The sequence below is a fragment of the Chamaea fasciata genome, unplaced genomic scaffold (assembly GCF_029207755.1).
Source record: "Chamaea fasciata isolate MVZ Bird 193981 ecotype frontalis unplaced genomic scaffold, bChaFas1.0.hap1 SCAF_39, whole genome shotgun sequence".
NCBI lineage: Eukaryota > Metazoa > Chordata > Aves > Passeriformes > Sylviidae > Chamaea > Chamaea fasciata.
The window spans coordinates 421,889-492,500 of record NW_027094124.1 but is presented as its reverse complement, the minus strand read 5'-3'; the positions used below and the strand labels follow the sequence as shown (position 1 = coordinate 492,500).

Below are 70,612 nucleotides of genomic sequence, written 5' to 3'. Positions count from 1 at the left end.
GAAACTTCCATTACTCGGAATAGGCTCCCAAATTGATGGGATAGACTCTTTCTCCCCTCCTGCTTGTATCCATAATTTCTCGTACACTTTCTCGACTTGTTCCCTTCTCAAAAACTCATGTAGAGTCGTATCCGCTGAGTGCACAAGTCTGTGCAGTCTACGCGCCTGAATACTTGGAATGAGCGCCGCCAATTTGAGTAGCCCTAACCCTCCATCCTTAAATGCCGCGTAAAAGATGGCATCGCAAGTGCATTGTGGCAGGTGAAGCCACTCCTTGACCTTATTCCTAATCAGCAAGTCAAGGGTCGCGAGGAGCCATGATCTAAGCTCGGTGTGGTCAGCGAGATACAGAAGTCTCGGGATGGTATATGTTCTCAAAATGTCCATCCTCTGAAGAGGTTTAAGTGGTGCCTCCGAAATCCGATGTAACCATTTTTCCAATTTACCGAAGAGGTTGGAATCAGCAAAGCCAGTCCATGGGTCAATCATAACCCCCAGGTATTTCTCGGACTCTCCTGGATGAATCATATTAAGGGGGGTGCCATTGATTTTCCAAGCAGGGCAGTTATTGATGGTATAAGAGTCCTTAGTAGGCTTGATGTAAAAGCCGTGGCATTTCTCACCCTGCGTCAGGAGACCAGTATGTTCACAAAAAGTCTCCAGTATTTTTATGTTCGAGCACATTCCTTCCCATGAATCACTAAGCAACACCAAGTCGTCGGCGAACGCCATTGCTGTTAACTTGAACCCATCCTGATGGAACCCCACACCGGTCCTTTCCAGTTTACATAAAAGAGGGTCTAGCGCCAGATTAAACAACAAGGGTGACATCGGATCACCCTGTTTAACGCCTCTTAGGATCTTAATAGGATTGGTTTTTGTTCCTTTCAAATCAATACAGGTGGTAATGTTCTTATACATTTCCTCGATGAGCTGAACCACGTGTGGATCAACTCCCCTCTGCATCAATCCTGTAATGGTGTGTTGATGAGATACGGTGTCAAATGCCTTGGCAATGTCCACAAAAACCACCCCTAGTTCTCGCTTCTCCCGTTTACAATGCTTCATCAAAAGCTGTAATAGCTTAAGATTCTCTGAACAACCTGATGCACGGGTAAACTCCTTTTGCCTTGGGTGGATGGGGCATGCACTGGTTACCCTAGCGGTAACAATTTTGGAGAACAACCTCCAAATAGTGGAGGCGATGGTAATGGGTCTCCAGTTATTGATGTTTTTAAGTTTGCTTACCTCGGTGGATTTAGGTAATAGAACCATTGTGCATTCCCGAAGTGCATCAGGGTATGTTCCAGTAAACAGCCATATGTTGAAGATCTCTTTCAACAGGGAAGACTCGGGATCTGCCTTATTAAGCATTCCCACCGTAATCCCATCTGGCCCGGGAGCAGAGACTCTACGCATTTCTTTCAAGTTCTTATCAATTTCCTTCTTAGTGATTAGAGTCTCAAAAGCATAGTTAAAAGCCTCATGGTATGGTGGAAAATCCTCGAGGCCTTTAAACTCTACGGATGTTTCCCATCTTTCTTTAAAGGTTTGGTGGACAACCTCAGATGGAATAGGGCATTTCAAAGCCTCCGTATCGTCCATGATGAGGCGCGCTAGCCTTCCTCTATGGTCCTGGAACAGTTTCTGATACCTTAAGTACTTGGCCTTTCTCAACGTCTTCTTACACATCCAATTGGTTTTATTCTTGGATTTTTTCCTTTCCTTCACTCTAGATGTTTTCTTACTCTTCTTCCTTTGCTTGGTGTTGCTTTTCTGGCTAAGCTTACCAAAACCTCTTTCAATAAAATCTTCATAAACCTCATTAACCACTTTCTGCGGATCTAACCCATCTAATATTTTTTGAACCGCCTCCTGGTAATTAGGGAACCTGCCATCAGCCAATTCCAAATTGATTACATTTAAGTAATGTTGTTTCAGTTTACCTTCTCCAGATAAGCCAAATATAGATCTCTTAGGAGCACCATCAATCTCCTCTTTCTCAGCATCATTATGAACTTTACGTTTTTTGGAGGAATTATTCAAGGTGCGTCTTTTATCGCTAATTTGTTTGACCGTTTTAGATGGAATATGTTCGGCTATTTTCTGATTAATATTCTTTTCATCGGCATAGGTCACCACTAATTGTCTTAGGAGGGATTCTTCCTCTTCAGTCCACACCCTCTTACGGCCTCCCTTCGCAGAGGTGGCTCCCTTACCAGAGGAAATCCTTTCCTCATTCCTCACCTTTGGGTGAGCGTGCCTCTTATGTTGACTGAGGCCACTTTTGGTGTTAAATTGTTGTTGGCATACTTCACACCTCCAATCACCCATTTGAACCACATCTCTTTCGCCGACACAACGTGGCATGTGACATGCAATACTGTGGTACTTGGTGTTTTGTTTCCCACATTTTGAGCACTGGAACATGATGTTTTTATGTCCATGAGCCCTTTTTAGGTGTTCAATAAGGCCTAGCATTCTCGTGAACCGGGTTGAACAACACGGACAAGGCGGAATGGTATCCGAAATAGAAACCATAGGTGGTACTGAAGGCCCATCCACTGTGTTCTTCCCAGGAAGAGCTGCAGATGTATCCTGCTCTTCACGCCCTTTTCCTGCACACTCAGTCCCATCTCCCTTATTCTCTCTGATAACTCGAGTTTCATAAGGTTCTGGGAACTCAGCTAGTCCCTCCCAGACTTTTTCATGATGAAACCCATCTACATATACATGTTCAGAATTCAAGAATTCCAAACTAGCCAGATGGAATTCTTCCTTGCTTACAGTCTGGGCTTTGATAGGACTATCAGCTGGCCTAACTATAAGATCTAAATCGTTAGTCTGAGTGGCAGTTGATATGCACCGTAACACAAGTGATTGCACCATTTCCCGCCACGATGTTACTGTGCCTTGAGGGAGATCAGAGACAGTAGCTGTCCCTCAAAAGCTACTGATTGTTTCCAACTGTACCCCGTGGACAAAGGTAGAGGTGTACACTTTTCAATCTGAAGAGCAGTTTGCCCTTCCGAGACAGTAGTCAGTCCCTCCCTACTGCTCGTGCCCTATTACACAGTCGCGGGCAAGGTCACAGCTGAGGGTATTCTAAGTTAGCAGGCAGCCCTCTCCGCTCTCCTGACTTTGTCCAACTATAGCCCGTGGACAAGGCTTCGGGTGCACAATTTGTGGCCTGAAGAGCAGTGTCGCCATTCCGAGACGGTAGTCGGTCCCTCCCTACCCTCGTGTCCATGCGTGGACAAGGCCTTGTGCCCCTTTTGGTGACCCGAAGAGCAAGCCCATCATTCTAACTTTCTGCCTTCTGGTGGCAGATTCTGTTGTGCTTACTTTTCACAGGAGAACTTCGAGGGACATGAAGGCCATATAAAACATGATAAATATTTGAAATTGGGAATTCTCAGAAGTATTAATGAACACATTGGCTGCTACAACTAGGGATTTGGCCAAATTATAACAACCATTGCAGTCATCCTTCTTGGCTTTGGGGACACATCAGTGGTTGCTATCAAACATATTACCAAACTGGGAAAAGACAAATGTGAATGATCACAAATGGATAATCGATACACTTGGTGCCACACAAAGCAATGTCTCTTTGGCTCTCAGCTGTATCCAGGCACAGCTATGGATGCAGTCAGTTGCCGCCTCAATTATAAGAGAAGGAGAGGAAGGCACTTTTCCTGCTGAAATTCGGAAAATAGTTTGGGACAATGCCAATGATTTTGAAAGAGATTTCCAATCCTGGTGGATTTTAGTGAATTTTACTTACAACCCCAGTACAAACACAGTCACAGTTTTTGTGTTATGCTGTCAGTTGCCGCCTCAATTATAATAACCATACGTAATGCCTCAGTGCACCTGATACTGTTAATGCAATTATCGCTCAAGATATTTGTCTGGACACAGAACAAAATATCTGCCACTTTGAAATTCACCCTAACCAGACTTTTGTAACAGTGCTAATATATATGGGCAATGGGTGTGCATGCTCTAGAACTGCTTGTGGTGTTGTAGTTTAGAAAATGTAGTGGTGGATACTAAAAATCACTCAAATTACTGCGTTTGTAACTTTATCAAAATTATAGGATGTGATTTTCCTTACATAGCCCCAGTTACCTCTTATTACCTTTTACAATCTGATTATACAGTGATGCACAAATTATTGCCTCCCCCTGTTGGGATGAATCTTATTTTGGTGAAGCAATTGTTGCTTCATCAGGACTTAATTGAAGTTTTGGAAAAGATCAAGAAAAACAGACAGAAAACCCTGGTAACTATTCATCACAATGTGAGAAAAATACATTATGTCATGGAAAGGGTAAGAAAAGATGCTGAACACAGGTGGTGGGATACCCTTTTTGGGTGGTCACCTACTGCCACAGGTATCCTGAACAAAGTGTGTCATCCCATTGTTGTTCTTTTGATTTTAGTTTTGATTGGTTTTGTTTTCTTAGCAATCTTATTCATTATGAATTGGAGATTGATGAAATGGTTAACGCAATTGATGTCTGTAATGAATGTACACAATCCATCATTATAAACTATAAATAGATTATATTTAGGTGAAAATTAGTTTTTATGATTAGTTTTGATTTTTATGATTTGATGTTTGGATGATTTGATGTTGGATTTTTGTGATTTGTTTTGATTAGTTGAAAAAAATGGTTTTTAAAATTTGTTTTAAATTATTATTGATTGTACTTTTGCTAATTATTATTTTCAGAAATTGTTCTAATCAATATTGATTGATTCTGTTTCTCTTTTATTTCCTTTCCCTATTTTTCCTTTTCCTCTCTTTCTCTCTCTTTCTCTGTCACTCTCTCTACTGTCTCTGTTTTCTGGGATATGCTACCAACGTGGACGAGTCCTGAAGACTTCGCAAGACTACGAAATCCTGCTGAAGGAGCTCTCTTGACGACAATCGTGAGTCACGGGGTGGTGTAAGAGACGGTCCGAAGATCCCTCATCTGCCTCACAACCATCGTCAAGGACAGAGACTGAAACCCCTAAAAGGGACTTTAAAATCTCAACACAGGAGTTCTGGCCTGGCTGAGGTGAGATGTTGGCCGAGTGCTGCCTGCCGGTGTGTTCGATGGAAAAAACCCAGCATGCGTATTGAAACATCAGAACCTGAGCAGAAACAATGGGCAAGTCACGGTGAAGTGACCGCGCCTGCTGACTCGTACTGGTTGACACTGTACCTGCTGACGGCTGACATGTTCTGAGTTCTCAAAACGAACACACTGTAATGATTTCCCCCACCTGTTTGGCCAACTGCCTGTCGCTTCAAAGAGGACTATAAGGACCCCTGAGTTAATCACAGACTTTGAGATCTCCCCACAGAAGAAGACGGGTCTGTTGGCTGGACCACGAGGATTTCATCTCTCCGTTGGTAGCTATAACCCACCCCCACTTTCTCTTTCCTCACTATCCTTTATTTCCCTTCAAATCCCCTCTATCGCACTTCTGGGCACTAAATAAAAATGCATTTTGGATTGAGCAAACTGAGTTGTCCCCTGCTGTGTCTTTTGCGCCTTGAGATCCCTAAAACGAATCATCAGGTTCCCCGCATATATTTGCGGACCCTGACAGCTTTTCAGCTGCGGGGGGCAAGGGACAAAGGCAGCGTTAGAGACACATTGGGGCCACTGGGATGGACTGGGAGGCAGGGGAAAGCAAGGGGGTACCTGGGAAGAAGCCTGCGGGGAGCAATGGGGGGGTGCAGGAGCTGCTGTGTTCTTGCCCAGAAGTTGTGGGGTCCTGACCGAGAGGCACAGATGGGGCAGGGGCTGCGTCCTGAGTCATCCAGTGGGGTCCTGGGGTGACAGGGGCGAGAAGGCAACAGGGGCCCTGGGAAAGGGGGTTCCCTGGGAAAATTCCATGGGGCAGGGCTGGTGTCTAGGCGATCAGCAGGGGTGCACTGGGCCGTGTAGGACAGACTGGGATGACCTGCAGTGTGGTGGCCCTGTGGGGGTAGGGTCTGAGGCCGGCAGAATTCATGATACCCACAAGCAGTGTTTTCACTATTTCAACATTGTCTAAATCAATCTCCAGAGGGACCAGGAGACCTTGCAGGTCCCTGGGATGACCCTAGTGTCAGCAAGGGACAATAGGACCAAACTGCCCCTCCATTCCTAGAGGGGATGCCCTCCAATCCCAGCACCCCACTCCTCATCCAGTGATCATTTTCAGCCCTTTTCAGGAGTGCCTGGAAAGGATTGCAAAGGTCTGGGCTGGATTGGGCCTTGTAGGGCTGTGGGGGGACACGGGTGCATGGATCAGGGTGGAGGTGCAGACAATGGGATGGGGGTTGAGAGCCTCCAAGGAGATGAAAGACACTGAAGTGGGGTGACCTGAAGAGCCCAAGGGACTGGGCTGAGGGTGTGGAAGGGGCCCTGTTGGATACAGGGGAGAAGAAAGGAATTCCATTGTAGGGACATGGGATTGCAAGGGAGGGGCTTGATGGAGACAGAAGAAACAGGATAGATGAGGACAAAACCAGAGAGGCTGGGAGATGGTTTGGGAGTAGGTGAGGAGTCCAGGAATGGCATCAGGAGACGGTGCTGCCGTGGACAGGGAGATAGGCAAAGGACTGAGGGGGAAAAGGGGGGAAAAAGAATTGGGAATGATCAGTGGGAGGGAATCCAGCCAAGAGGAGAACCTGGAGAGGAGATGTCTGAGGAGGCCAAAAGGATGGGATGGTAGGCTACATAGGGTAGGATATAGGGACATTGTGATATTGGGCCTCATCTTGGCCTGTACTGGGAGGCACAGCAGGATGGGGAGGAGCAGGGCCATGCTGAGCAGAGCCACCTTCATCTTCCTGTCACACTGGGCAGCTCTGGCTGAGGTGGCACCAGAGCGGGAGCACCTTAATCCCCTCCAGAACTTCTCCCTGCCCCCTCCCGTACATGCCTCAGGCCAAAACCCAGTTTAGCACAGCCCTCAGCCCTGGCTATGAGCCCAGCCCTGGCACAGAGTCCATCCCTCCTGCGGCCCTGGCATCTCGCCGACTTCCTGCACGGGCCGCCTGCCCCTGTAGGGCCCAAGTACCTCTGGGGGCCAAGGGATTTGGCAGGGAGCTGAAGGCAAGTGGATCCCTACTCCAACACTATCCATCCTCCAACAGTCCCCCAGATCCCCGCATCTCCCAGTGCTCCTCCCCTCCGGGAGCTTTCCCTGCAGGACACTCTAGAGCTGAACCCAGCCCCAAAGTGGAATGTGGGAGAACAATGGGGTCATGGCTAATAGGATCAGCCGCATAACTGGGATCTCCAGGCAATGGGGAATGGTGAACACCTGCAGACACAGCTGAAGCTTTGAGAATTACTCAGCTGTAGCACTTGCCACATCCACAGCACCCCATTTCTCAACCCTGCAGACACCAAACTGCTTCTGTCTCCAGCCCCAGAGCAGATTCCAGATGGGAGCATACCCTGCCTTGCCTCTCGCCCTGTCACACCTGCAGCCACTCTGCCATCTCAGAGTACCTGGCTCCCTCTCTGCACAGCTGCCCCGCACAAAGACTCCCAGGGATCCCATCCCCAACAAGGCTCTAACTGCCCCAGGCTGGGACCTGCCCACAGCTCCCCAAGGGCCCTTGTCCCCACAGAGGGTCTCTGCAATGCCCTGGCAAGCCAAATACTAGGACAGTAGACATCTAGACACGTCCACACACACACACACACACGCACACACACACAGAGGGACACAACTCTGGGTTTGCTGAAGGGGTTTATTGATCATTCAACAGGAATGTCCCTGGGCTCAAGGGAAAACAGGGGAGTCATTCAGGGACGATCATCTCCTGATGCCTGTGGAGCTCCCTGGGCGGCTGCTGGAAGGGGCCGAGCCGGGCACAGCGCAGCTCCCGGCCGTCCGGCAGCACCCGCTCCCTGTGCAGCAGAAGGAAGCCGCGGGGCGGGCGCCTGGGCGGCAGCGGCGGCCGCGCCCTGGGGAGCTGCTGGGAGCCGCAGGGCGGGCGCCTGCGCTCCTCCCGCCCCGCCGCCAGCCGCTGCCTGTTGGCCGCGCTCCGGCGCCTGATGCGGAGCAGGAGGTCGGGGCGGTCGCGGCGAAACCAGGGGTTGGTGTAGTGGCGCCAGGCGCCGGCATCGCCAGGCCGGCCCGGCACCTAGCGGCAGCCGTAGCGGTTGAGCTGGCGCAGGAAGGTGCGCAACCGCGTGGCCCGGAAGGTGTGCGGGGCCGGCCCCTGGGAGCCGCCCGGGCTGAGCGGCTCCCGCTCCAAGAGGGAGCGCTCGATGAGCAGCCCCTGGGCCTGGCTGTCTCAGCGCACGGAGCGGACGCGGGGGCTGTTCGCCAGGCGCCACAGCTTGGCGGGGAAGGTGCCGGCGCTGAGCCCGGCGGGCAGCGGCAGCTCCGCCATGGCGTCCATCGCCGACTGTGGCCACAACGGCCGGAGGGCAATGGCCGCGGCTCGGCTCGGCACGACTCAGCTCGGCACAGCTCGGCTCAGCGCGGCACGGCTCAGCGCGGCACGGCTCGGCTTGGCACGGCCCGGCTCCCTCCCCTGTGCCCAGAGCGCTGCACACACTGCTCACCTTGGCCAGGAGTTACAGGGCAGCCGGCACAAGGGTGGCAATCCTCAGCCAGGCCTGCAGCCCTCGCCTGTGGTTTGCCTTTCTCTGCTCCTGTGCACGCTCCGGACGGCCGATGCCACCGGTCTGTGCTGTGCCCAGCATGGCCACGCTTCCCCTCGGGAGCAGCCGGCTGCCAGCTGGGCTCTGAGAGCGCAGGATTCGCCCGGGGCCACCAAGAGGCACCCAGGGCCGGGCTGCTGCCTCTTGCAGCTCCAAGGGCCTCCTTGCAGCTGCCTCTGCCCAGGCTCAGGCTGCTCCGGGCTCTGCCAGGGCTCTGCTGGGGCTCCAGCCTGGGCAAGGTGGGGCCTGGGCTCACCTGGCAGCCGCTGACAGCTCTGCACCAGCTCTGCGCCTTTCCCAGCAGCCTCCCTGATCTTTCTGCTGTCTCACTTGGGCAAAACTCTCCCCCAGACAAAGAGATTGCACTTAGGGATACAAATGCAAGTGGCAGGAACCCAAATGCTCTCGAGTCAGAGCTCAAGGCCTGCATCTGCACAGGGTATTTGGGCTGCCCCACTCGTCCTTTGGTTCTGCCTGCAAATGCCACCGCCCTTCCTGCCTCAGACACAAGTGCCACAGCTGGGTAAACCCAGCCAGTGGGCCATATTCCAAAGGCACTGCGGTCTGGAGAGCGTGACGAAAGAAGAGCCTACTCCCCCTTCAAACCGTACCAAAGAAGGCATCAATGTCACTTTCCACCTCTAAGCAAAAATGGACAGCTCAGAAGGAAATGTTGAGCATTCTCACAGGCTCAGAAGGAGGAGAATCTTCAAAATGACTTGAGGTTTCAGAAACTTTATTTACAATCCTAGGCCAAAATACTACCCTACAATCCTAGGCTAAAATCCTACTCTACAATCCTAGCTACAATCCTACTCTACAATCCTCTACGATGCTGGTGATGGAGGAAAAAGTTTTTAAGTGACTGGTCCATTCCTGTCAACTCCTTCCACTTCTTAAATGTAAGGATGAGTGGCACCAGGCTGGATGTAGGCTTGGCTGATGTTACAAATGGATGCTGCACAAAGGAAAACAAAAAAGCCAAGAATGAACCATTACTTTCCAAGCTAAGAGCCCCAAAGGCAGGGTAATCTTTTTTTCAATGAAAAGGGGATTGAGTCAGAGTAGGTCTAAGGAGCAACAGTGGGACAACAGTGGCACAGCTTACTGCAAGAGCTGCTATGTGCCCCAGGCCTGGAAATATCTCCGGTCTGAGCATCCTGATCTCTTGAAAGAGGTCCCTGGTCATATTGCAGGGCACTTGGACCAGATGACCCTTACAGGCCCTTGCCAGCCCAGCCCAGTCTAGGATTCCTGACTGTTCTCATTTGAACAGCACCAAGAGTGGAGGTGAGGAGGAGGAGGCTCCCCTGATGCCTTGCACTTCAGTGCAGGAGGAGCCCGTCCCTGGGACACTGTTTCCCCTGCAGCCCCTTGGCATTTTACCTGCAGCAGCTCCTTGGCAGACCAGTGCCGCGCCTCGTCTCTCTGCAGGCAGCAGCTCAGGAAGTCACGCAGCGAAGGGGAGAGGAGCTTGGGCTGCTGCAGCTCTGGGATCCCTTTGGTGGCTATCAGGAATCGAGCAGCTTCAGAGTGCTCTAATTACTACTGTATATAAAAAAACCCTGAGAAAAAGTGTCAGGATACATTTCATGAAACTTCCATGTTTCAGTAGCTATTACTCCTCCTACTCCCATTTTCTTCCTACACAGGGTTTCTTTTGAACTCTGGAAACATTAAAAAGAAAGTATTGCTTGGAGTGAATCTTACTTGCACTTTTAATTCCGTGCAGCAGCAGCTGGTCTCGCCTCCGTTACCTACAAAAACCAAAGTGAAGGAGCAAAATACACAGGTACATTCCTTCCCTAATTTAAGAGGTAACATGTAGCATTGTCCAGGATTTTTAGAAGAGAAAGTCATTTAGCCACCCCCTGTGCTTACAAGCCCTTCAGAATAAGTAAACTGAAGTAATCAAGCTCAAGTATGTACCTTGATGTGCAGGGTGCGAGTTTTCAGCACTGCAGGACCTGACCAAACCCTCCTTTAGCAGTTTGTCAGCTACATTCACAGAACCATTGTCAAACTGTTTCTCCACTGTGACCAAGTTAACATTTCCATTAATCCCTTTCACTGTAATTGTGACATATTGCTTCAATAATAGTTTTTTCAACTTGTCAAGCACTAATGGAGACCACTCAGCTTTCTCTATTCCTGCAAAAAAAGGAAAATCAAGTTTGTTGTATAAATAATTCCTTTAAGCTCTAACTTGAATCGTACGTACATGTTTTGGAAAATATGATGCTAAATTTTCCTAATACAAATAGCTTAAATTCTAGACATGATGAACTAAAATCATGTTTTCTAAACCAGCTTTTACCATGTTTACCAATATACAATTTCAGAAGATCATCATTTTGTTTACCAGTATTAAGGAATAAACACCACCACCTGTTCTGGTGGTATAATTTATAATGTTATTATTATTATGTTATAATTATATGAAATTTATAATGTTCAAGAAAACCAGTCAGGGGTTTTTGGGGTGGGGTTTTTTTTGCTTATTTTGGGGAGGCTTTTTTACCTGCAAGTGAACATGTAATTGTCTGAAAAGGCAGCTTCAAATAGGAATCTGTGATTGGCAGCACCTTTGAAAGGGGTAAAATTTCTGGGCTGCCATAGTCTCCATACAGTACTTTCACTGCAGCTTGGGAAAATTCCAGAACAACAGCCCTGTACCAATTGCCATTGCCTGAAAAGATTGGGACAAGAATGGTCATGTCTGAAGAATCATCTTATAAACACAGTTTATCCTGAGAATAAGAAACCATAGAGTTTTCCAGAAATTTTTAAATACTGTGGTGGATATATAAAAGGCCAATTGACAAGAAGCACAGTTAAGAGATCCATAAGCACTTTCAAGTTGTTTTTCCTTTGTCTAAAGCAAAAATGAAAGCTGTGTTTTACACTGGCCAAGGAAATGGAAGGACAAACGATTGTCTCACCTGAAAACTGAGCACAACAGGCTTCACCCAGTTTTGGTAGGAAGGGCTCTTTGTTACAAGATCTACAATAGTCTTCCAGTGAAATCAGCTCCTTAAGGAGCTTCTTTTGACCTAGAGAAAAAACCCACATTCACTAACCACATCTCAGTACAATGAAGAGCATACTTAAGCCCCCCTGCTCCCACCTTTGATATAAAATATAATTTTTTTATATTTTCCTCCTGCCCAAGATACATTTCCACACGGTTCAGTTCACCACACACATTCATTTTATTAACTAGCTTGTAACAGTGACTTCTTACTGCTACTAGGAGCAATGAACACTTTTTCTTACCTTTATTTGGAGCTGGTACAGCATAGAACAAATTTGGGCTTACAACTTCTGTTACCCAGACAGACATGGTTTCATCTACAGCCAATTCAATCGACTTCCAGTGCCCAACTGAGGTTGCTAATAGAAATAGCAAGAAAATGCAGTGTTATCACTGTCCACCAAGCATACATACATTTTAAGGAAGTGTTATTTGATATTTAGAATAAGTTTTTCAATTTCAGACATAAACACATTATCTTCCCTTCAGGAAGACAAATCTAAACCAAGATAAATTATCCTAACTTTGCTGCTCATAAACTGTTGGCATATAAAAACAGCTCAAGTAAAAAACACCTCAGAAAAAATAAGATCCTGAAAAGCAAACATGAGAAAAGGTTCAGTCATAGAAAACTTCTAATTCTCTGATTCCCACAGAGTCAAACAACCTTCATTTGAGACAAACACAGCTATTTTTACCTTTCTCTTTTTGTCTGTAATGCCACCTGCAAGGCAGCTGGTGTTCAACTGTAAAAACTGACAATATAACCAAAACTATGCATTGATATTAATTGTAGTTAAAAAAGAAAATAACAGTTAAAGGCTGGAATACTGAAAATTCTTTTTAAATGTAAAAGTTAACATTCCTTTAATTACCTTTTTGGTCAACAGACTTGTCTGGGAACTTATTTTTATCATGTAGAACTTCTTTTACAACCAGATTTTCTGAAGTTAGTATCTCATTGATCGTTTTTGGACAATCTGTGGAATTGTCAGTAAGCACTACACCTGCCCCATCCTCAGAAATAGAAGTTACTGTGGCTTGAAGCTCTAAGCCTGAAGTGTACATATGAAATCTTTTTGTAGCTTCTGGATTCCATTTGCTATTTCCAGGCTTTATACCTAGGAAGTAAAATAACTGTTAAAATATCTCCCTTCATTAATATTAATTTTCCTCAGCATTATAATTTCCTTTAAAAGATTTCTTTAGAGCATACACTGAAATATCAAGGCCACTTTTACTACCCTAGGGCAACACATTGTCCTTCATCCTGTTAACTGCTCTCCCTCCTCCTCCTTTTTTCTAAATGCCAACATTTCCTCAGGACTCCAGAGTTTCATCTTCTATATTTTATGATTCAACCAAGTAAATCCTTAGCACAAACAACACCAGTAAAACTGTTTTTGAATCAGTATAATCAGACCTTTTTATCAAAGAAGCAGACAAAACCTATGTGTTTTAAGAGTGGGTGGGTGGGGGAACTGCAAAAGACACTTGAACAAAATGAGGTTTTGAGCTTATTCCTGTTTCCACATTTTTCATTTTTAAACCAAGCAGACTACATCAGAAAGAAAGAAAAATTCTGCAGAATTTTGAATGATGTGGAAAAGGAATTTGCAGAGCATTGAGAAACAGCCAAATACAAGTACAAATACAAGTACAGTGCCAAATGAAAGAGAACTGAAAGGCCAACTTGCTTCATTAAAACAGATTAGCTCCCTTGCCTTCAAAAATTTTGAGAAGTAAAGTTGAACAAAAGCACATTTACTCCTAGCAGGGCAACAACCAAAAACCAGAAAGCACTACAGGATGACGCAGTGCTAAACAAGCACCCTTTGACCAGTGAAGCAGTAAGTGAAATCCATGGAGATCACTCCAGAGAACTGGCAGGAGTTCAGAGAAGTGAAAGCAAACAAACAAATCCAAAACTACAGAATTACAGAGCTCTGCAGAGTATTCCCTGTCACCACCTCCTTCCCCCAAAGCAGCAAGTCTCTAAAAGCAAGAGCCCTTGTAAGAGAAAGTTCACAGGATTCACCTGAGAGCCAGCATTTAATGGCTTGAAATGGAAGTTTCAGGAACGAGGATGAGATCAGGCGGATATTATCCAGTAGTACCTCCTCAGTATTGCCATAGTCCACAAAGCTCACTCGAACACTCCCATCTGAAGTGACATCTTGCACCACCCCACGGTACCAGTTACCATCCTCTAATTTTAGAAAAGATTAAAGAAAAGATTAATAATTACTTCACAAATTTGCTAAGTTTACCAGCCTTCACTTGTTAGTAAATAAAAAAAATTCTTTGCTGTCCTTTGCCAATGTAAACTATCAGCTAATTTTTCATGCTCACCCTATAAAAACAAAAGCATTTTAAGTCTGTTACTTGCCAGAGTAGAAAGCACAGCAAAGGTCTCCAATCTCAGGCTCAAAAACATCTGAAGGTGTTTTCTGACAGTATTCAGACAACGATTTGTTAAGTGAGTTTAGAGCAAGTAACTCTGAAAAAACAAGATGAGATCAGTGAAATGAGCTGACTTAAATTTTATCAATGCTGTTCACTCTACAGTTTCCTTGTTAACTTTCAAATGCATTCCTTGACTATGTAAGCCAATGAACAAACATCCCTGACTTTTTAAGAGCTACCCCATATTTTTTGTTGGAATGCCTTTAGCTCCCTCTTCAGCCACTGAATTTTGTCACATTCCTTTTCTAGCACTTAAAAGGCCAATCAGAAGTCTTTATATAGGCTTCTGATAGAGAAACAAGATTCCTTTTTAACTAATCCAATAGGAAGTCACATCTCAATGGCTGCACTTTCATTATTAGATCTCTTTAAGTTTTTATAAATTACAAGAGCGTACTAGAAGAGAGCTCCAGTAAACACTGTCTTGGCACAGGGAACATTTCTCTTACTTGCTTTTATTAACAGAATCAATAAATCATGAAGGGTGGAAAAGACCTTCAAGATCATTTAGTCCAACCATTAAGTCAGCACCACCATTATCACCCCTAAGTACCATATCCAGATGCCTCTTGCACACTTCCAGAGGCAAGAACTCTACCACCTTCCTGGAAAACTTATTCCAATGCCTGGCCACTCTTTCAGTGAAATACAATTTAAGATATCCTTTGGCTAGGTTATGGTAACTCTTTCACTCTCCTCTACTGCTTATCTTCAACATTTTCAGATTTCAATACCATGATCCAATTTCTTTGTCACTCCACTTGTATTCTTAGACAAAAACTCCAGAGGAAAGCCTTCGTGCTGTAAGCTGACTTGACATAGTAGTTCATTAGAACTATAATAAATGACAAATCAGACAGAATTAAGCTGAATAAACTTACCATGGCTGTTTGAAATCTGACAGTAGAATTCTCCAGGATTGTACATTGTACATACTATGACACTGAGTGTTTGGTTAAGAGTTAATTTAATCCACTTGCACATTCCTTTGTTCGTTGTGTCCTCTAGAGAGGACAGAGAAAAGCACAGAATTAAAAGAAATTAAAGTAACTTTTACAGGAAAAAAAAAATAATCCCAAATGCTTATTCCCATCCTCGAATTTCTTGTTATAAACTGTCCAACAGACTAATTACCAGTGAGAGCCTCTTTGCAGACTAAAACCAAGTAAGAAAAGCATGCCAGCTGTTTGATGCATTTCTTCATTATCAAAAAGAGCAAGCCATAGATAAGAGGGAAGAGTAACCACACAGAAAGGTAAAGACTAGCTGGCAGCAGCCTGGGCAAGAGGGACACTGGGGAACCTTGGTTCCTGCAAACTGGGTAGGGAGCATAGAAGAGGGAAACTACTGTCACCAAGGCTACTGGAAACAATCTAAGGAGGAAGAGCAAAAAAGATTACTAGAAAGACTGGTCACAGAAATTGACACTGTATATTATACTCAGGCACCTGAAAGAAGCTTATGGACTTGTGAAGGCTGGACTTGATGAGCCAGACTGAAAAGTTTACTAGACAAGAGCTTGCATTCTCTGTGCCCACTCTAGCAGGAGGTTAAATAATGCCAGTGCAGCAAGATGTGTTCATACTCACCATGGGCTTGCTCATCATCACTCCCTCTGGCTGCTGGTAGGGCCATGCTCAGTTTCTCAGCTGCCCAGCCTTCCTTGATGAGAAGGCTTGATATATTTACTGCTGGGGTACCTGATGCATCTGTAAGCTCCACCACAGATCCAGAACTCTCTTTATCCACTACTTTTACTGTCAACACCTTGTCTTTCACCAGCCTTTTCATGTAAGAAATACCTTCTGAGGTCCATGATCCCAAGGGTGGCTTTACATCTAGAAAGTCGCATAGTATGGAAAGGTTTGAGGTCAGTCCAACTCTCATCAATGTGTGGACAGGTACAACAACTGCAAGGACATTCTGAAATATTTGTCGCATCTCGTAGATATGCCATAAAAGTTAAGAATTCTGGAAATAATGCCTACCGTTACCTCCATCCTTCCCCATGTTTCAATGTGAGATAACTACAGGTGTGATGGTTATGTAATACCACTTGTTGTTCCCCTGTCTAGTTTGAAACTTTCATACCTGCCAGGCTACATCTTATGGCTTGAGCTGGCAAGTCCATTAAGCTTGGAATTATAGGACGAAGTCTGGTCAGTGGAAGAGAGTCAGAATTACCATAATCCATATAGTCCACTAAAACTGTGTCTTCAGAAGCATAAGCTGTAACAGCAGCACGATACCAAAGGTTGTCTTCTAGAAAGGAAGATACAGATGTAATGTCTGAGAACACAATTTTACTTTTTTTGACAGGCCAATATAAAAATACATCCATCCCAGAACAGCTCAGGACTACCAGGTGTTGGCTAAGTAGCATTTTGAGAAGCAGTCTATCAGAGCAGCATCATTACATATAATCCCATTTGTTCTGTGCTTCTTTTGGGGACTGAAATGTCAAAGATATACTTATTTCCAACCCTGGGGAAATAGTACTTAGCAACATAAAAACCACAAATTTTCCATTCTATTCTAAATAATCTGAATCCAGTATTAAGAGTTTGCTCAATAAAGGGACATTTTAAATTTGGTACTTTACAGATATCGTTTTTAAATCACTACCAAGCATTATCCACAGCCAAAAACCAAAACCAAAAAACTCTATATGAAACATTTCTGAACATAATTACAAAATGCATCTTTTTGCTAATAAATTTAAGTGACATAACTTAGTATTTGCACTCCATTTTTACCTGTGAACTGGGCACAGCACACATTGCCAGCAGCAGGACGGAAAGATGGACTACTGGGAAATTTGTCACAGTATTCATTAAGAGATGCTTCAAGCTCAGCAAGTTGACCTGATGTTAAAACACATAGGGTTTGGAACACAGCCTGTCTTGCAATCATTATAAAATAATTAAGCTCAAAGCCTGGAAGAACATCTTGTAATCTAATGGAGGTTATTTCAAATGTTTAGCATTGATCAGACTAGGGCTCCTCAATCATTAACATCCAAGAGAGAGCCCTCATGTGTGTCAGGGAACAGACAGGGAAAACCAGTGATGGATTTTTTTGGCTGTCTTGGTTTAGGAAGACAGGTATCTGCTAGGTAAAATTACAATCAGAGGCTCTTTGGCAAAGATTTGGGAAATAGGAATAGCAGTTCTTTACTAGTATGTAATACAAAGCAAACAAACACAAAAAAAACTCCCCCCCCACCAAACAACTACAGCATTAATGACAAACGACAACAGTACCAAGAACCTTGAGGGCTTTGTTTCACAAAACCCAGGGCAGTTTGGTTTCGGTGTCCCTGCAGGATCCTCAGAGCACCAAGCTGGAACAGTGGAAAAGTCCCGGGCTGGTAGCTGGGATGGCAGGGTGTCCCGGCAGGCAGGGGCAGGATGTCCCGGCAGCGCAGGGGGTGCAGGGTCACGCTGCAGCAAGAGGAGCAGCGCCGAAGAAGCCGAAGGCGAGGCAGAATAGCGGCCCAGCTTCTGCTCGGCGTGCTTTGCGGCGGCTGAGATCCTCGAGGAGCGGCCGACACGCGTCTCCCGAACTCCGGAAGCAGAAAAGCACGCAGCTGCCTCAAGCTTTGTCTTTTACCTGCGTTATCTCCCCCTTCCACCTTTTGTCCATCTCTTTGTTTCAGCCAAGCACTCTCAAGTATCCAACACCCGGTCCCCTTGGCAACCCGTGGGGAAAAAATTCCCCAGAGAAAGAAGGAACAAACCCAACCCCCAACATTATCCACCCCGAATTTTTTTCCCATACAAACATATTACATTGAGTTTTAACTATTAAAAATACATATATATATATGCAAATATGGATGCAGCCACATTGTCATGGGTAGTTCACCCCAAAACAAGGTCCCCTTGAGGTATGCATCGGGTCTCTCCATCCTTTTGCATCACCCACCAGGTGCAACCTGGTCCCTGAGCGAAGACAACCCCACGGATGGGATTGTCTTTGCTGGAGGCAGGATTAATCCAAACAGTTTTTCCCAGCATACCTCTCATGTGTACCACTGGAACCTTATCTCCGTCTGTCTTTTGCAAGGGCTCAGATTGGGCAGGACCTGCTCGGTTGGTGGAACCTCGAGTGTTCACCAACCAGGTGGCCTTTGCTAAATTAGTATCCCAATTCTTAAAGGTTCCCCCACCCAGTGCTTTCAAGGTAGTTTTAAGCAGGCCATTGCACCGTTCAACTTTCCCGGCCGCTGGTGCATGATAAGGAATATGGTACACCCACTCAGTGCCATGTTCTCTAGCCCAGGTGCTTATAAGACTATTCCTGAAATGAGTCCCATTGTCCGACTCGATTCTCTCAGGGGTGCCATGTCTCCACAGGACTTGTTTTTCCAGGCCCAGGATGGTGTTCCGGGCAGTAGCATGAGGCACAGGGTAGGTCTCCAACCATCCAGTGGTGGCTTCCACTATGGTTAGCACATAACGCTTGCCCTGGCGGGTTTGGGGAAGGGTGATGTAGTCAATCTGCCAGGCTTCCCCATATTTATATTTGGACCACCGCCCACCATACCATAAGGGCTTCACCCGCTTGGCTTGCTTGATTGCAGCACATGTCTCACAGTCATGGATAACCTGAGAAATACTGTCCATGGTTAAATCCACCCCTCGGTCTCGGGCCCACTTATAGGTGGCATCTCTGCCCTGATGACCCGAGGCATCATGGGCCCATCGGGCTAGGAACAACTCTCCCTTGTGTTGCCAATCTAAATCTATCTTTGACACTTCTATCTTGGCAGCCTGATCTACCTGCTTGTTGTTTTGGTGTTCCTCATTAGCCCGACTCTTGGGAACATGGGCATCTACATGGCGGACTTTCACAGGCAGCTTCTCTACACGAGTGGCAACGTCCTTCCATTCATCAGCAGCCCAGATTGGTTTTCCTCTACGCTGCCAGTTGGCCTTTTTCCACCTTTCCAGCCAGCCCCACAGAGCATTGGCTACCATCCACGAATCAGTGTAGAGGTAGAGCTTTGGCCACTTCTCTCTTTCAGCAATGTCAAGGGCTAATTGAACAGCTTTGAGTTCAGCAAGCTGACTTGATCCCCCGTCTCCTTCAGTGGCTTCTGCAACCTGTCGTGTGGGGCTCCATACGGCTGCTTTCCACTTACGGTTCATTCCCACGATGCGACAGGAACCATCAGTGAAAAGAGCGTAGTGTGTTTCTTCTGCTGGCAGTTGGTTGTATGGAGGAGCTTCTTCAGCTCGTGTCACTTGCTCCTCTTCGTCCGTGAAACCGAAGTTTTCTCCTTCCGGCCAGTTTGTAATTATCTCCAAAATCCCAGGGCGATTTGGGTTTCCAATACGGGCACGCTGTGTGATGAGGGCAGTCCATTTGCTCCATGTGGCATCGGTGGCATGGTGCGTGGAGGGAGCCTTTCCTTTAAACATCCACCCCAGCACTGGTAGTCGGGGTGCCAAGAGGAGTTGTGCTTCTGTGCCAATCACTTCTGAGGCGGCTTGAACTCCTTCATAGGCGGCCAAGATCTCCTTCTCTGTGGGAGTGTAGTTGGCTTCAGATCCTCTGTAACTTCGACTCCAGAATCCCAGTGGTAGGCCTCGGGTCTCCCCTGGCACCTTCTGCCAAAGGCTCCAGGACAAACCGTTGTTCCCGGCTGCAGAATAAAGCACATTCTTCACATCTGGTCCCGTCCTGACTGGGCCAAGGGCTACTGCATGAGCAATCTCCTGCTTGATCTGGGCAAAGGCTTGTTGCTGTTCAGGGCCCCAGTGGAAATTGTTCTTCTTGCGGGTAACCAGGTAGAGAGGGCTCACGATCTGACTGTACTCAGGAATGTGCATCCTCCAAAAACCTATGGCTCCTAGGAAAGCTTGTGTTTCCTTTTTGCTGGTCGGTGGAGACATTGCTGTGATCTTATCAATGACCTCAGTGGGGATCTGCCGCCGTCCATCTTGCCACTTTACTCCCAGGAACTGGATCTCTCTGGCAGGTCCCTTGACTTTGCTCTTCTTGATGGCAAACCCGGCTTTCAGCAAAATCTGGATGATCCTCTCTCCTTTCTCGAACACTTCAGCTGCAGTCTTTCCCCACACAATGATGTCATCAATGTACTGTAGATGTTCCGGAGCCTCACCTTTCTCCAGTGCAGCCTGGATCAGCCCATGGCAGATGGTGGGGCTGTGTTTCCACCCCTGGGGCAGCCGGTTCCAGGTGTACTGCACGCCCCTCCAGGTGAAAGCAAACTGAGGCCTGCATTCTGCAGCCAGAGGAATGGAGAAAAATGCATTGGCAATGTCAATAGTGGCATACCACCTCGCTGCCTTGGACTCCAGCTCGTACTGAAGTTCCAGCATGTCCGGCACAGCAGCGCTCAGCGGTGGAGTCACTTCATTCAATGCACGATAGTCCACAGTCAGTCTCCATTCTCCATCAGACTTGCGCACAGGCCAGATGGGGCTGTTGAAGGGTGAGTGGGTTTTGCTGACCACCCCTTGGCTCTCCAGCTCACGGATCATCTTGTGGATGGGGATCACGGCGTCCCGATTTGTCCGATACTGCCGACGGTGCACTGTCGAGGTGGCAACAGGTACTTGTTGTTCTTCTACCTTCAAGAGTCCCACTGCAGATGGGTTCTCTGATAGTCCCGGCAAGGTGTTCAACTGCTTAATGTTCTCTGTCTCCACAGCAGCTATTCCAAAAGCCCATCTGAGTCCTTTAGGGTCTTTATAATATCCATTCCTGAGGAAGTCTATGCCCAGAATACATGGAGCCTCTGGGCCGGTCACAATCGGAAGTTTCTGCCACTCCTTCCCGGTCAGGCTCACCTCGGCTTCAACCAGAGTCAGTTCCTGTGATCCCCCCGTCACCCCGGCAATGGAAATCGGTTCTGCCCCCACATGTCCTGATGGCATTAGAGTACACTGCGACCCAGTATCTACCAAAGCTTCATATTTTTGTGGCTCTGATGTGCCAGGCCATCGAATCCACACAGTCCAAAAAACCCGATTTTCCCGTGCCTCTTCCTGGCTAGAGGCAGGGCCCCTCTAGCACTGGTTATTATTCCCTTCTTGGACATACATGGTAGAGGTTCCTTCGAGGGAATCTGACACAGCATTCCCACCTCCGTAATACCTGGCAGCTTGCTCATGGGAGGCTGAGGCTACCTTCATTCTAGTGGAACTCCCTCTGTTAGCGTTTCTCTCCTTGAGCTCACGTATCCGTGCTGCCAGGACAGAAGTAGGTTTCCCATGCCACGCTCCCATGTCCTCCCCATGGTCCCGCAGATAAAACCACAGGTCAGCTCGAGGGGTGTACCCTCTCTCTCTTGCTGGGGGATGTTGGGCTCTGATTCTGGGGCCTGTGACTCGCACCGGTGCTACATGGGAACTGTTCCTTCTCATCTCCTCTCTCACCTCCTTTATCTCCTCTTTGAGTTCCTTCACCACCGCAGAGACATGAGCCTGCATTGGGCCACTGATCATACTTTCATAATTTCTGAGCTTGTTGGCAACAGAACCCACTGTCTCTCGGTTATCCTCGGCATTAATTGTTGCGATGAATGTGGCGTATTGGGATGGTCCATGAGTTGCCAGATTCCACAACATGTGCCCTGTGCATTTAACCTTGTCGGGGTCATTATCATGCTGTCCGGTCCTCCCAAAAAGTACTTCCAATACTGCCACTTCTCTCAACTGTTGGATTCCTTCCTCAAGGGTCTTCCATCGCATTCTATTGTTGTGCTCTTGCATTCTGTCTCTGTGGACAAATCTCTCTCTCACACTCATTAGAAGTCGTTCCCAAAGGGGAAGGGGCCTTTGCTCTCTTACAAATATCTGATTTATACCTGAGTCCTGGGTCAAGGGTCCCAAATTCCTTGCTTCAGCACTATCCAGTTGCACACCTGTACCCATAAGGTCCCAGACTCGAAGTAGCCAGGCTGTATAAGCCTCACGTCCTCGTCGTGCAATATCTTTTTGCAGATTACGTAGACTTTCATATGTCAGGGACTCAGTGATGATCTCAACCTGTGGCTCTTCTGTGGGCTGTGAGGACCCTCCTTTCTTACCCTTAATATCAGGATCTGACGATTTCACTTTACACTTCCTTGTTTCCACAGGGGCGACTGCTGCTGGCTGTGGCTGCCCTTGTGGTTCAGCTGGAACCTGGACAGTTGTAACATCTGTGGGTTCCACTGCTGCACCATCAGTCTCTGCCTTCTCGGGGCAGGGGGAGGGTTTTTCATGAGCTGGGGAAATGTACTCCCTCAGCATCTGGCCCATCTCATGTATCTCTTTTACCAGAACCTCAACGCAATCCGGGTGGGTCCTTTCTGAGGCAGGCTGTGGGGCAGAGTCAGGCTCTGGGGTATCATCCCTATTCTGTGGGGTAGGTATCAGGGTGGTTATCCAGGTCAATCTTCCCTTATCTCTGAATGCTAAACAGAATACGCATATTAGCAGCACCAGCCATTGTATGATATCATTAGCATTCAGAGAGGATTTAAACCCTTCAAAAACTGGTGGGGCAGACCCAAAGAGATGGGTAAAGGGTTGGGAAAAAGAAACTTCCCCCGGTGTCATTTCCTCACAGTAGGTACCATTGTTAAAGTAACTCCAAAAACACACAGTTAGTGTACGATAGCCCTGAATCCATGTGCCTGCCTTCCAGAGGAAATTAAAAATCCATGAGTTCTTCACCTTATTAAGCCATAAAATAAACTGGATGACAGTCACAGTAGCCTTAGTTATAGGGCCCATGTTTAGATAAGGGCCTGCAAATGGAAGGAATACAGCCACAACCACATGCCACCCAAACCAGGCTAAGTTAGACCACATGATGCAGCCTAATGAGGTTTTTATATCCAACGCACACAAAAGAAAGTACTAGGTTAGTTAAGAACTGCTATTTCTCTTCCCTTTTCTTTTCTCAGTGCCCTCAAGCCCCACACTTGGGCGCCAAAATCTGTCTTGGTTTAGGAAGACAGGTATCTGCTAGGTAAAATTACAATCAGAGGCTTTTTGGCAAAGATTTGGGAAATAGGAATAGCAGTTCTTTACTAGTATGTAATACAAAGCAAACAAACACAAAAAAAACTCCCCCCCCACCAAACAACTACAGCATTAATGACAAACGACAACAGTACCAAGAACCTTGAGGGCTTTGTTTCACAAAACCCAGGGCAGTTTGGTTTCGGTGTCCCTGCAGGATCCTCAGAGCACCAAGCTGGAACAGTGGAAAAGTCCCGGGCTGGTAGCTGGGATGGCAGGGTGTCCCGGCAGGCAGGGGCAGGATGTCCCGGCAGCGCAGGGAGTGCAGGGTCACGCTGCAGCAAGAGGAGCAGCGCCGAAGAAGCTGAAGACGAGGCAGAATAGCGGCCCAGCTTCTGCTCGGCGTGCTTTGCGGCGGCTGAGATCCTCGAGGAGCGGCCGACACGCGTCTCCCGAACTCCGGAAGCAGAAAAGCACGCAGCTGCCTCAAGCTTTGTCTTTTACCTGCGTTATCTCCCCCTTCCACCTTTTGTCCATCTCTTTGTTTCAGCCAAGCACTCTCAAGTATCCAACACCCGGTCCCCTTGGCAACCCGTGGGGAAAAAATTCCCCAGAGAAAGAAGGAACAAACCCAACCCCCAACATTGGCAAAGTGACAAAGTTGATGCCAGTGCAAATTGAAAGCAAGCTAGTGGAGGCATGCCAAGAAGAAACCAAGGAAGACAGCTCTTCCAACAACAGGCAGATGATGAGGTAGGCCACTTCTTCCCAAAGGACACAATTTGCTACTGATTACCCAGAATTAAAAGGCTGCACATGGACACAGATGAAAAAATCACCTTCCTCCAGCCACTGCGTACCAAAGAGAAAAATGCCATACTAGGAATTCTACATCCCATTTCTAGCCCATCACTTACGGGCATTTTGCATCCGCTGACAAAAAAAGGTGTCAGGATTTTTAATGTGAGAAACCACACCAGAAAATTCATCTCCGATACTTAAAGAGACAAACTTGGCAACTGAATCAGCACAGTGAGAGGAGTCTTCATCCTCGGGGAATTTTTTTGCACTTCCCTTCGAATGGTTTTCTGATACTGCACATAAAAAAGAAAAAAAGGTTGCCAGTCAAAAGCTAGCTGACTTTGAAAATATAAACATACTGGAATAGTTTATTCTTTCTATTGATACTTTGGATTTTGATAGCTCCTGTCCTATTATGAAATTAATGCTCACATAATAACCACTATACAAATGTTATGTACTATATAAATATATATGAGCTAATGCCAGTAGTGACCTGAAGGCAGCTCCATTAGCCAACATTTTTAAGTCTGAAGTGATGCTAGTGAGCAGCTAGAATATTATGCAACCCAGAAGGACTTAAAATTCCCCAAGTTCAGTTTGATTTGCTTGCTTACCGTTTGGAGAGTCTCCTTTGGCATCACATCCTGAAGTTAAAGGAGGCTTCATTTCTAAGGGAACTTTATTTAGGCAGTCTTCTAAAATACAGATACAAGAATAAATGATTTATCATACAAAATAGCCATCAGCTAGTTTCACTTCAGAACCACCCCCTGAGCCAGATCTATATCCCTATCACAAGGTGAGCATGTTCTACTTATTTGTTCAGCACTTAGTGTTTAAAATGCAAAACAAAGGTAATTTCAGAGCAGCTCAACTACTTGAGTTCTCTGAGCACATTCACAGCTCCAAGACTGTCTGACTTCATAAAATGAGCAAAGCAGTAACAATCAACATTTACCTGCAGCCCCTAAAGACTGTGGGCTGAAAAACTGATCATAGCTTTTCAGACACAAGGATTCGTAACTTACCTCATTATTTAAAATACTGAGTACGGAATGATTTAGTTGAGATGTCTTTGTAAATTCGGGTTTCTCAGCTATTACATACTCCATACCTGATGCATGAAGCCGTAGTCCTAACTTTCAATACCATTATGTTGCTTTGATTTTTTTAGTTTTCTGATGTTTGCATTTTTGTAGTGGAGTTTCTCACGTTTCATGTAAGCTTAGCAAGGTATTTCAGGCACTGACATTTTATGGAAAGGTGAAATAAAGTAGAATTGAAAAAAAAAAGTCAAGGGAGTGGTTGGGAAAGGGACAAGAGGGAGGAGGGCAAAAGAAAAAGCACTCATCTTTTACAGGTGTTGGGGAGGGCTGTTTATTGTGGTAGGATTTTTACCCACACAATCAAGCACTTACGAGAATCTGGAAGAACATCATCTACAGCAAAACTCAACCTCACTTCCTCCTGTAATATATCAACACCAGTTAGTGAATAGCGCTTTCTCATGAGCTGTGGAAAACAAAGCTGGCAATGCCTACATCACATCCTTCTCCTTTTGGAACATAATGGGAAAAGAAACACTTAATGGACTGGAAATAATTATAATTGGAACAAGAGGGGATAGTAGATTATTTCCCCCTAAGTGACTAAATAATTAAGGCCTTCAGAAATATTGCCTTGCATATTAAAGCTGCTTCAAGTGGGGCTTGAAGTGCAATCAATTCAACTACCTTCTGCACTCTCTTCCAAAGAACTGGCAAATTAAGGTAAAAATAAAGAATCCCCAGAAGTTGAACTACCCTATTTAAAAGAAGTACAAGTTATGTTTAATATGAAGCTGTTCAGCTGTAGCTCCTTAGAGTAAGGAAGTTCAAGAAACTCTGCAAAGATACACTGAACATCAATGAAGAACAAGACTCACACATTCTCCCGGAGACTCACACATTCACCTCCTCACACCTGTTTTACAGGACAACTCAGCTAAAATTCCTAGTTATAACACTCTCATAAATGAGAAGAAAAGAATTCCACCTGCTTTCCTGTAACCTTAACACCCCAGAGTAGATTAGAGCTGCTGCTTTATCTGCTGGCATCCATTTTTAAAAAGTCTAATTTAATGTAACGCACCTTAATATCATTCAACATGCAATCTGAGCTCTCTTCTACAGAACTTCTGAGAGCTTCAAAAGGTGAACAAGATAAAAAAGCCCCTTTCATTCTTTGAAAATAAAGTGACTGCAAATTTTTTATTCATATTGTGCAACCATTTGGTAAAAGGGCCCTCACCATCAGTTGATCAGTTTCATTAGAACCCAGTCACAAGCACACACACAACAGGAACTAACAGGATGAGCTAACAGAAGTCCCATGACATGTAGCTTCCTTTCTAAATTCCTTCAAAAAGTTAAACAGATGAATAAGCTACTTCAAAGAAGTACATGACAAAGGAGTTCTACAGGCTAGTTGGAGGTTTGCAAACTTATTCACCTTCATAGATGTGATCCCAAGAAAACACAAAGAAAAATCAAATCCTGCAGAAGAGTTCATAGGAAAACTGGAAGAAATGTTTGGCTCAAAGTAAGATCAAGAGATTTCAACACATTACAAAGGAGAACTGTGTCATCTAGTTCCTTCCACAGCAAAGAACAACAGCTTACCTGCATCTGTTACTGTAAAATACATTAAATGTATTTCTCTAATAAATGTCCAAGGCTCTAGGTCAGCTCATGATTTTGTCACAGAAACAAGACACCAGAAGTTTTCTGAATTGGACACAATACATCTGTATTCTAAGTGCTTCTAAGAGCTCTAGAAGTAACAATTTTCTGAATGCGTCCCCCAGTAACTTTTCGTTTGAAGCACTGATCTTTCTAAAAGGAGGAACTTGTTCATTTCCCATACAGGTTAAATGAAGCACACTGTCACTCACTCACAGCAGATCCATTCAAGACATAGTCAAAATCGTATTCCATACCTTAAGACAAACTTCTGTCTTGGATTTGCTATTACTTAAACTGTAATCAAAGAAAAACATGTCAACTTGAAGAACCAAAGACTGACAAGTAGCATTAATAATACAATCTACTTGCAAACAGATAAAAGGCTGTGTTCATAGTATGTGATTTTTGCCACCCCTTATTCCTCATTCACTATAATGCAGAATTACAAATAAGGTAATATGTAATAATGACAGGCATAAGATAATGCAGTTCTAGCCTAAGAATAAGCAGGACATTTTACTGTAACAGTGCCTTCCCATGGTCATTTATGTTGTAGTGGAAAGGACGTGGTCTTTCTGTGAAGATTATTTGGCAGAATTTCCAACAAACTTACTTCTGTTTAATGGGATCACAAACTACTCTGTGTGTTGGCCAGTCTTTTTTCTGACAATCTGCAGAGCAATAGTATGTTTGCAGATACTGTGAACATCTGAACTTCCCTAGAACAAACAAAAAAGATGAGAAGTCTGAGCAAAACACGTGTTGGAAGGAACAACTGTTTAAATAACTGCTTTACAAAAACAACTTCCCTGCAATTCTAAGCAAATAAAAATAGGCATTTGTATTCACATACAGCTATCAGACATTGTTGCCCCAAATGTCCCAAATTCCTTCTACTTCTTTTTTCAAGGAAAAAAACCCACCACTTTTGATAAGGAAATGCTGTCTTCTGCTTGTCAGTTCTGTTACTCCAACTATGTTCTGAACAGTCTGTACTTGTGTCTGAGAGTTAAAAATATACATCCATTTAAAGACATTCCTGAGCAAACCTGATCTAGTTTCACTGATAAATGTACAGTATGTCACAGACTACAGGACAGCACTTACCAAACAGACCACGACGACGGCAAGTGCCCCCTTTACGGGGTGGTACTAATAAACTCAAGAAACTCTTATCACAGCGAACAGAAAAGGCACCCTTGGAATATTGCCATTTCTTTGGCTTCCCATTTATCCAATTAGAATGTGACACCTGTGGAAGAAAAACTCGAAGTCATTCTTACTGGAAAGAAGCTGCCCGTTGGGGTAGAAATATTCTAATACACAAAAATATGACAACAAAAGGAGACAAAACTTCTAAGTTCTAGAAGGAGAAATACATGCTGGTAATTCCTTCTATCTAGAAATGCTCAGAACACTTGGGGCAACTATAAAGTGAAATAACTCACAGTATTTTCTTTATCAGATGCAGCTATGCAGTTCTCTCTACCAGTTCTGTCTTCCATAGAACTTCCTAGAAGCAGAAGTATTTGCAAAAGGGATCTGTTTAACAATGCTAACACATGCCTATGTTAAGGAATATTTGCAGGAAGAAACAAGGCTCTTGGCTACTCCTACTATTCTGCCAGCCCATTTGAGTGAATGGAGATGCCTGGACCATGACACACTCTGGAAGTCACTTGTTTTCATTCTGATACCACATTTGTTCAGTAATGCAATCAGTGGTATTACTAAAACAACAGTTTCACCTTTTGTGCTTATCACTCAAGACTGAGAAACAAAACACTCTGAAAGCAGAGATTCTGACTTTCCAGTGAGTGCCTTATAAACCCTCTGACTTTTTCTTTACCAAACAATTTTTAGGAGACATTCAGCTAAGCCTGCATATCAGTATAGTAGGAACTCTCTTTATAAGTGGGCAACTCATCCAGCTACAAAGAATTTGTTTCTGTTCTAGGCTACACATGCCATTCACATCTTGTCCCAGCCTGGCAGGCCTGTCGAAGGTCTCCACTGAGACAGCACAAAGCTTACATGGCCTTTTTTTTCCCCGCCTGGAAGCAAGTTAATCCTGTAAACTCTGCCTGAACTATAACTCTTGCCTGACATGAAATCAAACTCCATGAGCTCTCCAGACCTAAGGTGTTTTTACATAAAGCTAGTTCAGATCTCCCAAAGTGAAGCCTTCCCCTCTCCCCAGCTTGGAGTAAGAGACCATGGATCAGACAGTACTGAGGCACTTAAGAAGCAAGAAACATTGCTGAAGGAACTCCAACTCCCACATATCAGTCCAAATTCCCTAACACTTCAATTATCCTGGTGGGTTTTTTTAGTTTCTGAGACATTTCAGCAGGCAGAAGTTTGGATAATTAGTAGCTGTATTTATAAGCTATACTCATACTAATGATGTGCATCAATAATAAAGCATATACACAATCACAGAAGAATAAAATCAAGATACCTCTGTCAAGCTTAGGACAAAGTCTCTCGTTATTGCACTTGTGCTGCTGTTAAAACTTTCTGTACTGTTTCTACATTTGCCAAAAACACCCTCTACTGTTTGCTTACAAAATATTGGATTTTGTTAGATATTTCAGAAACTCAGCCTCAAAACTAAAAGTTTTCAACAGTAAGTTTGTACCTGTGACCCTGCTGCTTAAATCTGCATCTGCAACTTCATTATGTTGAAGATTAAGTGGTTCTGCCATCATGTAAAGGTTACCATTAGAGTATAACCAAAGGTGGCTGTCAGCCAGGTAACTGCAAAAGCATGGATTTAAAGATTAATTCAGGTAGGCACACAAATGAAAGCATTTTTGGGTCATATTCTGAAGATATATTTAAGCATTCACTTTGGAAGGCTAATTCTCTACCATCTATTTCTTCTATTTGCACAGCAAAACACTTTCTGCATTAAAGAACTCAACAATGAATACTGCAGATTGATGAAAATTCCTTTAGGAGAGGATCACACCGACAAACGGGAGTGACCATCAATACCTGCAGGCGAAGCTCGCTGTGTCACTGGAGGAGACACCTCGCTGTGCTTCTGTTAAAGAAGTTTTTAGTAACGAAAAGCACAGGCTGCACTCCTGGGCTCCTCAAGCCCGGGAGCCTGAGGGGAGGCACTGCCCGAGGGGAAGCAGTGCCCTGGGCTCTGCTGAAAGGTGTCTTCAGCACCTGCCTTCCAAATGCTAAGACGCAATATAATTGTTTTAAGTGAAAAGTATAGGAGAAAACAAACCAAAACGAAGCTGCTAATAAAGCAGAGTAGTCTTCGAAGCGACGCTGCGAACCAACTCCACCAGTAACGCGCTTTCAACAACGGCAACTAATTAAACAGGTGCTATTAAAATTAAGTCATTTTGAATAACTCAGAATAAAATTAGACAGCCCCGTCCCACGGCCTCCAGCCAAGCTCGCAGCCACCGCGCCACCTCCGGTCCTCTCTCCCTTCAGCAAAGCGCACACCCCGGGCCGGCCCCGGCTCCTTTCCCGGGGGAAAGCGAAGAGACCACCGCCCGCCCCTCTCTCCCCGCAGAGCAGCGCTCACCCCGGGCCGGCCCCTGCCCCTGTATCCCCGCAGAGCAGCGCTCACCCCGGGCCGGCCCCTGCCCCTGTATCCCCGCAGAGCAGCGCTCACCCCGGGCCGGCCCCTGCCCCTGTATCCCCGCAGAGCAGCGCTCACCCCGGGCCGGCCCCTGCCCCTGTATCCCCGCAGAGCAGCGCTCACCCCGGGCCGGCCCCTGCCCCTGTATCCCCGCAGAGCAGCGCTCACCCCGGGCCGGCCCCTGCCCCTGTATCCCCGCAGAGCAGCGCTCACCCCGGCCCGGCCCCTGCCCCTGTATCCCCGCAGAGCAGCGCTCACCCCGGGCCGGCCCCTGCCCCTGTATCCCCGCAGAGCAGCGCTCACCCCGGGCCGGCCCCTGCCCCTGTATCCCCGCAGAGCAGCGCTCACCCCGGTCTCCTCCCCGCCGTCCGTGCCGCCCCACGCGGGCAGCAGGGCCGGCCGCTCACTCGAGGCGCACGGGCGGGAAGAGAGGAAGCAGCCGCCCCCGGAGGCCAGGCCCGTCTCCAGCCGGGGCCGGCGGGTCCGGGCCGCCCATCCCGCCCCGCCCAGGCGGGACCCCGACCCTCAGGGGCGGAGCGGGGCGTGTGCTGCCCGGCCGCTCGCTGCGCCGCCATCGCGGCCCGGGAGGAGGGAGGAAGGTCGGAGGGGTCTTCTACTAATCCAGGTTACTTCAAGCTCCGTTCGGCCTGGCCTTGAGCCCTTCCAGGAATGGGGCATCCACAACTTCTCTAGGCAACCTGTGCCAGCACTTCGCAAAGGGTTTCTTCCCAATGTCTAATCTAAACCCGTCCTCTCTCAGTTTGAAGCCATTTTCCCGAGTCCGATGACAACGTGCCCTTGTAAAAAGTCCCTCTTCAACTCTCTTGTACCTTTAGGTACTGGAAGGTGCTCTGAGGTCTCCCCAGAGACTTCTCCAGGATGAACAACTCCAGTTCCCAGCCTGACCCTATAGCTGAGGCGCTCCAGGCCTCTGAGCATTCTTGTGGGCATAATTACCCACAGCTGAACCAGTAACACAAGTTTATTTCATACAAGTTCAGGAAATGGCTGTGGGAGCTATGCAAAAAGCTGAGATTTGATACATAAAATTGATGCATTTGTATTTTAAAGTATTTGAATTTTGCCCTGCAGCCGAGAACGTACATCACTTCATCTCCCATTTCCAACCTATTCTCATTTTCCTTTGTCCTTTTTTCCTCTTTCTCTTCTGTACAAGGTGTTTTTCCCTTTTCTTCAACTTTTGTTTCCCACCTCCATGTCTCTATCTTCATGGGAAAATACACTTCATCCTCAAGACTGCTGCAGGTTTATGCTGCTAGTCAGACGTGATCTCAGGTGTTCCCAATGCCGTGCAATTAAGCTTTCACCAAAAACTAAATTAATCTGATCTATTTTAGTGCCTAAATTGTTGTACTTATTATTGAAGTGGAGAAAATCACTGATGGATTTTATTGTTACATGTTCTGTACAGCAGGGAATAATTATCTCTGTTCACAGAGAAGTAGCTGAAGCACGGCTATTTTGCCTTAAGTCATTTGGCATCTGGCTGTGACAGTGTTTCAGTCTAAATCATCTGTATTTAAGTCTAGGATCCTGTCTGCTAAACTAAGCATTCTCAAAAGTGAAAAACACATCTGAGGACTGCTGAGTTTTCTCTCAGTGCTTTAGATACCACCTACTAAAGTCAGAAGAAAGGCTTCTCCTGGCTTACATGAACCTCCAGCCCCTAGCTCTAGCCTGAGCAGAAGCTGGGTGGATCAGAGGCTGCTCTTACAATGAGAAGGAAAATTAGGTGGGATTTGGTGGGATGTGGTGGGATTTCAAGAAATCCACTTGCCAAAGCACTCAGCATTGCATATCAGAGTAGGCACACTTGTTATGTGGGAGATTGCGAGGAGACAGGGCAATCATGATCATACCGCCTTCATCATCTCCCTGCCCCTTGTCCCTCTGTCCCTAAGATTAGCCCAGTAATCTTCATGCCTAGGAAGAACTAAGAAATAAGGCACTAAGAAGTACTTCTCTGTCATTCAAACCTCTTTAAAAAAAATAAATTCAAAAAATTTAGGCTTTCTTGTAGCTTAAAACAGCACCCTGTCCAGCTGAATCTTAAAATTGCCCAGTGCTGGGGAATCCACCACTTTCTTGGGGAGATTTTTCCAATGGCTGATTTTTCCTATTGCGAAGCATTTTACTCCTGTGTCTAACTGGAATCTCCCCAGAAGTGATTTGAATCCATTATCCTTTGTCTTTTCCATGGGAGTCCATATAAAAAAAGGATTTTCCACCTTCTCTGTAGCCACCCTTTAAATACTGGGATGTGGTGCTAAAGCTTTCCCTGAGCCTTCTCTTCTGACAGCTGAGCAAGAACATTTCTCTCAGCTGTTCTTTCTATGTCAAGCTTCTCAAACCTTGATGTTCTTATTTTTGGCTCCTTTTGGGCCAAATTTTGGACATTTTTGACATTTTTGATCTTTTTTATCATTTTGGGTGGTTTTGGCTCCTTTTGGGTCAATTTTGGACAATTTTGACTCATTTTTGAATATTTTTGGGTCATTTTTCGGCCATTTTGGGTCAATTTTGGGTCAATTTTGAACGACTTTGTGTCTTTTCATCATTTTTGGTACATTTTGGTTCATTTTGGGTCAATTTTGACGATTTCTGTGACTTTTTCTCTCCCCTCCCCTCCTGCCGCAGAGGAGGCGCCGGAGCTGGAGCTGCCCCTCCCCCCATGTGAGGAAATGGGGGGAAATCCCTCGGATTTGGGTAAAAAATGGGGAAATTGGAGAAATTTGGGTGGAAATTTGGGAAATTTCGGGGGGACATGGGAAATTTTAGAGGATTTGGGGTAATTTGGGGAAAAATTGGAGTCAAAAATGGGGAAATTTGGAGAAATTTTGGGGGAAAATTGTAAATTTTGGAAAATTTGGGCCAAAAACTGGGAAATTTCTGAAAAATTCTGGAAATTTTGGTGGAAATTTGGGAAATTTGGGGGGAAATGGGAAATTTTAGAGGATTTTGGGAGCTTTTGGGAAATTTTGGTGGAAATTTGGGAAACTCGGGTCAAAAATGGAGAAATTTGGAAAGGGTTTTTTTGGAAAATAGGGAATTCTGGGAAATTTGGGTCAAAACTGGTGAAATTTGGGAAAAATTTCAGAAAATTTGGGAAAATTTGGGTCCAAAATTGAGAAAATTTAGGGAAAAATTTGGGGAAAAATCAGGAATTTGGGGGGAAAATTTGGGGAATTTTGGGATAATTTGGGGGAATTTTGGTGGTTTTAGGTAATTTAGGGAAATTTTAGGGAAAATTGGGGATTTTTGGGGAAATTTGGAAGATTTGGGGGAATTTTAATAGATTTGGGGAGATTATTTGAGGAATTTTTGGGAATTGGGACATTTTGGGGAAATTTTGGAGATTTTTGGGAAAATTTTGGGAATTTTGGGGAAATTTTGGAACAATTTTGAGGGATTTTGGAAAGTTTTCAGGAAAATCGGGAATTTCCGGGGAAATTTGGAGGATTTGGGGGAAATTTTGGAGAATTTTTATGGATTTTGGGAGATTTTTGGGAATTTGGTGAAATTTGGTGATTTGGGCTTTTTTCGGGGATTTTGGGGGAAAATTTTGGGGGATTTCAGGAAAATCAGGAAAATGTCTGGAAATTTGAGGGATTTTGAGAAAATTTTGGGGAAATTTTGGGATTTTTTGGGAATTTTTCGCTAATTCTGCCTCTCCCCCTCCTCAGAGCTTTTGCTGGAGCCGCTGGAGGAGGAGCCCACGTTGAGGCGGGGCCTAAAACGGAAGTGAGAGGAGCCAGAGCCCCAAACGAGACTCGGGGGCGAGGCCAAGACCAACGATGGGGCGAAATTCCCAAAGAAATCGTAAAAATACTGAGAAATTCTGGAGAGAATGTATAAAACGGTGAAAAAAACCAACATGGCGGCCAACAGTGGGTGGGGCTTAAACCGGAAGAGGGCGCGGCCTAAGCAGAACTTGAGTCGGGGCAGGACCAAAAACCAAAAATGGGGAGAAATTCCACAAAAAAAATTTGGGAAACTTTAAAGGAAAACTGAGATAGAGAAAGAAAAAACCCAAATGGCGGCCGGGTGGGCGGGGCTTAAACCAGAAGTGTGTGCGTGTAAACAGGAAATGGGTGGGGCTTCGAACCGGAAGTGGGCGGAGAAATCCGGACGTTGAGATTCTGGCAATTTTAATTGTCCCTAATGAGTGGGAGGAGCTTCAACAGGAATTTGGCGGCGTGAAATCCGGACGTGGGCGTGGTTTAAAAAGGACATGACACCGTTTAAACACAAAATGAGCTCAGGGTGAGAATGTCAAGAAGGGGGCATGTCCTGATGATGTCACGACTTCTCTCCCTCATTACCATCCCGCCCCTTCCGGCCCCGCCCCCCGAGGTCGTCCCGGAAGTTCCGGAGCCACCGACGCTCGATCTCAGGAGGTGAAATCCTGAAATTTTGAGGGCGAGATTTGGGAATTTGGGGAAATTTGTGGGATTTTTGGGGATTGTTCCAAGTTTCTTGGGATTTGGGGGAGAATTTTGGGATTTTTTGGAGATCTTTTGGGGGGGTCGGTGAAAATTTGTTGGAATTTTGTCAAAATTGTTTTAAAATTTGTCCAAAATTCATCAAAATTTTGGGAAAAAATCGGGAAAATTTGGGGGGAAAATTGTGAAGAAAAAAATTTGTAGAAATTTGGTAAAAAAATTGAATCAAAATTCTTCAAAAATTCATCCCAAAACCATCAAAACTCTGGGAAAACTCGGGGAAAAATTCGGGAATTTTTTCCTGATTTTCCAGGAATATTTTAGGGAATGTTTTGTTAAACTTTTTCGGGATGATTTTGGTCAAGTTCAGTTCTGGTGTTTTTGGAGAAATTTTTCGCGATTTTTTGAGTCAGAACTTTGGATCAATTTTTAACAAATTTTTAAAAACAAATTATTGAAATTTAATGAAATTTGAATTAAATTTTTCCCATATTTTGGCCAAAATTCCTCCAAACTTTGCCTGATTTTCCTGATTTTTTTAATTACAATGTTTTAATTTTGGGGGGAATTTTTTGGGAACTTTCGCAGTTTTTCGGGGAATTTTGGGAATTTTTCCCCAAATTTCTCCTCCTCCCCCTCCCAGGCTGCTCCTTGACCACGCCCAGCCCCCGGAAGGGGCGGAGCTTGGCGCCATCCTCAGCCGGATTGGCCACGCCCCCTGGTGGCCGAGCTTGGGTGGGCTTTGGCCACGCCCCTTTCTCCTAAACCACGCCCACTTCCCCTTCAACCATGCTTTAAGCCCCACCTCTTCATTTCCCTCCACATTATCCCCCACCCACTTTACGCCACGCCCACTTGTCATTCAAGCCCCGCCCACTGAAGCCCCGCCCACTTTCCTCAACCCGATTTTACGCCCACTCCCGTTTGGCCACACCCATTTAAGCCCCACCCCTTTACCTTTAAGCCTCGCCTATTTCCACTTTAAGCCCCGCTCACACAAGCCCCACCCACTTTCATTATCCCTGCTATAACCCCACCCCTTTAAGCTCCTCCCACTTCACTTCCCACTTACATTCTGCCCACTGAAGCCCCGCCCCCTTTCCCCCAGACCTCGGTGCCGCTCATTGGCTGCAAGTGGAGCAGCCCCGCCCCTACGGCCCAATCAGCATCAAGCTCCCCCCACGGCGTCAATAAACCATGCCCACATGGCCGGAAATGGAGTTGTGAAGCTCGGGGGGCTGCCCTCGAGGGGCTGCGGGAAGCGGCGGGGGCTGGGCTCAGCCCCACACGGCGCCAGAGGAGCCCGTTCAGCAGCCGGGCGGGGAAATGCCCATTGGTGGCAGCGTCCCCCTCGAGCCCAAGGCTCGGCAGCGCTGCCGTTGCCCCAGAGCCGCTCCCGCCCGCACAGCGGCAGCTGCTGCGCTCCGGCCGCGCTCTGACTCTCTCCGTTTCTCGGTCTCCTGGCCCAAAAGCAGCGCCGGCATCCTGGCTTTGCAAGGCCGGAGCCAAGGCCGCGTCCCCCGCACGGCATTTCCCCAAGGCAGAAGCCGCCGGGTCGCTCCGAGGGACGCCGCGCTTAGGGTGGATCCCTGCTCCGGGTTAGTTTGGGGGACCGGAGGCAGGGGGAATGGCGAACAGCAGCAGAGCGAAGGGAGCGGGGATGGGATAGGATGGGGCGGGAGGGGATGGACGAGTGGTTTAGGGTCCGTAGGGTGGAGGTGTCGGACTCTGAGGTGCCGTCCTGACCCGTGGCAGGTGTGAGAAACCGCCTTGCTTGGTGGGAGGGCAGGACTGGATTCGTGTTGTTTGAGGGCGGGGAGGGGATGTTGATTTTCTTTCGTTCTTTCTGCGGCCAAAACCTCGCCGGGCACTGGGCGGGGTTGGCTTTGGGGGGCGCGGGGACGCGAGGCTTCGAGGGAATTTCCCCGAGGCTCGGGGCTGCTAAAGCTCCCCCCCGGGGCGGACGTTGCGGCTCCCGCACCCAGCACCCCGGGGACGCGTGCCACCCAGCGGCACCGGGGACACCCGGCGCTGTCCGGGTGCTGCTTCTCGCTGAACCTCAACCCTCTGCCTCTTCTCCCTGCAGCATCTGCCCCGTGCATTTTCTGCCTCCACGTGAGCCCTGCCCAGCGCCGAGGCCATGGCGAGCCCCAGCCCCGTGCTCGAGGCTCAGGAGCAATCCAGCTCCAGCCAGGAGCAGCAGCAGCAGCAGCAGCGCCGCGAGGAGCCCAACCTGCTGTGGCTGGTCAATCTCACGGGCGCCGACCTCGGCCTGCCTCCCATCTCCGAGGATCCCAATGATCGCTGCAGCATCTGGGAGAACCTGGTGAGCCTGGTGGACTTCCAGAGCCCGGGTTTTCCCCTGACCTCTGAGGAGCTCTGCGACTTCCTCGACATTCCCAGCACGGCCGCGTCATCCTCCTCCGCCTCCAGCGCAGGCGAGGTGACTGCGTCCCTGCCCCAGACCGTGCCCAGGTCCCCTCCGGCCGCCGAGGACGTCGACTACAAAACCAACCCGCACATCAGGCCGCCCTATTCCTACGCCACCCTCATCTGCACGGCCATGGAAGCCAGCGGGAAGCCCAAGCTCACCCTGGCCGCCATCTGCAAGTGGATCCGCGACAACTTCAGCTACTTCTGCCGCGCTCATCCCAGCTGGCAGGTAGGAGCCTTTGGCAGGACTTCAACCCTGGGGTTTGTTCTCTTTTGCATCTAGAGCGCCATCCGGAACAACCTGTGCGTCAACAAGCGCTTCGTCAAAGTTCCCTGGGACAAGGGGGAGCCGGGCAGAGGCGCCTATTGGAAGTTTCACCCTCAATACACCAAGTGGCCCAAGAGCAGCAGCTCCGAGGGCCGCGGGGCGTTTCCAGAGCAAATCCCGCCAGCCTCCAGCAAGCGAGCCCAGCCAGCAGCTCAGCGTGCGCCCAGCCCGGCCCATGGCAGCCTCGAGGTGGGCGCGGAGCTGCAGCAGCCGCTCCATGTTCGAGGAGTTTGGGAGCAACCTCTACAGCGATCCCATGGGGAACGAGGAGGGGCAGCAGGTCCCAGAGCAGTTCCCACAGCAGGTCCCGGAGCAGTTCCCGCAGCAGCTCCCGCAGCAGGTCCCGGAGCAGTTTCTAGAACAGTTCCCAGAACAGGTCCCGAAGCAGTTCCCAGAACAGTTCCCAGAGCAGTTCCCGGAGCAGTTCCCGGAGCAGTTCCCGGAGCAGTTCCCAGAGCAGGTCCTGGAGCAGTTCCCGGAACAGTTCCCGGAGCAGTTCCCAGAGCAGGTCCCGGAGCAGTTCCCAGAACAGTTCCCGGAGCAGTTTCCAGAAGAGTTCCCAGAGCAGGTCCCGGAGCAGTTCCCGGAACAGTTCCCGGAGCAGTTCCCAGAGCAGGTCCCGGAGCAGTTCCCAGAACAGTTCCCGGAGCAGTTCCCAGAGCCCTGCCCCACAGCCCTGGTGGCCGAGGCTTCTTGCCTGCCCAGCGATGCCCCGGGCGACCCCGAGGAGCCGCACGAGCTGACCGCACTGATGGGCAGCATTGACTGGGAGGCTCTGCTCAGCCCCTCCCTGGAGCAAGATTTCCTCGCTCTCGACAACCTGGAGCTGCCACCTTCCACCCTGGCTGAAGTGTTGCCCCTGTGCCCGGCAGGGGAGCAAGAGCAGCAGCAAATCCCCGCCGAGCCCGGCCTCACCACGCCGGGCTTGGATGAAAACCTGACGGCCGCGGCTTTCCTGGAGGTTGCCTGGAACGAGGAGACACCGGAGAATCTCCTCCCCAGCTGCAGCTTCCTGGAGCAAGGGGCTGAAAACATCCAGGCCTCGCTGCCCAACATGGATGTCATGGACTTTGTGGTCGACCCCTTTAAATCTTTCGTAGAGATGGGCGATTAGACTACATTAGATAGGATAGGATAGGATAGGATAGGATAGGATAGGATAGGATAGGATAGGATAGGATAGGATAAGATAAGATAAGATAAGATAAGATAAGATAAGATGCTGCTTCCCCTCCTGGGTGGGACCCGGGGGGTGGGGGGGAGACAGGACCTGAACAGTGCCCCCCTGTCCCCGCTGTGCCTCCCCCATCCCCGCTGTGCCCAGCCCCCCAGTGCCCCCCCCCCATACCTCCCAGCGCCCCCTGCCCGCCCCAGGCCCCTCCTGACCCCCTCAATGCCCCCCTGCTCTGCCCCCCTCACCTCCCCAGCGCCCCCCTGCCCTGTCCCCCACCCCTCCCAGCTCGGCCCCCTTGGTAATGCATAATCTGAGGGGCTAGCCTGAGTTTTGAGATGCAAAGGGTCCTGTTTTGAGTCGTGGGCCCGCGCACCGGATGTGTGTGTGTGTATTGCGGGCAGATCTGTGTCTGCTTGGCGATCCCGAGGTTTTGTGATCATGAATCAATTTTGTACCGTTTGTGCTGCGGTTTGTGAAAGCTTGTAGAGCAGTCGTTTCTGTTTGTGTAATTTTGGAATCTGCTACTAATCTCTAATCTCTGTGTTTTTGGAAATTCTGCAACATGGAAGAGATTTTAAAACCCCCGCTCATTGGCGGAGAGATACCTCTGTCTGAGAAGGAGAAGGGATTTGGGAAGGCTGTGGCGTCTCACGGGAAGGCTGTGTGCTAGTTTTGATCGTTTAACTGATAGTGTGACTTCAATCAGTTTGTTGTTCAGTAGAAAAGCCCCCTGAGTGAATAAACTGTTTGTAGAGAAAAAAAAAAAAAAAAAGGAAAAAAAAAGGAACAAAACAGGCAAGGAGGTTTTTTCCCCTCTCTTTCTATCTATGCCTGACATAGCTGGTGATCAAGGGTACTTAGTGTCACCTTGGTAGTCAGACAACAGGCTGAACTCACAGCCTAAGGCTATGTTTCCCAGCTCTTTGTAAAACGCCCAGGGATTTTTGGCAAGTGGAAGTTTGCAATTGCCAGTGTGTGATAATATCTTCAAAGTGCTGTAGTCCTTGGCTGCAACTGCAGAAGAGCGAAGGGGGAGTGTGGGATCGAGCCCCGCCCCCCCTTTCCTGCAGGAGGGTCTGTGCTGTGTCCCGGCCGAAGTCTGTAGGATTTTAAGAATGTATTCAGAGTCATAGAGGATCTCCCCCCCACCTTGGCTGCTTCCTTTGCGAGCCTAAAACTGTGCCTGACTGATTGGAAAAGTTTTCGTTTGTCTGTTTTTGCTTTTCGTTTGTTTGCTTTAATAAAAAGACGTTTATCCTTTTCTTAACCATAAGTTCTTGTCTCAACAGGTAATGCTTCGAGCCTTAGTTTGAAAACATCTGTTTTGCTTTTTATGCCTCGAGCCTTGTTTTGATTTTTCCTTTTTTGCTTTTTAACCATAATTCTTTCCTCAACAGCTGAAAGTACAGCTAACTTTTTCCTTTTTAAAGTCAACAAACTGGTTTTTGTTTCGTTTTGTTGGTTTTTTTCTCTTGTTTTGATTTTGATATATGCCCAGGAATAGGAGGCACAAGAATTGGGAAGCTGGTTCAAAAGAGTTCCCCTGCCCAAGGAGGGGCTGCTACTGTAAGCAGTGGACTGTGCTTCGTGGTGCACTCTGTCAAGGCTCGTGGGTCCGATAAGGGTACAAGTGGCTAGTACCTAAGAGTGGAACCATAAGCCCGCGCAGCAGTAAAATATTTGAGTTGCTGGAAAACGAAATTTCAAAGATCTTAAAGAAACCAGTACAAATTCCTAAAGTTGAGTGTGGCCAGCATATTTTTGTACCAGAATAATACCAAGTGAAACTTAAGAATTAGAATAAGATCAAAAAGCATTAAAAAAAAAAAAAAAGAGAATTCTTAATAGACACAGGGGCAACATTTTCAGTGCTGAATAAGGCCCTAATACCTGTAAACAACGACTATGTTATGGTAAAAGGAGCAACTGGCCAATCTGAAAAAGCTTATTTTTTTTGCAAACCATTGAAGTATAAATTGAAAAACAATGAAGAATTCATTGATTTTCATATATGCCTAAAGCTCCATCTGCACTTTTGGGCAGAGATGTGCTAGAGCAGCTGGAGACAAAAATAGTATTTAAGAATTGGAAAATTATTTTGGAGGTAAAAGATCAACAATATGTAGAACTGTTAAGCTTAATGATGATAACCAAAGAAATTGAAGTTGCCAATGAAGAAGAGAATTTCAAAAAAATAATAAATCAAGTGTGTCCTGGGGTGTGGGCTTCTGACATACCAAGCAGGGCAAAGAATGCACTATCCGTATAGGTCAAACTTAAAGAAAGAAGGCAGCCAGTAAAAGTTAAACAATAGCCCCTAAAGAAGGAAGACAGAGAAGGGATTAGTCCAATTATTGAAAACATTTGAAGATAAGACTACTAAAAGAGTGTCAGTCTGATTTTAACACTCCTCTCTTGCCAGTGAAGAAGCCTAAGAGATCATACAAGCTAGTACAAGACTTAAAGGCTGTTAATAAGATAACTGAAGACTCGTATCCAGTAGCTGCTAACCCTTACACCTTTTTAACTCGTTTAATCCCTGAACTAACCTGGTTTACTATTTTAGATTTGAAAGATGCTTTCTTTTGCCTCCCTCTCCATGAAGCCGGCCAGAAAATCTTTGCATTTGAGTGGGAGAACCCCAAAACTAGACGAAAAACTCAGCTCACATGGTGTGTTTGCCTCAAAAGTACAAAAACTCCCCCACCATATTTGGGGAACAGCTTGCAAAAGATTTGGAGTCTTGGGAACCTCCACCAGGAGAAGGACAGTTGCTCCAGTATGTGGATAACCTCCTAATAGCCACCCAGACCCAGGAAACATGTGTGGACTGGACGGTAAGCCTCCTCAACTTCTTGGGCCTGCAGGGGTATCGGGTGTCCCAGAAGAAAGCCCAAATGGTGAGACAAACAGTAATTTACCTGGGCTATGAAGTGAGTGCTGGACGGAGAACCTTAGGGCAAGATCACAAAGAGGCAATATGCCAGACCCCAAAGCCTCAGACAGTGAAAGAACTGAGAACCTTCTCAGGCATCACAGGATGGTGCAGACTGTGGATTTATAATTATGGATTACTTGTTAAACCTCTGTATGCCTTGATCACGGAAGGAAGCAGAGATCTTCAGTGGACCAAAGAAGTGGCTCGAGCCTTCGACCAGCTAAAGAAAGCCCTCATGTCAGCACCAGCCTTGGGACTTCCAGATATAAGTAGGCCATTCTTTTTGTTTTCTCACGAGAAGCAAAGGATCGCTTTAGGGATACTAGCACAAAACCTGGGCCCGTATTGAAGGGTAGTTGCCTACCTCTCTAAGCAGCTGGATACGGCAGCTAAGGGGTGGCCAGGGTGCCTCAGAGCCGTTGCAGCAGTGGCAGTGAACATCCAAGAGGCACGCAAGTTCACCCTGGGCCAGAAGACGACGGTGCTAGTGTCTCACAAAGTGTGTACAGTCCTGGAAGCGAAAGGGGGGCATTGGCTCTCCCCACAGAAATTCCTGAAGCACCAAGCTATACTGGTGGAACAGGACGATGCTGAGATTGTGGTAACTAACATTGTGAACCCAGCTTCCTTCCTCAGCGGAAGCATGGGAGAACCAGCGATCCATGATTGCCTGGAGACCATTGACACCACCTACTCCAGTCGCCCGGATCTGAAAGATAGCCCACTTGAAAATGCCCAGACCTGCTTTACTGATGGGAGCAGCTATGTCAACAGTAGGAAAAAGCATGCTGAGTATGCAGTTACCTCAAGCAGAGAGACTCAAGGTATGCATTTGGAGTTGTGCATGCCCACGGAGCCACTTGGAGAAAGAGAGGACTGCTAAACTCACAAAAGAAGAATATTAAACACGCACAAGAAATATTGAGACTGTTGGAGGCAGTACAACTACCTGAGAAGGCAGTCATCATGCATATCAAGGCACACCAGAAGGTGAGCTCGGAATTGGAAGAGGGGATCATGCTGGCAGATAGAGAGGCAAAAGAAGCAGCAAAAAGTGAGATACCTAATGAGACAATTGAAGCAGCATTAATTCCAGATGGAAAAATTTCTATTGAGGGTAAGCCAATATACAATAAAGAGGATAAAAAACTCATTAAGGCAGAAAAGGCAAGTTATAACCAGGAGGGATGGGCTGTAACAGAAGAAGGGAAACTTGTAGTACCCTCCTATTTGTTGTGGGCATTAGTACAGACGGAGCATGAGAAAACACACTGGCGAATGGATGCCCTGTCTAACCATTTCAAAGAAAAGATCATGGCCAGGAAATTGCAGGGCACAGTGATACAAGTAACTCGTCAGTGTAGCCTTTGCCTCCCAACTAATCTCAAAAATACTCCAAAGCCTAAAGTGGGACAAATTGGGAAAGGCTGTGGACCTGGGCAACAATGGCAAATTGACTTTACAGAGCTGCCCAGGAAGGGAGGACATCGTTACCTATTGGTGTTAACTGATACCTTCTCAGGATGGCCAGAAGCCTTTTCCGGCCGGACAGCTAAGGCCCGAGAGGTAAACAAGCACTGTTACAAGAAATAATACCGAAGTTTAGAGTTCCAGCCACCATATCCTCAGATAGAGGGCCACACTTTATTTCAAAAACTGTGCAGCAAATAAGTAATCACCTGGGAATAGATTGTGAATTGCATACCCCATACCACCCTCAATCTAGTGGTCAAGTGGAAAAAATGAACCACTTGATTAAACAACAAATTGTGAGATTGGGGCAAGGAGTAAATTTGCCCTGGCCCCAGGCTTTCCCATTGGCACTATTGCAAATTCGAACAAAACCAAGGGCAAAAAAAGAAACTAAGCCCTTTTGAAATACTGTATAGAAGGCCATATGCAGTTCAAAAAAGAACAACGCCCATGCAAGTAGGGGAAGAAACCCTACATGAGTATATAAAGGCCCTAAATAAACAACTTCGAGAAATTGAGAAATACGTGGCCGAAGCTCAAAACCGAGAATTAGATAAGCCAGTATGGATATGTTAAGTCTTTTGCAGAAAAGACCTTGGAACCACAGTGAGAAGGACCATTCCAGGTGCTTCTTACTACCTTCACTGCAATCAAGATCAAAGAACAGAAAGCCTGGATCCATCACTCCCGAGTGAAGAAAGCCCCAGGAGGAATCTGGAAGATCACACCAGGTGATAATGAACTGAAGCTGAAGCTCACTCAGAACTACGAAGAGATAGACTAAGAGTTATTACGGACATTATGTGGAAAAATTGTAATTATTGCAGTAATTACTGTAACTTATTTCCTTTAAAGAGTGAATGAGAAATTATTTTGCACAGCAGAAAAAAAAATCCCTAGTGATCTAATTCTGAAAATATACTGTTTCCTTTAGAAGCATCTTGCTCAACACTCGATTTCAGAGTTTCACCCACAGATTACAATTCTTTGCATTTTGATGTCCCTGAGCTCCCCACCTTGTGGTTTCCAAGTGCAAACAATTTCCTCAGTGTTATTCACGGCCTGAGAGAAGGAAACGAGTGTGTTCACCTTGCTGTTCCCCACAAATGCCAAGTGAATAAAACACAAATCCTCAGATACAGGTGAGTATCTGAGATATTCCCCTGGCCTTTCCTGGCACCACAACCAGCTCATCCCCGCTCAGGAAATGCGAAGGGAATTATTCCCAGCCCAGAGTTTCAAGGAAAGATTCATCCCAGCTTCCTTGGCTTGCAAAATTTGGTCATTTCTTAGGGGACCTCCAGGACTCACCTTCTTCCCCCGAGGCAGGAAAAATGGTGCTGTGCTTTCACCTGAGTCACAGCTGGGCCTGGGCTCCACATGCTCCTTGAGAAGGAGGAAAAAGAACAGGATTCATTGACAAGAACCTGGTTTGAGCAGAGGGAAATGAGTAAAGCAAGTTCTCGGATTGTTTTAGTGGAAATTGTGAGAAGCTTTCCCTCACAACTTGGTTTCTTTCTATTTTTAGTTCTTCCATTTGGGCAAATCCTGAATTCCACCCACCCCTGACCACCAGCACGAGGAATGGATCCCAGAGACTTGGGAAGGCCACAAGGGATTTTACCTCTGCCTGCTTCCACTGGGAACAACATTCCCAAAGATACTAAGATGTAAATGACTGTGACTGCACTTAGGAACCAGTTTCCCCTTGGATGGGGAAGGAAATCCCACCAGGCTGACCTGGCCATGCACATCTCCTGTGGAATCTGCTTTGCTTACACCCAGAGGAGCTGAAACCCTTTGGAACCACCAGTTCTTTGTCCTTTTAGAATCACCCCAGAATCCCTAAAGTTGGAAAAGACCTCCAGGAGCATCAGCCCAGCTGTTAACCCAGCACATCCACAGGATTGTGAAACACTTTCAGGGCTGGGGACTCCACCACTCCCTGCATGGGAACCAGGAGATGAAGTCAGATTAGAAGAAACTGAAGAAAAAAAGAATGAATTTTTCCTTTTTTTTTTTTTTTTTTTTCCTTATCTGGAAGGTAAATACTGGTTTGTTTTTTTGTTGTTGTTGGGGTTTTTGTTTGTTTTTGGGGGTTTGTTTTTTTTTTGTTTCCCTCCCAGCCAGGAATTCCTTCCCAAAATCCCATCTCTCCTAGTTGGAAGCCTCCCCCCCTGTCCCGTTAGCCCACACCCACGGAAAGAATCACTCCTCCTGTTGTTTTAAAGCCCCGCCCCGAGAGCGACTCACCCGCTGAACCTGCGTTTGCAGAGCGGCCGGGTTGTCGTAGCAGCTGCCTGCGGGGAGAAGGGGACGGCTCAGGGCTCCGCGCCGGCTCCCACACCCGCCCCCCCCTCACACGGCCCCCACACGGATCCCCCGCGCGCCGCCCGCACCGAAGCCGAGGAAGCGCATGAGGGCCAGCACGAGCAGGCGGTGCGGGAGGCGGCGGGGATCGCAGGCGGCGGGCAGCGCGGGGAGGGCCCGGGGAGCCGCCGCCATCGCCGCCCTCAGCGCCGAGCAGCGCCCGCTGCTCCTCGTCCGCCATCGCGCCCGCCGCGCGTGAGCCCCGGCACGTGACCCGCCCGGCACGTGACCCGCCCGGCACGTGACCCCCCGTTGCCACGGCAACGCCGGACTGAGGCCTGAGGGCGGGGGGGGGAACTCTGGGAAATAGGAACGTGAAATAAATATTAAAAATATGTCAGTGTCAGTGTAAGCGTGAATGTCAGTGCTAGGAAAATTAACCCGCAAACGACACAGGTTTATGTGCGAAAAGGAGCCAGAGGAGTGCTTTTACTTTATAAATGATAATTAATAATAAAAGAATAAAGGGAGAGGCCACGGGGCATTTCCCCTGAGTTCTGTGAAATTTTGGAGGACGCAGCCTCCTATTTATCCCAATTTCCTGGCCCCGTTTCCCTCTCTTCCCCTGTTGCCTGAGGTGCTTGAGAGTTACATACTTCCCAGAGTGCCCAATACCCAAAATTCCTCCTTAACGTACAACCCCCTTTAAACTTTGAATTTTTATGGAATTTATGGGGTTTCCCCATTGTTTCTTTCATCTTTCAACATCCATTTTCATTTATCAGCAAACCTACCGTTTGTTTGTGAAGGCAAACGTCTTCTTTTCCATTCATCAATCAGTGGGATCCTTCCCATTGTTTCTTTTCTCTCTCAGTGCTGGTTTTATCCACCAGCAGACCCAGAGTTTGTTTGTAAAGACAAACCTGTCATTCCTCTCAGAAGTGTCAATGTAAAGATAAATGTCAATGTTTAGAAAGGTGATGAGTGCATTTTCTGATTGGGACAGAGTGTAAATAGCAGAAAAATTCATTTTTTTCTTTGTGACATCTGAGACTGACCAAGCCAACAATTATGAGGGAGAGGTCATCACCCTACATAAAAGCTGCTGGATTTCTAGTTTCTTTATCAAAATAAAACCAGCCAAAACCCACGTTACCAAACACAAGAAAAACGCCCACAAACAAATCGATCAAATAAGATAATTAGGAAAACTTAAAACAAGCAAACAAAAGGTTTTAATATCTATTGAATATGTCAAACAGCAATCCTTAAAAACACAGCCATTGAAAAGAGAAAGGCGTTGCTTTCTGGTGAGGCACCCCAGCTGAAACGTTTCCTCTTATGTCTCCTAATTGTCTGTCTTTAATTTTTATTCAACTCATAAACATTTGAAAAGAGAGTGGAGCTCATTTTTTACACAGTGGAAATGAATTCCCTCCTGTCCTGGCAGTCCCTGATGAACACTCCCACTCCAGTTTCCCTGTAGCTCCTTCAAACACTGGAAGTTTTCTCTTCTCCAAAGTCATTTTGTTCTTGAGCTCTTTCCTCCAAAAGGTTCTTGCCATATTATTCAAACCCTTGAAAAACCTACTACTTTTTTTTTTTTTTTTTTTTTTTTTTACTGTGAAAAGCTCCAGTCTGCTATCAAATTTCATCTCCTTGCACCAAAAACGACCTGAATCCTGTGTGCCCATCAATTGCTTTCTGATTAAAAGATGTTCTTCTTAAATTAAATGTGCTTTTAACGAGGCAAAACCACGTTAAAAAACCTCTGGACTGAAGCCAGAGGATTTATTTACCTCTTCAAGGTGTAGAAAGCAAAGGGCTGAGTTTTACCTGAGATGTTGAACAACACGTTCACTTTCCAGCGACTCTGGCATGAATTTGAGAAGGAACCACAGAAAAAGAAAAAAAAGTCAAAACAACTTCTCACAACACGCAGGTATCATGTTGGGAATCAGCTGCAAACTCCTCTTGGACATAAAACGCTTCATTTCCCTTGATCCGTGTCTTTTCAGAGATCTGTCAGAAGAGAACTGTGTTATTAAATGGATCGCCTTCAACTGCTCTGAAGTGGTTTCGATTCCTGGAAACCCGAGCATCTCCGTTTGCTACAGCTGCTGTGAAAAACACGGGCTCGAATGACAGGGCTTCGTTAGGAAAGAAGTTGTGCAACAAATTGGGAAGTTTCAGGGACCAGCTCAAGGATTTCAGTGACAAACTCGAGGGGTTTTGTACAAAACTCGAGGGTTTCTGTGACAAAGTTGAGGATTGCAGTGACAAACTCGAGGATTTCTGTTGCGAACTCCAAGATTTCTATGACAAACCTGAGGATTTTTGTAAAAAACTTGAGGATTTCTATGACAAACTCGAGGATTTTTATGACAAACTCCAGGATCTCTATGACAAACTCGAGGATTTCTATGACAAACTCGAGGATTTTTTGTAAGAAACTCAAGGATTTCTGTGACAAACCCCAAGGTTTCAGTGCCACTTGAGGGAGCTCAAAGATAATTGACCTCACAGAGCCACCTGGAGTTTCCTAATTCCAGGGAAACAATTTCTGTCCACAGATAAAACGGATAACTTTGGAAAGCTAAAGCTAAACCGAGCCTGGGGTTGTCTTTTTCTTGTTCTGTGTACCACCAGGCTCTTTATCTGAGTAAGAAATTTAAGCCACGTATCCGGAATATTTACCAGGAGAAAAGGACGGTTTTCCATTTGCTAATTCCCAAGATTTGCCTTTCTCCGCTGTCACCTTCAGCTTGGCTGTGACCTTGCTGTACCCGTGATGTTCCTGTGAGTTCAGGCACATGCCTTGCAGGGGAGTGTTTATGTGCCAAATAAATACAGTGGATCGCTCTTAAACTCAGCTTTAGGATGTTTGTTACAGATGGAGTTGCTGCCTCTCTGTAAATCAGAGCACTTAAAGTGCCATATGATCCCACAAAGGCTGTGTTTAGCAGCAGTAAATGCAGGAAAAGCTGTGTACAGGACTTTCGAGGGGCCATAAAATCCTGCCCTCCTTGCAGTGCAGGTGCAGGGAGCACTGAGGGCAGTAAAAACTCCCAGGAGACAAGGATGAGTCTCGGGGTTCAGCTCCTCAGAGTTATTGCTGTCTTTGGGAAGGTGCTTCAAAACTGCAGCCAAGCAGGAGCTGTATTTCACGTGATCAAATTGACTCCACCATCAGTACCCCATTATCCAGTTTCTGGAGGAAAAATCTCACGTTTTCCCCTCAGAGGATGAAGGATCTGTCCCACACAGGCATGCAAACAGTTCTGAATCACTCCGTGTGCTGAGGAATGGGTTATTACAAACCTCTCTGTGTCACTCGAATGTTATTGGGCGTTTATGCACCATCCCAAGACAAGTCTGATGTCTTCAGAGTGCTGGGAAGAGGCTGAGGGAGCTTTTCTGCCCCACAAATCTCAGTGAGAGCAAAGATCCTGGCCTGAGGAAGCTCCTGTGCCAAAGCAAACAGCTCCTGCCTCTGCTGAGTCACACCAGCAGGGTGAGTTTATGGCTGTCCCACACTGTTAAATGCTGTTCTGCATCCTCCCCAAAATTCACAGCTTTTCCCGAGGGCAGCTGGTGCCAGGCTCCTTCTCCAGCAGCCAGCTCAGGGAATGGAGTGAAAAACACCCCCTGGGAGAGTGCAGGAGCACCAATAATGATGTGCAGCTTCTCAGCTGAGCCAGGACTTCCAGGAGGAATTTTTTTTTTTTTTTTTTGATGCTCCAGGTCATGTTGGACAGGGTTTGGAGCAGCCTGGTCCAGTGGAAGGTGTGGTGAATGGTTTGAAGGTCACTTCCCACCCAAACCAGTTTGGGGTTCTGTGATCCTGGGAATTCAGAGCTTTGGGCTCTGGGGACCAGAATTGAATTTCTAGGTAACACCTGAACTTGGCTCCATGCACAAACTTTCCTGTTGTGCCTGTTTTCCTCAGGATGCACAAACTCCTGGAGGATCTTCCAGGTTATTTGGTGGAAATCCTGAACAACTGCAGCTGCCTGAGAGCCACTGAAGCAAAGCATTTCCTGGGTAGTTCACCTTTGAAAAGATGCATTCTGAAAAGATTTAAACTCCTTCAAACTCTGCAGTTTCTTCCAGCGGGATGGACACGAAGGATTGCGTCGCTAAGGGCTGGAATTGCAGGAGGAAGCTTTGATCCTGAATCAGATGCTGGAGGTTGGTGTCACCCAGGCTGGGAGTGAAGGAAGTTCCCAGCCTGGGCAAGGGCTCTGCTTCCCTTCTCTGGCTGAGGGCCGAGGAGAGCTGGTTGTCACCAGGGCTCCTCATCCTCTGGGAGCACAGAATGGATGGGACAGGGAACTGCTCCCCACGTGGCAGGGCTGACACAGAAACCATCCTGTTCCCAAATCCAGGGCTGTGGGACAGCCCAGCAGCTCCTCACTGCAGGCTCCTGCTGTCCCCTCTGAGCTCTGTGTTCTCTCCCTCAGTTCTTTATCCCAAGGGCAGAGCTCCAGGCAGGCTCCTGCTTCTCCCGCGCCCAGGGCTGAGCGTTTTCTGCACATCCAGAAGTTCCTCCTCAGGCATTTCCTCTGCCCTCCAGTGCCTGAACTTTGCTGGAGACTTTCCAAGACCTGGCTGAGGTGGGCTGGGTTTCTTTCCTTCTCTCTGCTGCAGCCTGGAGAATTTCCCAAGCAGACAACTTGATTCAGTGCTCCCCTTGTTTCCTCAACTTGAATTCCTTTGCTGATACACCTGATCCCTCACTTTTAGATTAATTCCTCCCCTCTGTGGAATTCCTTCTCAGCAGCTCTGCCAGGCCTTGGATCTGAGGAAATTCAATTAAATTCTACCCCTGTAGCTGACATGGTTGTGTTAAATATTCTCATTGGGTTGAGATGGTTTAAAATAAAACCCAAAAAGAAAAGTCACAATTATTCCAATAATCCTGAGTCATCTCCACGTATCCAGGTTTATCTCAGAGCATGAGGCTTTGCTTCATAACCCAAGAAAGTGATACCATGGGGGAAAAAAATGACAAAAAGCTCTAATTTGGATGAGAAAAGGGTGGGAAAGGGGGAGCACAATCATTTCCTTATAGGCAAAGAATTGGAAACAAGCTGGAAGAGGGGAGGAAAAAACCATTTCACAAACTGATAATTCAAATTAGAGGACAAGAAATTCTGCCTAGGTATACATTAAAGTAAGGAGCTGGAGAGGGAGGTGAAATGCAATTTTCTTCTTTATTTCCTTCAAAGAGTGAATGAGAAATTATTTTGCACAGCAGAAAAAAATCACTAGTGATCTAATTCTGAAAATATATTGTTTCCTTTAGAAGCAACTTGCTCAACACTCGATTTCAGAGTTTCACCCACAGATTACAATTCTTTGCATTTTGATGTCCCTGAGCTCCCCACCTTGTGGTTTCCAAGTGCAAACAATTTCCTCAGTGTTATTCACGGCCTGAGAGAAGGAAACGAGTGTGTTCGCCTTGCTGTTCCCCACAAATGCCAAGTGTATAAAACACAAATCCTACAGGTGAGTATCTGAGATATTCCCCTGGCCTTTCCTGGCACCACAACCAGCTCATCCCCACTCAGGAAATGTGAAGGGAATTATTCCCAGCCCAGAGTTTCAAGGAAAGATTCATCCCAGCTTCCTTGGCTTGCAAAATTTGGTCATTTCTTAGGGGACCTCCAGGACTCACCTTCTTCCCCCGAGGCAGGAAAAATGGTGCTGTGCTTTCACCTGAGTCACAGCTGGGCCTGGGCTCCACATGCTCCTTGAGAAGGAGGAAAAAGAACAGGATTCATTGACAAGAACCTGGTTTGAGCAGAAGGAAATGAGTAAAGCAAGTTCTCGGATTGTTTTAGTGGAAATTGTGAGAAGCTTTCCCTCACAACTTGGTTTCTTTCTATTTTTAGTTCTTCCATTTGGGCAAATCCTGAATTCCACCCACCCCTGACCACCAGCACGAGGAATGGATCCCAGAGACTTGGGAAGGCCACAAGGGATTTTACCTCTGCCTGCTTCCACTGGGAACAACATTCCCAAAGATACTAAGATGTAAATGACTGTGACTGCACATAGGAACCAGTTTCCCCTTGGATGGGGAAGGAAATCCCACCAGGCTGACCTGGCCATGCACATCTCCTGTGGAATCTGCTTGGGTTACAGCCAGAGGAGCTGAAACCCTTTGGAACCACCAGTTCTTTGTCCTTTTAGAATCACCCCAGAATCCCTAAAGTTGGAAAAGACCTCCAGGAGCATCAGCCCAGCTGTTAACCCAGCACATCCACAGGATTGTGAAACACTTTCAGGGCTGGGGCCTCCACCACTCCCTGCATGGAAACCAGGAGATGAAGTCAGATTAGAAGAAACTGAAGAAAAAAGGAATGAATTTTTCCTTTTTTTTTCCTTATCTGGAACGTAAATACTGTTTTTTGTTGTTGTTGTTGTTGGGTTTGTTTGTTTGTTTGTTTGTTGGTGGTTTTTTTTTCCTGGAAATTTGAGATTCACATCACAAAACATTCATAGAAAACACAACTCCAAGTCGAAATATCTGACATTTGCCAACCAGTGCCAAGGGTATGGCTCTGGAAAGCGATAGGGTGGGGAAAATGGGGAGAGAAAAGTGACCTCAGGAAAGGGAACAGATAAAAATCCCGCTTTAGAGAGCCACGCCAAGTCAGAACATCCCAGCCTGCAGTGGGGTGTTTGCTGCCTTGTTTGAGCTGCCTGGCAAACTGGGAACTCACACTTCTTATGTTTCAGCCCAGCAAGAAAAGCTTTGGGGCAGGCCTTGGCTCCAGGATGTCCAGCTGAATTCCCTGGATCCAACTGAACATGGAGCCTGCTGGGGAACAGACTCCTCATTCCTTTGGGAATTCACCCCTGGGACTCTGCCCAAGCCCTGCGAAGCACTGGGCTCTTTTCCTTGGCTTCTCTGAGTTTACATCCCCACCAAAAGAGGAGAAACAAACGATGAGGGCTTTTGTCACTCCTTCAAATCTGATTCTTGCGGGGAATTGGAGCCAGCAGATGCACCGGAGATAAGGGGTGGGATGAGGCCCAGCTGAGCCCTGCTCTGGGGGTGCTGGGGAGGAGGGGATGGCACCACCACAAAATTCACAGCACAGCTCTGACAGTCAGGGACCCCAAATCTGTGTCTTCAGGAGCCCAAACACGCTGCGAATCGGTCATAATTCATCAGCTCTGTATAAATTCTTTTGTCTAGAATTCACATGTTCAAGCTTTCTCTTCCTTTTAAGGCTGCCTGTTCCTTCCCTGCTGAGCATTCCTGCCTCCAGCCCGAGCTGTCTCAACATCATTTCAGCTCCTACTCCACACATTCCCAGCACTTTTTCCTGCACTTTCTGCCCACCAAGCAGAAATGGAGCTTTTTAGAAGCTTCTTACAGTGACACCTGAAAGAGCAGTGCTGCCATAAGCACGTTCCCAGCCTTTCTTCCCTGGGAATATTTCTTTCCCAGAGCCAGCCTCACACCCTGTGTGCCCCGTAGGAAAAGTGCTTTCCCTACAAAGCTGAAGGGATTTTCAGGGAGTCCCACCCAGCAGAAAATGCCTGAGAGGGGCTGTGGATGGTGTCCAGCAGCTCCTCGTGGCCCAGCAACCTTCCCCAAACACCGAGCACTTCCAGGAAACGGGAAAGAAACACACATCCCATGGGCCTGGGAAGAGGGCCTGGCTGAATCTCTGCTCCTCACACACATCTTCAGGGGAAGGAGAAAAAATGAACGGGCTCCAAACAGGATAAATGGCTCCCTGCGGGGCTTGGCTGGGGGTTTATCCTACAGCCACAGCATCCCAGTCCCAATGGATGCAGGGCCTGGCTCAATCCCAGTTTGGGGCTGGAAGAAAAGCACCAACAATCAGCTTTGCTGAGGCAGAAGCCTGTGGTGGAGCTGTGAGAAAACCTTTGTGCTGTTGCAATGTTTTCCTCATTGCTTTTGTGCGCTCTGCAAACAGATTTGGCAAGCAGGCATTGTTACCCTGGGATCCTCCTCCAGGATTTATTGGGGGTGTTTAATACCTGCCACAACCACCCTGCATTTCCCTGAGCTGGCACTAAATGCTGGCCCTGAAGTGACAATTTATGGTTGGGTCTGTTGTCTCAGGATAAACCACAAAGCCAATAGTGGTTGTAAAAGTGCCACTCCCAAAGCGTCCCACTCCCAAAGTGTCCCACTCCCAGTGTCCCACTCCCAGTGTCCCATTTCCAGTGTCTCACTCCCAAAGTATCCCATTCCCAAAGTGTCCCACTCCCAGTGTCCCCTTCCCAGTGTCCCACTCCCAGGGCCTGGGGAAGCTCCTACTGGTCGTTCCCATCACCTCCCAGCTGAGGGACAAGGAAGAAAACCCAGGGATAAAATGTCTGCAACTCCTGTTCTGATAACAGCTGGGAAGGTGCTTTAGCCCCCAGGCACTGCTGCCTCCAATCCAGGTTATCTTTGGGTTGGAATCATGGAATTTGGGATGGAAGGACCTTCAAGCCCCACCCTGCCACGGGCAGGGACACCTCCCACTGTCCCAGGGGCTCCAAGCTGGCCTTGGACACTCCCAGGGATTCAGGGGCAGCCACAGCTGCTCTGGGAATTCCAGCCCAGCCCTCCCCACCCTCCCAGGGAGGAATTCCTTCCCAAGATCCCATCTAAATCTCTCCTCCTGTAGTTTAAAGCCATTCCCCCTTGTCCTGGCACTCCAGGTCCTTGTCCAAGGTCCCTCTGCAGCTCTTTCAGGCTCCCTTGTGGTCTTGGAAGGCCCCAATGAAATCTCCCCAGGTCTTTCTCTTCTCCAGGCTGGACAGCCCCAACCCCCAGTCTGAGCAAAGTCTCCTGCCGCCAGCTGCAGAAAAACGCAAAAATATCCAACAACTTCTCCAATTCTGCATTTGTAGTTAATGAAACAGATTGATGAGGGAAAACCCAAATTGCTTTATCAGCAAGGCTGAGCTGAACCAGCCCCTCCTAAACTCCTGCCCCTTCCTTGCTTTGGAAACACAGCAAATGGAAAGATGGAAACAGATGGAAACACAGCAAAAACAAAAGAAGGAAGGATTAATTTGGTTTGATTTTTGGTATTGACCTTCTACCCCCTCACATTTCTTTTAGCACACATCCCATTTCTGTTGCCTTCTCCAGCTCACTGAAACCTTCTGTGACTGCAGTGATGGCCCCTCCTGAGCCAGGCTTCTCTTGCCCTGGGGCAGAATTGTTTTCTGTTCCCTTCATGTTGAGCAATGAGATCATTGCTGCCAAAAAAACCTGGGTGAATTCAGCCCAGGTGCTGTGACTCTTCCCCTGGCACTGCCAGGCATTTCCTCTCCCAACCACATGAAATATTAACATCCCTCCCCTCCCTTTTCAGAGTCTTGTGAAGAAATGGCAATTTATCCCTAAATCCAATTTACTCTGCTGCCCCTCAAACCCTGCAACCACCACAACAAACATGGAAAGCTGATCATTAGACTTCAGAAGGCTGGGAAAAGGAATTGATTACAAAGAAATCTCTGACCTTTGGAGCTGTTCAGATCAGTGTAACTCCCCCAGCAGCACCTTCTGAATGCACCAGGAAGGTGGATCTCGGATGTCTCCTTGTGCCACTGGAATACAGGAGTTTTCCAGGTTGATAACAATTCCCTCAGGGAAGAGGCTCGTGGATCCCGAGGCTGGAGCAGAGCCAGAGGATTTGCCAGGGGAAGGAAAAGGGCTCGGTGGTGAGGGGAGCGTTTCCCATGATTGTGCTGTAAATACCCTCAGCACTCACTCCCCTCCCATTGTTCTCCTCTGGAATCAAGGGCAGGCAGGATCAGGGGAAGAAAGGAAAGTAAAATGTCAACACAGGTTGGAGCTTTCTGCAGGGAAACTCTGCAATGGCTAACACACACAGAAAGGGGAAAGTTCTCCCTTAAATACTCAAATTAAAAATCCTTCCAGAGGGAAAGGTGGGTGATATCAGGGATTCAGGCACAACATCACTTCAATCATGGGTTACACTACATATATATATAGATGTATTTATTTATAATTTATGTAGATGTGGCACTGTGGTGTTGGTAAACACATCACCAATCTAAAGAGATCTATGCTTAATAAATAATTATAGCAGCAGGCTCTTAACTAGCAGCAAACTATTTCATCTGGGATAATTTCATTCATTTCATCCATAAAAATAGTTCAGCACATTCTAGAACATGGAAGAATAAAATTCCACAATTCTGAAGGGATTTTTGTTTTGGAAAAAAACCCAAATTACCTAACCCATCCTGGACATGGTTTTATATCCTAAGCCAAACCCAAATATTATAACCCAAATCCCTCCCTGGGAGGGTGGTGAGGGGTGGGATGGAATTCCCAGAGAAGCTGTGGCTGCCCCTGGGTTCCTGGAAGTGTCCCAGGCCAGGCGGGAGCAGCCTGGGACAGTGGGAGGTGTCCCTGTCCATGGCAGGGCTTGGGAATGAGAGATTTAAGGTCCCTTCCAACCCATCCAGCGTGGAATTCCATGGTTCTGTGAACATTTGAAGGTACTGAATCCTCATTTGCCTCCACCCACCATGCCACTGACACCACATAGAGCAAATAGACTGCCCTCATCACACAGCGCGCCCATATTAAAACACAAATCACCCATAAATTTTAAAAATAATTACAAACTGACCAGAAAAAAGAAACAACTTTAGTCTCACAGACAAAGAAAAGCAAGAACAAGTGACACAAGCAAAAAAAGCTCCTTCGTACAACCAACTACCGGCAAAAAAACCACGCTACGCCCTTTTCACTGACGGTTCCCGTCGCATTGTAAAAATGAACCGCAAGTAGAAAGCAGCCGTATAAAACCCCACACGACAAGTTGCAAAAGCCACTGAAAGGAAAAAAAAAAAATCAAGTCAGCTTGCTAAACTCAAAGCTGTCCAATTAACCCTTGACATTGCTAAAAACAAAGAGTAGGCAAAGCTCTACACTAATTCGTAAGTAGTAGCCAATGCTCCATAGAGTTGGCTAAAAAAGTAGAAAAAGGCCAACTTGCAACATAAAAAAAAAAAAATCTAGGCTGCTGATGAATAAAAAAACATTGCCCCTCGCATAAAAACCTACCTGTAAAAATCCGCCACGTAATTCCCACATGTTCCCAAGAATCAAGCTAATAAAAAACACCAAAATAATAAGCAAGTCAATCAAGCTGCCAAAATAAAAGTATCAAAATTTCAATTAGCAAGACAGAAAAAAGTTGTTCCTAGCTCAATAAGCCCATAATGCCTCGAATCATCCAAGCAGAAATGCCACCTCTAAGTGAGCCCAAAACCAAGAAGTAAATTTAACCATAGACAGTATTTCTCAAGTTATCCATAACTATTAAACATGTGCTGCAATCAAGCAAGCCAAGCAAGTAAAGCCCTTATGGTATAGTAAGCAGTAGTCCAAATATAAATATAAAAAAACCTAACAAATTAACTACATCAGCCTTCTCCAAACCCGCCAGGGCAAGCGCTATGTACTAACGATAGGAAAAGCCATCACTAAATAGTTAAAAACCTACCCTGTGCCTCATGCTACTGTCCAAAACACCATTCTGAGCCTAAAAAACAAGTCCTGTGAAAACACAGCACCCCTGAAAAAATCAAACAATAAAACCCATTTCAAAAATTGTCTTATAAGCACCTAAGCTAAAAAACACAGCATTAAGTAAGTATGCCATATTCCTTATCATGCACCAGCGGTCGAAAAAATTAAACAGTGCAATAACCTGCTTAAAGCTACCTTAAAAGCACTAAGTAAAAAAACTTTCAAAAACTAAAGTATTAATTTAGCAAAAGCCACATAGCTAGTAAACACTCAAAGTTCCACCAACCGAGCAAATCCTGCCCAATCTAAGCCCGTGCAAACAACAACAAAAAATAAAGTTCCAATAGTACACATGAAAAGTATACTGAAAAAACCTGTTTAAATTAATCCTGCCTCCAGCAAAAAAAATCTCATCCGTGAAATTGTCTTCGCTCAGAAACCAAGTTGCACCTGGTAAATAATGCAAAAAAATAAAAAAAAACCCCCAATGCATACCTCAAAAAAACCTTGTCTTAAAGTAAACTATCCATGACAATGTGACTGTATCCATATTTGCATGTATATATATATATAAATATATATATATATTTTACAGTTTAAACTCAATATAATATGTTAGTAGGAAAAAAAATTCAAAGTAGATAATGTTGAGAGTTAGGTTTGTTCCTTCTTTCTCTAAAGAATTTTTCCCCATAAGTTACCAAAGCAACCAAATGTTAAATACTTCAAAATACTTAGCTGAAACAAAAACAGAAACAAAATAACAAAAAACCCCCACGCAAGTAAAAAACAAAGCTTAAAGCAGCTAGAAGCTGTCCTTTTTTTTTTTTTTTTCCCCGAGGTTCAAAAAAAAGAGAAAAAAAACCGGCTAAACTGTTGCTAACTGGAAAAGTTTCACTGTAGCCAAAAAAAATCCAGTCCTCAAAAATCTACTCTGGCCAGTTCAGCCGGAATCCGGAGCCTTCTCTGCCACCTGCAGGAGTTAAGCCAGCCCTGCCCCGCCTTCGGCTTCTTCAGCGCTGCTCCTCTTGCTGCAGAGTGACCCTGCAGCCCCGCGCTGCCGGGACACCCTGCCATCCCAGCTACCAGCCCGAAACTTTCCACTCTTTCAGCTTGCTGCTCTAAAAATCCTGCAAGAACACCAAAACCAAACTGCCCTAAGTTTTGTAAGACAAAACCCTCAAAGTTCTTAATACAGTTTTTCTTTTGTTATTAATACTGTAGTTATTTGAAGGGGGTTTGTTTGTTTACTTTGTAATACATACTAATAAAAAACTGCTATTCCTATTTCCCAAATCTTTGCCTAAAACCTCTAATTGTAAATTTATAATTAAAAAAAAAAAAAAAGTTTACACTCTCCATTCCAAAAAAACCTCCAACTTTTACCTAGCAAATACCTGTCTTCCCAAACCAAGTTGCCATGCTCATCCATAAGGATAAAGTGGCTAATCCAGCTTTTGCCAACTCAGCTGAGTGGAAGGGGGAAGAGGAGGAGAGGATCAGCAGTGACCCAAAAAGAGAAATTAAAGAGGAATTGGTCATTTTGGATCGAGCAGCCTTTTGGAGATCTTAGCTGCCCAAGGGTTTGCCTGCACTGAGCTGGGTTTGAAGTGAAAGCCTGACTTTGGTTGAAGACAATTATCAGCTGAGAGAAGGGAGGCCGTGCCAGCTTCTGCGGCAGGCCCCGTGCCCTTCCCGCTGCGGCTGCGTCGGCAGCCCTGGGGGCTCCTTCTGCCGCCCTGAGCCCGCAGAGCAGGGCAGCGGTTGCCGATGGCTCGAGCCATCAAATCATTCAAGGTCCTGTTGGGCTCTCTTAGACACTTGGGCCGAGGGATTCCTTCGGACCTGGGCCACTTTGGGTGGAGCGGGGGCAGGGCCGGGGCAGGTGGCAGGGTGTGCATGGGCCCTTTGTGACACGGTGCAGCAGCGTGGTCACCGTGGCAGGGAACAGCACAGGGTGTCCGAGGAGCCTTTGTGACACGCGGTGACATAGGTGCTGGCAACAACGCAGCCACGCCACAGTGCTCGGAGCACGCCACGGGACAGGACGCGCCGGAGAGGTGCTGTGAGGAGTTCCCACACAGCCCGCTCGTTTGTGCCCGACCCGGAGCCTTTCCGAAGCGCTGCTCCTGCAGCTGACCTCGCGGCCAGACTGCGGGACTTGGTGACTCGGAGCTTTCCCGAGGCATCTCCCAACCCTGCGGTCGGTGCCCTCGCGGCCAGACCACAGGATCTGGTGACCTGAAGCACCACAAGGAGTCTCCTGTCGTTGTGGCAGGAGCCCTCAAGACCAGTGTGCAGGACTTGCTGTCCTGCAGCCTTCCTGAGGCTTCTTTGTCGCAGGTGCCTTCAAGGCACAACTGCACGACTTGTTGCCTCAGGGTTTTCCCTAGTTTCCTCAGAGGCATCTGTCTGAAGGTGCCCTCGAGGCCAGACGTTGACATGGCGGGCAGATTTCGCGACCTCTTCACAGTTTGCTGGGGGAGAAGAAATACAAGCCCTGGAGATGCTCCAGCACAACCCCCTCAAGAGCTGGAGCAGTTCCAGCCACAGCAGGATGGTGAGTGGCAGAGCCGGGCCACAAGGCCGATGGCTGCGGACAGCTTGGCCCCATCCCATCCCCGTTCCCATTCCGCCCACTGACAGGATGGAAGAGGGGCCGAGGCTGCCCCTGCAGCAGCTGTGCTCCATCCCCTGGGGCATCCCGGGGCTGTCCCTGCCTGGGGAGAGCAGGGCTGGCTTCTCTGGCCTCTCCTGCAACCCCTCAGCTCTGGCTACGCTCGCTCTTTGCCAGATGCAACCATGGAGCAGACACAGGAGAAGAAGCCCACCCGTGGCCGCTTCCGCAGATCACTGAAGGTACGTGCAGCCATCCCCGCCTGGGCTGGGCCTGCTGTCACTGCTCGGCCGAGCTCCGCGCTTGGAGCACTCCATGGAACGTGTCTCTCTTCCCTGTCCTTTGCTCTCCTGCAGATGTTCCAGAGGCTCGTGCCCATTCGGCGTAGGACGACCAGAAGCCGTGCAACAGCTGAGCCTGACCGCAGGCTGACTGAGCTCCAGGCAGTGCCCAATGTCAGCCCAGATTTGGCTCAGCGCTTGGATGCTGCAATCAATGACGCAGCAAATACGGACATGGCAGTGACTGAGTGCGTGGCCTTCAGAAACACCAACACAAAAGAGACCCTGAGTCTTGGAGGCCAGGAGAGTGTGGCGGGAGGGGAAGCACTTCTTGGGGAAAGCTGCTCCCTTGGACAGCGCTCCAGGTCTTCCCCATGCCTCCTCCAGGTGCCAGCCATGGTGAAGGACCTTCACCAGAGACTGGCGGCCTGTGTCACTTTGGATGCCAGGATGCGCTTGGACTTTCTGAAGCTGGCTGAAGAGCAACCTGCTGATGTTGTGCTGACCCTCCTGCGCTGTGCCCCAACGTGTGACAGGTATGGGGCCCACCTGCCTTGAGAGCTCAGGGCTCAGCAGCCTTTAGGGCCCATTGCCCTGCAGAGCCTGTCCAATGGGCTCTGCCAGACAGGCGGAGCGGTCCAGGACCCTTGGGCCCCTCTGTTCCACCAGCCTGCTGCCATGCTCCCTCCCTGCCCCTCAGGGCACCAGGGCTCTGTCACCTGGGCCTCCACAGCTGCACAGGGCATGCTACTGTGACTGAGACGGCCCTGACACAGAGCTCCAATCCCACAGAGCTGCTGCAAGCATGTGGAGAGCCGTAGGGTCGTCGGCTGTGACAGCGGAGAAGGTGCTGCCAGCACTCATCCGCGTGATGGAGGATTGGCCTCTGCATACAACGACCACCTCCGATGGCGACGACGAGGACGTTTTTGCCCTGGCGGTGAGCTTCTGGAACCGGCCTCTGCTCGCTCCCCGGTCGCCTCTCCATCAGCTCTCCGTCCTCTCCCTGCCTCAGGCACTGGCTTAGGGCAGGCTCAGGGGGCTCCAGGCCCGTCCCTCCCCCTGCGTCTCCCCTCGGGCCCTGCCACACGGACATCTTAGCACTGAGCTCTGTCTCGGGCTGCTTCTTTTGCAGGCAACTCTGGGGCTGTGGCTGACTGTCCAGGTGCCCAAATGCCACAGGGCAGTGCTCCTTCATTCAGCCCGTCTGTTTGTTGCTCTCCTCTTCCACATTGTCATCACCACACAAGAGATGCCAGTGGAAGTTGCTAACTTCTGGAGAGCGTGCCAGGAGGAACACGGCCTTCCCAGCAACCCCAACAGGTGCCAGTCCTCCTGTCTTTTCAATGTCCTTGTGGCCGGCGCCAGCGCTCGCCGTGTGACCTGGGTTTTGCTCTGCACACAGGTTTGCAGTGCAGGCCATGAAGGCTCTGTTCAGCCAAATGTGGTGGAACACAGAGATGATGGCTATGGAGCGCAAGCGTGGCTGGGACACGCTGCTCTGTGCTGACACCCAGCACTATGCCGTGGGTCTGCTGGCCAGGTGAGAACCCCTTCTCTCCCACATTTGTCCCCTGTGCCCCACACAGTCCCTGTGCTCATGGCCTCGAGGGCCTCGTCACCGAGGGACGGCCAAGCTGACTGGAAAAGGCTGGCAGAGGAGGGTGCCCAGAAGGGGCCGCCTCCCAAAGCGCCCACATCCCCCTCCAGAGATACTGGGGAAAGACCGGACCTGTGAGTTAGACCTCCTGGGAGAAGACTGTCCCCCCACCTCAGGCTCTTGCTGCCTTTTTCCCCCTGACAGGGAGATGCGCCGTCACTTGGGCCACAGCTGTTCCCGCATTGGCTTCTACCTACTCCAGCCACTAAGCAGGGAGGAGCCACGCTGGGATCTGCCCTCCCTGGCATTCCTGGTGGAGGTGAGCCAGCGCTGCCTCGCTCAGCTGCCTCTCAGCCCTCTGCCCTCTCGTAGCTGCAGCTGCCTGGGCCGGTGCCCGAGCCCTGTGCTGCTGCTGCTGCTGCTGCCTGGGCCCGGCCCTGTGCGCTTCTGGGCTCCTGCTGTTCGGGTCACCTGTCACTGCCCTGTGCCTTTCAGGTCATCGAGTTCCTGGACCTGAGGGAATGCGCAGGCCGTGTCCTGGAGGAGATGTCAAGGCACCTGCGGGGCTCCTGCAGGCAGAGACGTCACCTGGCGCTCAAAGGCCTTGTGCTGCTCAGCGAGGAGCCCTCAATGGTGAGAAGGGGGCAGCGGCTGAAGCTGCGCTGGGGAAAGCAGCCCCTTGGGCTGGCTGGGCTTCAGGAGCTGAGGCAGCTGCTCCCAGCTCTCCTGCCTCCTGCTCCAGCTGCTCGAGTGCTTCGGGACAGGCCTTTGGCCTCTGGGCCCAGCAGCGGCAGGGTGGGCTAGCAGAGCCAGGGCGGTGTTGGCGCTGCAGCTCTTGGTGGCTTCCCAGCACAGCCTTGTGTTCCATACAGGCCGGAGGTGTATGCAGCCTGCTTCCAAGCCTCCTGGAGCAGCTTGGTGATGCCGACGGAGAGGTGGTCGCCATGTCCCTCTCTGTGCTCACCAATGTGTGCCAGCGGAAAGACGCCGTGATCGGCAGGACCACTGCCCTGAAGCTAGCCGACCTCCTCCTGTCACTCTTCGGAAACGTAAGGCTCTGCGTGCCACCGGCATTAGCTGCTGCCCAGAAACTTTGTGCCCTGGGGATTTTTAGGCTTTTGCCCGGCTGGGCTGGAGAAATTGGTGCTGAGGTCTCTTCCGCTTCCTTTCCTTCAGGACAACAGCCAGGTGCAGCTGCTCTCCATTCAGCTTTTCCAAAAGGTGATGGGCTTGGTAGCGGATGAGGGCAAAGAGCCACTGAACACAGTTGTGAGCCAGAGCCTGCTCCCACTCTACTTGCACTGCCACGAGGTGAACGAGCGCGTGGCCAAGGTGAGGCGTTGTGTGATGCCGGTGCATCCCTGACAGGGGGCTCGGCTGCCTCCTGCCCGGGCACCTCTCCCGGCTCGCAGCCTCCTGCTGGCCCTGGCGCAGGGACGCAGGGCCCGTGCCCTGGGCTGGGCTGCGCTGCCAGCTCCCGTCTCTGCTGCTCTCCAGGCCTCTCGGGAAACGCTGCATTGTGCGGCCGGCTTCCTGAAGAGGAGCGACCTCGAGCACGTGCTGAAGACGGAGAAGCTGTTCAAGTTCGCCGAGTGCGTGGTAAGGACGGCCTCTGGAGAAGCCCCCTGACGGCGGGGCTCGGTGTGCGGGGCTGGCAGCCGTGGCCCCTGCCCAGCGCCGCACGCAGGGGCTCCGGCCTGCGCCCCACACGCCGCTCCCTTCCGTGGGGCCGCGCGGGCTCTTCTCCAGGCTCCTGTGCCCCGAGTCGGGCGCCGACGGAGCGCCGGCCCAGCGGGGCCGCGGGGCGGGGCGGCACCGCGGCTCCCCGGGCAGCACCCGGCCCTCCGCCCCCTCCGGAGCCCGGCGCCCGCTGGCCGGGCCTCGGGGCTGTGCGGGCAGCGCAGGCCGGGGCTGGGCGCCGGGAGCGCCCGGCCGAGGGGCTGAGCCCGCGCCAACCCTTCCCTCCCTCCTGCCGTTCTCTCCAGCTGGCAGACGACAAGAGCCGAGCGGCCGAACACCTGCGCCTGGCCCTGCCCTACCTGGAGCACCCACAGGAGCCCCTGCGAGAGGCGGCCATCAAGCTCATCGGTGAGCCACGAGCCCGGGCTCCCTCCCAGCCCCAGCCCCAGCCCCAGCCCCCGTCCCGGCAGCGGCATCCGCGCCCGGCGCCGTGGAGCCGCGCCTGCCCTCAGGGCTGCTGCCGCCCTCTGCGGCCGTGCCCTTGGGCGGCAGGATGCGGCAAGGGCCCGGGCCGAGCCCTGCCGGGGCAGGAGGCCGTGTGGCCACAGGGCTGGCAGCGCCGCTGGCAGGGCGCCGTGCCGCTGGGGCCCTGACAGGCTCTGTGTTCCCAGGGATCGCCGGGGTGCGCCTGAGGAGGCAGAAGGAAGAGCTCCAGGCCCTCAGCGAGGGTGAGTGAGGGCAGCGGGTTCTCAGCGGGGCTGCCGGGGGGAGCCGCAATGCTCGCGCAGGGGGCTGCAATCCCTGTCCTGCCTGCGGAGGGCCTGGCTCCCTGTGCGGACAAGGACTGGCGTGCGCAGAACACGGAGAGATTTCAGGGACGCGGGCGGGGCGATTCGTGTTTAGCACCTTGCGGTGAATCCCGTTGGCCCCCCTCTCCTCTCTTGTGGTGGCCACGGCAGGAGCTGGCTCGGATGGCCCTTGGCAGGAGGGTCTCCTTGGACTCCCGCACATCCGGGCTCTGACCGGGGCTCTGTGCCTGTCTCTTCCAGCTCTTCAGGCCCTGAGAGACGACGACAGCCCCTCCCAGATAAGCCTCTTTGTCCAGCTGATGTTCGAGGAGCGAATTGCAGAACTGCAGTCATCTGCTAGCTCAGAAGAACCGGTGGCCTTAGAAGACCTTCAGGGGCCACAGAAGATGAGACCGCCTGGAGACGGAGGAGCCGGAGCTCCAGGCACAGCTGATGATTGACGCAGCTGATGCCTGTGGGAAGCTCCCGTGCCTTCAACCCTCTCCCTGCCTTGCTACACCATCCGTCCCTTTTCCCTCCACCCTTCCTCCCTTTTGACAGCTCCATGTCTTCAGCCCTCAGACCATGCCCCTCCCCTATTTTCCCTCCCAGCTCATCCCTTTGCTTTGCCTTCCATTAATAAACATTCAAAGAGAAGTTGATTGAAGGCACTGAGGTGCTTTTCCCAAAGACTGGACTCGATTCCATGGGATCACAGACTGGTTTGGGCTGGAAGGACCTTCAAAATCACCTTCCACCACGCCAGGGTGCTCCAAACCCCAATGTCCAGCCCGGCCTTGGACACTGCCAGGGATGGACACCCCAGGATGGGCACCTCGTGCCAGGATCAAGGCTGGTGCACATCAGGCACCCAAACAAGCCCCAGCAGCTGCAGCCTCGGTGGTTTTAATCCCAACCATCCAACATTCCCGAGCCGGCAGCGCGGCAGTGCTGACCTCTAGTGAGAGGTCCCTGGAAAAGGGAGGATTTCTTGAGATAAAATTCCCTTCCCAAAGCCTCCGAAGGCAACACCAGAACCCTCAACAACCAAAAAGCACGGGTGACAGTGTCCAACGAAAGGTTTTCTTTAAAAAACACCCCAAATTCACAAGGAAAGCGTCCAATCAAAGCCTCAGAGCTGGTCCCGAGGAGCCCAGAAAGGACCAGGACAGCTCAGGGGGACAGGGAGCTCCCAAACTGCTCCTTTGGGTCCCCTCATTGTCCTCCAGAATCCAGAACTTTCACCCAAAATGTCCCTCGGGAAGATGAGAATTTTCCAGGCAAGTCAAAGAAATCTCCACTGCACAAAAATCTCTTTTAAAACCAAGCTTTAAGACTGGGAGTTCTGCTTAGATTGAAACGATGAAATTCAGGATATTCTACATCAAATGCAGCATTTTTGATTCTAACGGACTCCTCTCCCTGCAGCCAAACAAACGTCAAAGGTTCCTGAGCTTTTTGTGACACACCAGGATTCCCTGGAGCCATCCCAGGAACATTTCCTGGAGTATCCCAGGAATATTCCCCATTCCTGGGGCTCCACAAACCTCCTGCCCCTTTACAGCAAGCTCAGCTCGGGTCAGAGATAATTGATCCAATTACCTCCAGGAGGAATGAAAGCAAAGCAAAGCGCACTCTGCAGGAGCCCTGGGAAGTCCCTGTTCAGCAAGGAGCTTCCCACTGAAATGATGGGAAAATGATGAGTTCCAGCATGAAATTCAAGGCTTTTCCCTCCGGAAGCAAAATCCAGTCCTTGCATTACCTCTTTTTATTGGTTTTAGTCACTAAGTCTTAAAAAATAAATCGGTTTTCACATTGTTCAGGCTTGGAGAGGTTATTGCTTTTCCTGAGCTGGGATAAATTCCTGAGGCTGAGCACTTTTTGTACTTCTGGAACTGGAGATTCCTCTGCAATATTCCCTGGGGAGCTTCTCCTCACCTTTTCCTCCCCCAGAAAAACGAAGCAGAGCAAGGAAGGTGTCCAAGAAGGAGAGGCTGGAGAAGCCCCACCTCCCTCCAGGCTCATTCCAGCACTTTCCTGATGGAATTTTCCCATTTCACAGCCAGAGAGCAACCCCTGGCCCCTGACTCAGCTACTCACGGAGTAATTAGAGCCAAGAGGATGGAGAAGGTACTCAGAGGTTCCACCAGAGCCACAATCCCCCATCAGGATCCTCTATATTGTCCAGGAAGGAGGAGTTTTTAGGCAATATTGGAAATCTAGGATCTAGGCTTGCCGCAAAGCACGGAGCATCTGCTGGCGCTGGGCTCTGCGTCCCAGGAAATTCAGTGGATTCCTGCTTCTCCACAGGGCCAAGCTGCTATTTCAACACACTTCTGTGGGCCAGGGTTGAGAAACAGGAGGAGTAATGAGCTGGGAGCTGCAAAAAAATAAAATTCAAGACATTCCTCAGCTTCTGAAATGGGCCAACCTTCAAATCCTTTTTCTTCATTAGATTTTTCATTACTGGGAGGTTTCTTCCTGAGAACAAATCCCAGGGATTTCGCTCAGAGGTGGAGTTGCTGGCTGGTAAAAACAACCAAATCCTTTAAATAAACCCCTCAGCATTCTGGTTTTTAATCAGTGATACCTGAGTTCCAAGTTTGGACAGGCATTTATTCCTTAAACTAAAGGCATCAGCTTTTGGCAGCAATTTGGCCAAATCATCGTTCTTCTGTCTCCTGAGCCTCTCCTGCTCTTCTGCTCTGCAAAAGAAAAGCGGCGAAAGATGGTTTGCCCTGAGGGAAAAGCCTGCCAAAGCAGGGAACTGCTGTTATTTGAGTGTTAGTTCATATTTTAATGTTGTTGTTGTTGTTTGAATACCTAGGAAACGCTTTGGGGCAGCAGGTGAACGACCCTGAGAGGCGCAGGGCTCAGTAACTCAGTGTAAAGAAAGAGAGAGGCTGATTTCTGCAGGTTCCTTTTATTTCACTCCAAGATTTCAGTAGAAAGAGAAACCTTTTGGTTTTTCCCCAGATTACAAGGTGCTCCTTTTAGGATTTTTTCAGATGTATCTCAGGAGGAAAGAGCATTTACCTCTCTCACCTGTGGAAGCAGTCTGGGTTTGTGCACACTGCCAGAAAGAGTCAAACATGCCCACAGGCTTCAGTGCGTGTTGCTTAAACACATGCTCTGGACATTTTCCTACTGGCAGCAGAAAGGATGATGGGGACAGTTACATCAATTGAACTGAACTCTAGAATTCCATATCTAGTTTTTTGAGTTCCTTTTTTTATGCATTTGCAAACCATCATCTTATCTTCTGCCCCTTCTCTTACTGTTACTGGATATTGTCTTGTTGGATGTAATGTTTTAGGGTAGCTCAAAATAGATTTTAACAGCTTGAGATTTCCTTACACCTTAATTATAGAGGTTGTAAGTCAGTCCGTATTTTTTTCTGACAGATGCCTCATTTTTATACCTCAAGCTTAGTGTATTAAAGTCTCTACTGTTTCAGAACCCACAGTTATCATGGATACAAAGAACAGTTTAAAATGCATCATTTAGTAATAGATACAGAGCTGAGGGGCAAATGGGCATCATGTACCCTTTGTGAGAAACCAACTCCAAAAGCTGTACAGACACATTGCCACTCACATCTCAGGGAAGGGATAGATTCTTTCATTTAGGTCAGCAGGAAATGGAAATTTTCTGGCAGTTTAAAACTTACCACCAACTCCTGAAGTTTTGTGCAAAATCCCAGTGTGTAACATCTGGATATTTTGCAAAGTCACCTGGCTGCAAACCTCAGCCTTCCCGCTCCTGTCATCTCTGCTTTTCCAAACAGCAAACCTGAGAACACGCTCAAAAGGCTGAAAGTCCAAAGAAAAAACACCAGGCAGTCCCCATAGCTGGTGGTAATTAATAGAAAGTGAATCAGTTGCTTTGTATAGCAGATAAAGGAAAAGCCCAGCCAGAATAACCTGCCTCATCACCACATTGTGTTCCCAACAGAAATTAATTCTGTGAGCTGTGGGAGTTTGAAACAAACATGTGAGGGCTAAAAAGACCTAATGCCATCATCCCAGCGTGGAGAGGAAGATTGAAAGGTGCTTTCAGGAGAACGGCTGCAGTCTCTGGGTAGGGACAATATTTTGCCCCCTGTGGCCTTTATGAAAAAAGAGTAGAATAAATCGTGCCACATGTCTGCACAGCTGGAACATCTGTGACTGGTTGGCACAAATTTACAATCCTACCTGGCCGCCTGAATCTGGCTGTAATTGACAGACACGGCCGTAATGGCAACATCCTATCGATCTTCCCTGGGACCAGAGCACCTCAGGCTTGAACGACTAAATTGTGGTAAAGGAGCACGAGATCCCTCAAACATTCACTGAGAAAAAAAGCATTCTCACATTTTAGAACGTACGCCTGATTTTTCATACGAGCCCAAAGGCAGCCTGCACAAGTTGATGTAAAGGCATCTGATGAAGGTTGCTAAATACACAGAAGCTCATTAAGTGCCTCCTTCAAAAGAGCTGGAGCCTGGAAAAACTTTTCAAAATACCAAGTATGCTTATCCAGCATCTGGGTAGAAATCTGCTGTCAACACAGCTAGAAATGGGCTCATTGAACTCCATGGAGTTCTCCTAAATCTTTGTTTAACACGAGATACAACGGATGTGATTGCAAGTCCTTGTATGTAGGTGATAAAGCAGCCCATCCACAACAAAATAAATGCTATTTTATAAAACTACAGCTTCTTATTCAACATGCTGAAGGCACCTAAAAGTTTTGCAGTGCAGCATGAACTATATTAGCCCAAGTAAACAGCATGAAAACACAACTGGTGCGAGCAAAAACCCTCTCAGGTTTTCAATACCTCCACTCTCCTCCCCACATTCAAGTTTCCTCTAGATTCAAGATTATTCTAGTATAAATTCCTAAAGACATGATTCCATCTTTATACTAGTTGGCGTTTTTATTTATTCCCACTAAAATGTGTTTTGCAGAAAAATATTTTCCAATACAAAACTTCAAAACATTTCACAGACATACTTCAGAAAAGAAGAAAATAATAGGTTTGCTAAGGAATTCACAGGCCTGCCGTGCATAACTACAAACCTCTTTCAGCTGTGATCAAGACACCTTCTGTAGTTATAAATCTTAAAACTTAAGTCTTATTTACTGAATAGAAGCTTGGGGTTTTTTGTTTTAGTTTTTTGGGGGCTTTGGGGGGGTTTTTTGCTTGGTTAGTTTCTGAGGTTTTTTGTTGGTTTTGGTTTTGGTTTGGTTGGTTTTTATTTTGATTATGTTGGTTTTATAAGAAAGAAAAAGCATGCTGCGATAAGACTGTGAGATTTTTTTTTCCTGGGTTCATTTCTTGCTTTGGAAAGCACTGCCTTTTTAACAATATTTGCAAAAGAGGTTGAGGGATACACTGAAACACACTCTAAAATACTACAGAGATAAACAGGGATCCACCATCCCTGTGCCCTGGATTCCTATCCCTCATTCCCACTCCTGGAAATGCTTTTGATAACAATAAAACCTGTTGAACTCTTTTTTGTACTCGCTGACACCACTGCTAAATCCCAATAAGATATAAAAGATTTGCAGCTTGCTTGGATTTACATCCAAAAGAAACAAAAGGCACAAGACTGGGAAAGGGTGAAAAGTCCTCCACAAAAGCAGTCATGCTTTGCAATGTCCAAATGAAGGAAGACACACAAATATTTTCAGGAAGACCGAATGTAGAATGGAAACACTTGGAGACGGGCAAAAATAATAGAAAAGTGAGCAACCTGAAACTCCTGGCATGCCCAGAGACCTCCTGACACCACGCCAGCCTTAAAACAGAGCTACTGCTGCTCACAGAATAACCATTCTAGGGAGGCTATTTTGAATTATTTCACATAATTTCAGTTCCCAAAGGGGCTGTAAAGCACTATTGGTAGTCATCTGTACTACAATCATTGATCTTAACTTTAATTATTATTAATGCAAAAATATTTATGAACCAAAGCTATTCCCTTCCATTTCTCTGTCCCTTTCAAAGCTGCTAAGAGCTGGATAACTAAGCGAAGGAGTGCCCTCTGGGAAATCAGCGGTGATTGCCTCATCCTCAAACGGGAAATTGGAAATTCAGAGTAGGGCAAGAAGCTTAACTCCAGCTATTGAGCAGCTGCCATAAAAGAAAGAGTTAAGTAGACAAGGGCACTAGTGTGGAGAAGAGGCAGCTGAAGAAAAGGTAAAAACCAGACAGCTGTGAATGCAGGCACTGAACAGAAAGCAATTATTCTTTTTTAGAAGAATATGGAAACATCAAACTAAACCAGCAGAATGAAGACCAGGATTCCTCGCAATGTGCAATGGGGACACTTTTGGACAATCCTATGTCCCAGGTGCACAGTTAGGGACTCTTCCAGAGCCAAAAGACTAGACTGGAAATCTCCTTAACTGGATTTAGCACACGCCTGCAGCTTCATTGTGTTCAGAGGAACACTCACCGTAAAGGTAAAATCCCCAGGAAGCCACACACAGCACACTGTGGAACAAGCAATTTCCTCTTAACCCATTTTAGTTCCTTTGCCAAGACCCAAAACCAGAAGAATGCCAGCAAAGTGGATTTTTCCCCTGATATACCTAATCTTTCTATCAATTAAATGTGTTCCCAAATGCTTTAATGGACGGGTTTTAATTATTACTTCTACCACTTAAAAAATAGTCTCAATAAT

The 70,612-nt window shown here is 47.9% G+C and overlaps 1 protein-coding gene and 1 pseudogene across 1 annotated transcript; one reads left to right on the top strand and one right to left on the bottom strand.

Annotated features, from left to right (window-relative positions):
• Window positions 1-10,193: 10,193 nt before the first annotated feature.
• LOC136303621 (tudor domain-containing protein 1-like) lies at window positions 10,194-31,665 on the bottom strand. The gene is made up of 21 exons (XM_066207229.1): window positions 30,645-31,665; window positions 29,328-29,446; window positions 28,135-28,199; window positions 27,794-27,938; window positions 27,300-27,405; window positions 26,941-26,980; window positions 25,382-25,430; window positions 24,578-24,658; window positions 24,077-24,253; window positions 16,932-17,039; window positions 16,267-16,437; window positions 15,765-16,013; window positions 15,057-15,179; window positions 14,099-14,209; window positions 13,748-13,918; window positions 12,585-12,830; window positions 11,952-12,068; window positions 11,618-11,728; window positions 11,197-11,364; window positions 10,605-10,826; window positions 10,194-10,432 (listed from the first exon to the last, which is right to left on the bottom strand). The coding sequence occupies exons 1-21, from the start codon at window positions 30,869-30,871 to the stop codon at window positions 10,320-10,322; spliced, it is 2,919 nt and encodes a 972-aa protein (XP_066063326.1). The 5' UTR covers window positions 30,872-31,665; the 3' UTR covers window positions 10,194-10,319.
• A 2,526-nt stretch (window positions 31,666-34,191) lies between these two features.
• LOC136303603 (forkhead box protein J1-like) lies at window positions 34,192-42,515 on the top strand (annotated as a pseudogene).
• The last annotated feature ends 28,097 nt before the right edge of the window (window positions 42,516-70,612 follow it).

Coding starts and splice junctions, on each gene's coding strand:
- LOC136303621 (XM_066207229.1), bottom strand. CDS start 30,871: ATGGCGGCGCAGCGAGCGGCCGGGCAGCACACGCCCCGCTCCGCCCCT. Junction 24,254..24,577: donor CAAAGGAGACTCTCCAAACG/GTAAGCAAGCAA, acceptor TTTTATGTGCAG/TATCAGAAAACCATTCGAAG. Junction 15,180..15,764: donor TGATGATGAGCAAGCCCATG/GTGAGTATGAAC, acceptor TGTCCTCTCTAG/AGGACACAACGAACAAAGGA.